The sequence below is a fragment of the Impatiens glandulifera genome, chromosome 4 (genome assembly GCF_907164915.1).
Source record: "Impatiens glandulifera chromosome 4, dImpGla2.1, whole genome shotgun sequence".
NCBI lineage: Eukaryota > Viridiplantae > Streptophyta > Magnoliopsida > Ericales > Balsaminaceae > Impatiens > Impatiens glandulifera.
In genome coordinates, this window is record NC_061865.1 from 53,722,051 (window position 1) to 53,794,139 (window position 72,089).

General features: G+C 31.6%; 4 protein-coding genes and 2 pseudogenes across 4 annotated transcripts; 3 read left to right on the forward strand and 3 right to left on the reverse strand.

The window, feature by feature from the left end:
* The first annotated feature begins 10,466 nt into the window (after positions 1 to 10,466).
* Positions 10,467 to 11,470, forward strand: LOC124935384 (NAD(P)H dehydrogenase (quinone) FQR1-like). The gene is made up of 4 exons (XM_047475821.1): positions 10,467 to 10,489; positions 10,887 to 10,977; positions 11,021 to 11,250; positions 11,335 to 11,470. The coding sequence occupies exons 1-4, from the start codon at positions 10,467 to 10,469 to the stop codon at positions 11,468 to 11,470; spliced, it is 480 nt and encodes a 159-aa protein (XP_047331777.1).
* Positions 11,471 to 19,847: 8,377 nt separating this feature from the next.
* LOC124936170 lies at positions 19,848 to 23,619 on the forward strand (annotated as a pseudogene).
* A 926-nt stretch (positions 23,620 to 24,545) lies between these two features.
* On the forward strand, positions 24,546 to 25,776 carry LOC124935385. The gene is made up of 2 exons (XM_047475822.1): positions 24,546 to 24,549; positions 25,382 to 25,776. The coding sequence occupies exons 1-2, from the start codon at positions 24,546 to 24,548 to the stop codon at positions 25,774 to 25,776; spliced, it is 399 nt and encodes a 132-aa protein (XP_047331778.1).
* A 1,154-nt stretch (positions 25,777 to 26,930) lies between these two features.
* Positions 26,931 to 29,653, reverse strand: LOC124934303 (pre-mRNA-splicing factor 38-like). Its single transcript, XM_047474814.1, is given in 6 exon segments — positions 26,931 to 27,523; positions 27,936 to 28,008; positions 28,101 to 28,222; positions 28,854 to 28,944; positions 29,034 to 29,155; positions 29,326 to 29,653. Coding segments are annotated over 6 exon segments (1,134 nt in total). The 5' UTR covers positions 29,616 to 29,653; the 3' UTR covers positions 26,931 to 27,087.
* Positions 29,654 to 43,129: 13,476 nt separating this feature from the next.
* Positions 43,130 to 51,068, reverse strand: LOC124935386 (phospholipase D zeta 1-like). The gene is made up of 20 exons (XM_047475823.1): positions 50,895 to 51,068; positions 50,698 to 50,799; positions 50,512 to 50,630; positions 50,306 to 50,444; positions 50,081 to 50,239; positions 49,231 to 49,404; positions 48,575 to 48,817; positions 48,362 to 48,478; positions 47,945 to 48,084; positions 47,688 to 47,837; positions 46,785 to 46,941; positions 46,211 to 46,702; positions 45,912 to 46,022; positions 45,606 to 45,752; positions 44,929 to 45,126; positions 44,712 to 44,813; positions 44,266 to 44,397; positions 44,081 to 44,146; positions 43,834 to 43,895; positions 43,130 to 43,650 (listed from the first exon to the last, which is right to left on the reverse strand). Exons 1-20 carry the CDS (start codon positions 51,066 to 51,068, stop codon positions 43,395 to 43,397), a joined length of 3,240 nt encoding a protein of 1,079 aa, XP_047331779.1. The 3' UTR covers positions 43,130 to 43,394.
* Positions 51,069 to 57,890: 6,822 nt separating this feature from the next.
* On the reverse strand, positions 57,891 to 58,890 carry LOC124935387 (annotated as a pseudogene).
* Between the last annotated feature and the right edge of the window lie 13,199 nt (positions 58,891 to 72,089).

Consider the following 72,089-nt stretch of genomic DNA (forward strand, 5'->3'; position numbering starts at 1 on the left):
ATTATTTATGACTTTTCAAATAACATATGTAGAGAACCTAGCTTGTTAGTATCAATCTGAGGAGAATTTGAGCAAAAGTTTCATTCTAACCATTAAGCATGCCATTGTCATTGAAGTTAAAGGCTCCAAAGAGAACCAAACCGATGTGAATAATTACTTGATCGACCATTTTGAAGAAGATTAGTAAAAAAAGTATTCAACAACAAGATCCTTTCTAGTTAGATTGTTAACACCGCGATCCTCACTATTGTAGCCGAGATGAACAAAGTTGGACCATTTACTAGTTTCCTTGTTTTTCAATTTTGTCTTTTGGGGAGCTTATTTAGAGTAACGGTTCTAAGGTTGCATATAAACAATAAGCATAGGCTGTCTCACCCTATTGTCGGCTTGCTTATTTATATTGTTTGATCATTTCATTTTGAAATATTTGATTGTAACTTGTAATAACTTGTTTTTAATATTCGAAAACTCCACAATTTCAACATATTTCTGTCATTTTCTTCTTTTATTTTGTATTCTTATTTTTCTAATGTATTTATTTTATTGATACAAATTTAACCATTCAAATATAAATAAATTTTAAGATTTAATATCATAAAATTTTAGAATTTTTAAATAATAAGAGTTTATCTAGTGTAATCTTTAAATGGTAAGATTAAAAGAGTTTAAACATAAATTTAATTAACGATGTTGAGATTCAATCTTATATGTAAATCTTTAATAAAAATTTCCAATAATCAGTTTAATGAAGTAAATTACTATGGAATACACAAACACAAACAAGTGATATGACATACTTTGTAGCAGGATGGTCGAACTGGGCACGCAATTCGTTGACACTGACTTTCAGTTTTGCAAGGTATCACTTCATAATCACTATCATCCACCGAGTTAGTAGACGAGTCATTTGAAGTTGTCTCCATAAAAAGCAGATCCTTATGTGATAATCTTGTTCCTTTTACTGGTTCTAAATTCTTTGATATCGAAACAGATTGACTTAAAGTAATAGAAAAAAAGATTGCTAAAAAAGCTATACTCAAAATGAGCTTTCTCATTGTTGTCTAATCTTGTCCTCAATTGGAATTTGGTGAAAAATAAGGAGGACCATGGTTGTATTTATAGTGTTAAATTACATACTTTATTTTTTTTTTAATTTCATATTTACTAATTAAGTAATACCTTTGAAACTATACCATTTATAAATAATTGATATATTGAAAAGGTAAATAAATTTTGATTCAATAAATTATCTTTTCTTTGTTCCTTTTTGACTACTTTTGACTTATAAGCATCTTTAAAAAATATGATTATGTATAAAAAAAAATATATGATGGAAGTAAAAAAAAATATTTATTTTTTATTACTTCTTTTTTTATACAAAATTCAAACATAATCATACTTTTTTTATTTTGATAGTTTTCAAAATTAATTGTGATCAAATATAACTTTTAAAAAGGATAAATTATAAAAAGTAAATTAAACACCTAAAATGAGTTATACAAAATAAGAAAATAATTATATTCCAAAAACACATCAATTGTAAGGATAAATCAAATGTTATTTTTTAAGAACAGTCAATTATAATTAATCTTTTCTTTAGGAAGAATTAATTTCATTAACTCAATAATAAAAGCAAAGATTGATGTAGTCAATAAAAATGGTATTATAAAGATTGATGATGTAGTCAATAAAAATGATATTATAGACATTTATTTTTTATCCTACTAAGATTAAGATTTGCATATTAGAATTTGAAGAAAAAAAAAAACTTTATTTTCCATGTCATAGAGAATATAGGTTTTTGTTTTGAGAGGAGAAATCCAAATTTTTACAAATATGTGAATTTGAGGTTCAAGAAGAAAAACTCATTTATAAACGCATTATGTTATGTTGAAGTAATGATATGGTTGTGCTAGATTTTAACAAAGATTTGAAAAAATAAATATTAAATAGGTTAGTTGCATATTATTTTGAATTATTTGTGAAGAAAGAAATTCTAACTCAGCACAAATAAATGAAATTAGATATCAAATAAAAAAAATAAACACATGCAAAAGCAAAATTTCATTAAATTTCAAATAAGATAACTAGTATGCTTAATTCATACAATCTACTTTGTTAGCTCAAATAATAAATACTTAATTGTTCAGAACTTTGGTTTAAGAGTTGACCTGATCTCAAAATTTAGAATGATTAATTAAAAATATATAAAATTAAAAATAATATATATAAATCTTAAACTTGAAATCTATTATTATATGTAGAGAACTCTAACTAACTTACTTATAATTAATATTTTATAATCAACCAAATGATTTTATAAATATACAACAATTTACCTCCCACAATTTTTTAATTTTTTTTCTTGTAAGGCTTATTTTGTTCATAATGTTAGAGAATGTTTTTTTTATGTGAATGATGGTATTGAAAATATATTATGTTGGTAGTCAAAATAACTTATTTGAGATTTAGAGAGAGTATGGTTTGTGACTTTATTTAAGTTTGTGTATATTAAATTCAAGAAAGAATATTTGAAAGTAAGAATGATTAAGTACTTAGACTACAATATTTTTTTTATACTTTATGTAAGGTAAGTTGAGTAACTTATTTGAATTTTATAGTTATATCACTTATATATTTATGCATAAAATTATAAAATTGTTAGAAACTCAATATGATGTCTATATAATATAGATAACTTATGTAACTCTAAACATAACATTTCAATACAACTCCTTCAATATTCTGAAATGGTATCAGAGCTAAAGTTTTTTTTTTAAGTTACAAAATCTAGTCTTCCGTTACCTCCATCATTGATTACTTTAGTTATTGATGAAAGACTCTAATAATGCTCTATTAATTATTATTATATTTTAATAATATTTTTTTCTTTTCAAATAATTATGTTGACGCTCTTATTTTCTTCCGGAATCATATTCTCTGAGTTTTGATTTTAGTTGTTGTTTCAGTCAATCATTTTATGCCCATGAGATTCGACATCTTCGCTGGTTTTATTTTATGCAACACACAGACATCCCCGTCATTGGATGGATTAATGTCGAGACTCACGAGTAACTTCGAAGTTCATTTAATTGTTGTTTCAGCCAAGCATTTTAAACCCATGAGATTCGACCTCTTCGTTGGTTTTATTTTATGCAACACACGAACATTCCCGTCATTTGATGGATTTCGAGACTCGCGAGTAACTTTGGAGTTCATTTAGTTGTTACTTTAGCCTATCATTTTATGCCCATAGAATTTGACATCTTCGCTGATTTATCAGTCAACACATTGACATCCTGTAACTAGATGGAGCTCGCGAGTTGTTTGAAGAATACATCATCAATATTTCAAACATTTCGATCGTCTTCAACCTCAAACTGTTCAAGTGTTTTTCATCTTGAGTTTGAGAAGGGATGTTAGATATATAAGATAATATATATGTAAGATATTATTACAATATTATAAATTGTGATAATATCATTATTATATTAAAATAATATATCTGTAAGATATTATCACAATAATATATATTGTGATAATATCTATATTATCTTATATTATTATATTAATTTTTTATAAGCTCAATGTAATATCTATAATAGACATAACTTATGTAACTCTAAACATAATATTCTAATACAAAAATAAAGTGTTTTTTACATACAAAAATCAATGTTCCAATCCCATGGTTAAGTAATTAATAATCCCAATAAAAAATAAAGAAAAATTGGACGGTGTATTTATCCCATCTCATTATTTGTTCTTGTGTTGCATGTTTTTCATGTTGATTGATGATAAGATCTTTGTACATCATTAAATAATAACATATTTCAAATTGGAGGTCCATAAAATATTGTCTCCAATCGGGACAAAAGAGACATTGCCTATGTTTTTGTTCACTAGTGGTTAGAGATATGCTGATTATATCTCTCTAAATGATATTTGTTGGTGTTGGAATTTATATTATTTAGAATGAGTTTAATTTTATAATTTATTTTAATTTTATAATTTAATGGCATGAACCTAGTTTTAAAAAATGAAAAGAAAAACTTCTTAGTTATATCTACTCTTGAAAAGAAAAAAATATTAGACACTAAGGTGTGGAGCAAGATCGAAAAGAATGTTAATGCCTCTTCTAGAAGCATCCTATAAGGATATACATTTTATATGTTATTTTTAATTTGTTACAAGTACCATACAAATTATAAGTTAATATATTTATTATAATTTTATATTTGACTAAGATATAGAAAAGTTGTATAGAAACAAAGTACACATGTTTTTTCACTTTAAAATGATAACATTAACAATAATGCATAAACTTATTTAATTTTTATCGAAATAAATAACTAATAATTTTAAATACAAGTCAAATTATAAGTCAAATCAATACACAAATTGAAATTGAATTAATCGACTAATCTATATATATCTAATAACGCTTAATTTAAAATGTTTGAGGTGTATCACATGCTCTCTTCATAATAATTAACAAATAAGGTAATTTCTCTTTTCTAATAATTATTTATCTTAATTATTTTCTCTCTCCAAATAATTATATATATATATATATATAAATTTCTTTTTTAATATATATATTTCTCTCCCTTAATTTAATTATTAAGTATTTTTTACTCTTTCTTATCATATAAATATTTATATTTTTTTTGCATTAATAATATAAAATATTTTTTATTAATAATTTTATATTAAAATATATAATATTACATAACATATTTATTTTTATATTTAATAATAACAAAAATATATATATATATATATATATAATGTTTAAATCAACATGCACACCATTAATCCACGTCATTAATATATAATCCACATCATCAAATATTTTCTCTCTCCTCTCTCATCTCTCCTCTCTCCTCTCTCCTCTCTCCTCTCTCCTCTCTTTATTTCATAATTTCTCTTTCCTAATAATTATTTATCTTAATTATTTTCTCTTTCCTAATATATATAAGTTTCTTTTTTAATATATATATATATATATTTCTCTACCTTAATTTAATTATTATGTATTTTTTACTCTCTCTTACCATATAAATATTTATATTTTTTTCACACTAATAATATAAAATATTTTTTTTATCAATGTTATATTAAAATATATGATATTACATAACAAATATTTTTTTATATTTAATAATAACGAAATATATATATATATATATATATATATATATATATATATATAATAATGTTTAAAGTCAACAAGCACCACCTTAATTCATATATAATTCATATCATTAAATATTTTCTCTCTCCTCTCTCTTCTTCTTTATTTCTTAATTAAATTTTGTTTTTCCCATTATTATATATATTATATATAATATATATTTCATTATCATATATTATCTAAAACATTACTATATAATATTAATTCAAGATATAAAAAAAAAAAAATTGGTTATAAATGAATCTAACTTCATAATTTTTATATTTATTTTATTTATATATAATATAAACAATTTTTTTTTTTATAAATGCACCTACCTTCATAATTTTATATTTATTAGTTACCTTATATATATATATATTATATATTATTTTTAATCATTAATTTTATATAAATACATTTTATCTTTTATCATACATTTTTCACTCATCATATATATATAATATTTTTTTATGAGTATAAATAATTTTTATGTTAATATAAAAATTAATTAATTGATAATAAATATTAAATACAAAATATATATGCATACACAAAATAATAAAATTATTTCAACAATCATAAGTGGTCTAGAGATTTAAGTGTTCACATTTCATGCGGAAGACCACGAGCATTTAAATGTCTGAGTTCACGAGATGGAGGTTGGGTGGCTCGGTGGTTTGTCGAGTATGATATCAGAATTAGTGGTTGGTATGACGAGTATTTGAATTTGTGAGGTCAAGAAATGGAGGTCGCTTGTGGTGGGTGGTTAGTGGAGTGTGAGGTCAGAATTAGTGGTTGGTATGACGAGCATTTGAATTTGTGAGGTCAAGAAATGGAGGTCGTGTGGTGGGTGGTTAGTCGAGTGTGAGGTCAGAATTAGTGGTTGGTTTGGCAACATTTAAAAGTGTGAGGTCACGAGATGGAGGTCGGGTGGTTAGTGGTTTTTTTGAGTGTGAGGTTGGAATTAATGGTTGGTTTGAAGAGAATTTGAAAGTGTGAGGTCACGAGATAGAGGTCGGGTGGTGGGTGGTTAGTGGAGTGTGAGGTCAGAATTAGTGGTTGGTATGACGAGCATTTGAATTTGTGAGGTCAAGAAATGGAGGTCGTTGTGGTGGTGGTTAGTCGAGTGTGAGGTCAGAATTAGTGGTTGGTTTGGCAAACATTTAAAAGTGTGAGGTCACGAGATGAAGTCGGGTGGTTAGTGGTTTTTTCGAGTGTGAGGTTGGAATTAATGGTTGGTTTGAAGAGAATTTGAAAGTGTGAGGTCACGAGATAGAGGTCGGGGTGGTGGGTGGTTTTGTCGAGTGTGATGTCAGAATTAAAGGTTGGGTTGACGAGCATTTTGAAAATGTGAGGTCACGAGATGAAGGTCGGGTGGTGGATGGTTTGTCGAGAAGTTGTAATTACTGGTTGGTTTGGCGAGCATTTGAAAGTGTGAGATCACGAGATGGAGGTCAGGTGGTGGTTAACTAATTCTTAATAAATATTTAATACAAAATATATATGTATACACAAAATAATAAAATTATTTCAACAATCATAAGTAATCTAGCGGTTTAAATATTCACATTTTCATTGGAAGACCAGGTTTCGAATCCCAAACCATGCAAATTTATATTTTCAACGATGTATTCTTGACTGGTTTTGTCGAGCGTGAGGTCAGAATTAGTGGTTGGTTTGACGAGCATTTGAAAGTGTGAGGTCACAAGATGAAGGTCAGATGGTGGGTGGTTTGTCGAGTGTGAGTTTGGAATTAATGGTGGTTTGAAGAGCATTTGAAAGTATGAGGGTCACGAGATGGAAGTCGGGTGGTGGGTGGTTTGTCGAGTGTGGCGTCGGAATTAGTGGTTGGTTTGACGAGCATTTGAAAGTTGAGGTCACGAGATGGGGTCGGGTGGTGGGTGGTTTGTCAAGTGTGAGGTTGGAATTAGTGGTTGTGTGGTGAGCATTTGAATGGTGTGAGGGTCACGAGATGGATGACGGGTGGTGGGTAGTTTTTCGAGTGTGAGGTTTTGAATTAATGGTTGGTTTGAACGTAGCATTTGAAAATGTGAGGTCACAAGTATGAATGTCGGATGGTGGTTAATGGTTGGTTTGACGTTGGATTAAGAGGTTTGTGATCAATTTGGGATTGATTGTTGATTTGTTGAAGTGAGAGTAAAACAGGGGCTGACTAAGATTGGTGAGTGGTTTGTTGAGGTATAGAGGCATATGAAAAAGTGTGAGTCACAAGATTAAGTTCAGTGGGTGGTTTGCCAAGGGGATAGAGAAGATATAAAAAGTGTGAGTCCACAAGATGAGGTCAATGGAGGGTTAGTGGTTGAGTTGACGAGCATTTAAAAGTGTGAGGTCACGAGATGAAGGTCGTTGTGGTGGGTGGTTTGTCGAGTGTGAGGCTTGAAATTAATGGTTGGTTTTGACGATCATTTTAAAAGTGTGAGGTCACGAGATGATATGTTGGATAGGGTTGGTTTGATGTTGGATAAGAAGTATGTGATTAATTGGGGAATTGGTTGTTGATTTGTTAAAGTGGAAGTAAAAAAGGTTGAATAAGATGGTGAGGTGGTTTGTCGAGGGATGGAGTCATATGAAAAAGTGTGAGTCACAAGATGAAGGTCAATTGGATGGTTAGTGGTTTGAGTTTGACAATATATAAGAGGTGTGTCATCAATTGAGGTCGACTAAGATTGGTGGGTGATTTGCCGAAGGGATAAAAATTGCATATAAAAAAATATGAGTCACAAATGAGGGTCAATTGAGCGGTTAAGTGAGTGCCAAAGGATAAAATATAAGTTAATATTAAGTTTAAAATGAACTTAATTTTATCTAAAATATTTATAATAAATAATATTTTATATATATTTTCATCCGTGCAAATGCACGGGATTCATGCTAGTCCTCTTTAATAACTCATAATGATAGGGATTTACAAGATAAAAAAAAAAAAAAAAAAAAAAAAAGTAACAAATCAACATGTACCAACCAAGATAACCTTTGTTTCATTCACACTTTCTAGAATTCAACCAATATCATGTAAGTATATCTTCACGAACATGAATAAAACTATTTATCGTTCTCTTAAACTCAGTTCTGCATAAGCAAACTTCTCCAACGCAATAAACTTGCTCATTCGAAAAACAATATGTTTTCCTATAGTTAGCACATTCAGTTTCTGCACGGCATGAGACGACCGGAGTCACTCTTGGTCTTGAGGCCATGACACCAGCATTCAAGGATAATAAGCCTAAACAATAAAATCGACATAATGTTAGTGACTTTCGAGTTTGATGTCTAAAAAAAGATAGAAAATGAAATACCGATGAGCATGACTAAGAGAGTCATCTTTAGAGTTGTATTTCCATTGTTTCTCTTATTAATAGTATGATTGTTTATGATGTATAATGCATCTCTATCTCTAGTCAATATATATAATGGATGGTTAGAGGATAAGATTTTATATGAATGAAAATTAAAATCAAATATACAAATAAAAATAATATATGTGGTTTATAGATATTAATGAATATAATTAAGGTATTAATTTATCTTAGATAAATATTGATTGAAATTTGAATATTTATCTATTATATTTACAAATCTAAATAAATGTATAACTTTTCCAGATTTTTTAAGGTAACGAAAGGTTATATCCCCTCTTCTAGCCTAGTGGCAACAAGAGGTGGATATCCCCCAGGCCTCATGAGGTCCTGGGTTCGAGCCCGTCAGGCGGCAAGTTCTGCGCCTGGTTAATTGGTTAAGTATGTTTGCGGGCTATGTACTTAACCCGCGGGGATTAGTCGCACTCCATAGGAGTAGCGGAAACCAGCGTTCTCAAAAAAAAAAAAAAAAAAAAAAAAAAGGTTACATAAAAAAAAGTACACAAAATATTACAGAAATCTGAAAAGTATAAAAAGAATATTTTTTATAGTATATTTTTTAATCTTATCTTAAATTAAAAAGATAAGAGAGTAAATGCTTAGTTAAATTCATGAATTGCTTAAATTTAATATTATAATTAATTTTGTATACATAATTAAATTCATGGGATTGCTTCTTCATTTTCTTGAAATAAAAGAACCAATTGGTTAATCCATATTTTTTTTTTTATAGAAAGCAAAAAATGTATTAAACTTTTTTTAAAACATGATTGATTTTAATTTTTAATAAAATGATTTTTTTTTAACAATAAGTTCAATATCATTCAATTTATATATGTCTTATATTGATTTATTTGTACTTTTTTTTCAAACAAATTTATAATTTAAAAAAAAAAAAACAGTCCAACGAATTGTCAAAACTAACTTTCTTCAGTTTGTGATAGATTCATCCATCGTTCATATAAGTGGTTGAGGTGCAATTATCTAGATGGGCCTCTTTCCAAAAATAATTTTACAATTCTTTTTAGCATCTTTTATAAATATTTAAAAAAAAAAATTAATAAATATAATTAAAGGGTTTACTAATGTTAACTATAAGTACTAATGATGTTTTCAGGAATTAAAATTAATGATTAGGATAAAATCTGGTTAAAAAAATGTAAACTCGAGTTTATTTTAAATCTAAGGTTTAATTTAAAAAATATTAATTATATATTATTATTAGTTATATATAATTAATTATTTCATACCTAATTAATTTTTAAAATTTATATAGTTAAATATAAAATTAATAAAAATATAATAATAAGGTAAACAACACAAAAATTGTATTTATAAAATTAATTATATTAATTAATTTATTCAAATAAATAATATTTTTTAATTTATAAATATAAATTTATTTATTTTTACTGTAAAAGAGTTTATTTAAGAGTTGTTTAATTTTTTTAACGTAATATTTTAATAATTAACTAATAAATTAAATTATATTTTTGTCTATTTTTAAAAATTAGATAAATAATATTAGATAATTAAATTATATTTTGTCTATTTTTAAAATTAGATAAATAAATAATTATATTTAAAAAATGTAAATTAAGATGGTAGGTGACAATTTTTTTTAGAAACCACAAATAATAAATAAATAATAGTTTTAAAATCCGTAAATAAAAAAAAAAAAAACTAACCCTGAATGAAATTATAGTCCTATATAGAGTAATTTTGACAAATAAAAAATAATGATAAAAGAAAGTAAGTATTTATGCACCACAAAATACAGCCTTATCTATTATTAATTTATTATTATATAAAGAAGCTTAGTACGGCTGTAAATTTAGAGTCCCTCCTTCTTCTTCAACTTGTAGAGAGAGAGAGAGAAAACTAGAGAGAGATTATTTACAGTTCATCCCATGGCTACCAAAGTCTACATCGTGTAAGCCTTCTTCTTCTTCTTTCTATATTTCAAGGTCACGTTTGTTTTCGCTCATTCATTCTTTTTGTTCATAGATCTGCCATCTTCTAATATCTTCATTTTTTAATTTGTTATTGATGAATAAATACTAATATTATATATATTTAATGGAAAAACTATAGTTACAAGTGCAGAGATTATGTCCCTTTAATCTTTTGTTTATTTTAAGGATTCATAGTTGGAGTGTATTTGAAAAGAATAAAAGGTGGACTTAAAAAATAAGGAGAAATTTAGAATAAAAATGTAAGTGTGAATATATTGAGGAGAATCTAGTTAATTAAGCCAAATGTACTAATTTAAAACCTCTTTATTTTTCAATTGTTTTTGTTATGTTGATGAAATAAAATATTGGGCACAGGTATTATTCAACATATGGACATGTAGCTAGACTTGCCGAAGAAATAAAGAGGGGAGCCGATAGTGTCGAAGGAATCGAAGCGGACATTATGGCAAGTCCCCGAGACTATGCCTGCCGAGGTTTTGGCTCAATAGGTGCACCCCCGAAGAAACAACAATGTTCCCATTATCAAACCTGATCAATTAGCCGACGCTGATGCCTTTATTTTCGGCTTTCCAACAAGATTTGGGATGATGCCTGCCCAATTTAGAACTTTTATCGACTTAACCGGCGCCGCTTTGGGGAGCTCAGGAGCTTGCTGGAAAAGCCCGCCGGTTTCTTTTTTAGCACGGGTTCTCAAGGAGGTGGTCAAGAGTCGAACAGCGTAGGATATTATTTTCACTATAATTCAATTATTTTAAGCAAAAGATAGTGGAATATAATTTTTTTTATGGTTATGCTATTGTAGGTTAACCGCAATTACTTTTGTGGCTCATCATGGGATGATATTTGTACCAATTGGGAAACCATTGTCGGTAAAACAACCTCCTCCGGATGTGGTTAAGAGGCGGGAGCCCTTACGGTGCTGGGACTATATCGGGTGATGGATCGAGGCAGCCTTCCGAATACGAATTGAAGGGTAGCTTTCTACCAGGGACAATACATTTCCGACATTACTAAGAAGCTTAAGAAGGGAGGAATGGATGGATCTTAGCTCGAGTAATTTCATATTTCTTTGTGTTTCGATCAAAATTTAAATTATTGTTTGTCTAAGATCTTGCGTGACCCAATCTCTTGTACGAATTATTTTTTTGCGATGAAATGTCAATCTGATATCCCGTGTTAGCAAGTTTTTGTTTCACTTGAAGTACCCAAGTTGTCGAAGTTTATATTTTGGTGTTCGAAATATCTAAATAACGCAATTTTAAACAAAGTTTTTTTTTATTAAAAACTCGTATTGTTTTGAAATAATCTTAGGCAAACAAAAACAAGGCTTTACGTAACATATTTGTACCAAAAAAAATGTTTTAGCTAGATTTTATAAATATTAATGTTTTTAATATATATCAAGAAATAATACATTAATAATTAATATAAATCTAGGCCAACATTCAAATAAAATAAAATAAATGTTATTAATGAGATCAAATTCTTTTATAAAAATGTTTTTAATCAATTTGGATGTGGTTGAATTTCACTTGGGCCTTATTGGGATTTACATGTTATTTGAATATTCTTTGGTTTTCAAATAATCTTGTTTGTATAAAATTATAAAAATGTAAGTTATTTAAAATAGTATAAATATGTGTTTAGCGATTGAACAAGAATTTAGTTTGTTTAATGAATTTTATACTTAAATGATCTTTTATCAAATAAAAAAATATGTTCTAAATATAAGAAAAGAAAATTAGAGTATATTTTATTTTAGTTTGTGGTAAAAAACTAGTATTATTCTAAAAGTATAACTTTCACTTTAATTTAATACGTTTTGAGTAATAATCAAATTCGTGAACTTAATTTATTTTTAAAAAATCACTCTTATCATTTAAAATACTTAGTGAGTTCAAAATAATAATTATAGATGTTTAATAAAGTTAATGTAATATTCGATAAGGTTGAATATGAGATTCAAATTTAGTCTAAAAGAGTACTTAAGCAAATAATACAACCGAAACTTGGCTAAGGAGGTATGCTTGAGTTAAAATAATTGAACATGTCGATATTTGTTTGAAAACCATGTTATTAAAATCCAAGTAATTAGTTTATAAATAATTCTTTTCTTTGTAACACAACGATCTCATGTAATAAATGTTCCAAATCTCCCAAAATCTGAAATAGAAGAAAGACCAAACTTAATTGACATTAATATTCTTGTTTGAACAACTTTGATGAATATGGAGATTAAACTTCAAGAAAATTAGGTAGAGTTTGACAAGGATGTGTTGTGTTGTTTCTTGTTTTTAGCCATGTCTTGTTCATTTGTTATGTCATTTTTTAGACACTTTATCATTAAATTACACAAAATTAACCCATTTATTTCTTTTTATAATAGCTTTTTTGTTATTTTAATTTCTATTTTTATTTGTATATTAGTATAATTTTATTGTCATTGCTATCCAAATTAATGTGTTTTATTGAGAATAGAAATCCTAGGTTGAGGCTACCTAAGCTGAATTATTTTTTGTATTAATTGAACCCTACAATATTTTATATCTCTAAATTTATTTTGTAAAGAATTTTGAAACTAAAATTGCTTAAGGTATTCAATCTTGAGGCACGTTCTTTTAAGTCAAAACTTTTTTTTTTATTTGAGATATTAATTTTTAATTAAAATTAATATTTTATTAAAAAATAAATATAATTATTTATTCATTAATTATAAGTTGTTAAAAAATATGACAATAATGCTTGAAAAGTTATCTTTGAAAGTTTGTTTTTTCTCATTTTAAAAGTATCTCACAATCAAAGGAGAGGAAAATTTGTTGAGCATTTGTTGTTGGTATATATACTTTATAACAAATAATGTGAAATAGTGATTATTCAAAAGTTATTTTACAATTTTTCTCATTAATAATTATCTCTTCTCTCTATTAATAATTTCTTCTTATTATTAATTAATATATATATATATATATTTACTAATTAATTATATATATATATATATATATATACATTTTTGTAAAGTAGAATAAATAAAATATATAAATATACATGTTTTAAAATATATTATATTTATTTAGAGTAATAAAAAGAATATAAATAAATGAAATAAAATATTTTTGAAATATTTTGTTGATTATGTTTTAAAAAAGAAGATAAAAAAAAAAGAAGAGATGATTTAATTTATTTAAATTCCAATGCTTCTTGTAATAATTAGGCACAAGACAATTTTAAAGTATATACACTAACATTATATATATTGAAATTACTTAAAAATAAATTAAAATTGTTATATTTTATAATATCAACTAAAATAAGAATGAATAACTTTGATATTTGAATTATTACATATTCTAAATTTATTTTTTATAATTTTCCCTATCATTAGTAAAAAATAATTAACTTTGTGGGCCTCATATAATATTTTGTTTCATGCAGCCCTATATATAGAATAAGCTCAACCTAAATACCTAATCAATTTCTTTTCAGTTTTCTAAAAAAATCTCTATAAAAGGATCAAGTTAATATTTTTACCCTTTTATTTTTTTATTATAAGTTTTGAAGAAGATTGATTAGCTTTTCGACGGATTTTACCGACTTTTCAGAACGAACGATTATGATCATTGATCATTGAAAGTTTAACAATTTCTCTATAACCAAATAATTCACTAAAAACAATTAGGATGATAACTAAAATATATAATATGTTTATCAGTCGCATCAATCCAAACTTCCCAACAACTAGCCAATTACCCAAAGACTCGAACACCACTCAATGAATCCGAGTAATACTTTACAAAAGATTTCAAACAATAACCAATTTGACCCTTTATATCATTTAAGTTAATATTATATTTTGTTCACCTAATTATACTGTTTAATTAGATCGAATTTATTATCTCAAATTTTATAATTCGAATAAATGTTTTTAAATTTTGGTAGGCGTTTTCTATTTTACAATTGTTAATTGTCTTTACGATGCTTTATCAAGACACTATAAATGTTTACGATGTTAATAATGTATTCATACATTATTGAGTTAAATGCACTTCAATAAAAAAAACATGTACTGAATGATAATTTTTCGATCTTATTAACATTTAAAAATTCTATATTGTTGTTTTATATTTTTTATATTTTTCTTTTTGTAATTTTATGTTGTTACTTACCGAGTCATGACAATCATAAATTTCAATGATGTTCAAATATATGATAATTTTTTTTTCATAGTTAGTTTATTCTATTTATTCTATTGCAAAATATTTATTATATATATAATATTAAAATTATTTAGTACAATTTCAAAATTCAAATTTTTATATATATATATAGGAATATATAGATAGAGAGAGAATGAGAGGAACCACGGCCAATCAACCGGCTCTCCGCAAATCAGCTTTCCAAAATGGTTAGTGGACCCCACAAATACATATGGGTCCTCTCCTCACATGGCCACGTCATACTACAAATATCTTTTCTAGGATTATTTGAATTTAATCTCATAATAATAATAAACTCTTATTTAATTATTTATTTTATCATTTTAGATTAAAGAGTACATAAATATTTTTTCTACAATTTAATATTTTATAATAATTTATGTTTCAATTATAGGAATATTTATAACATTATATTATAAATATTATTATAATATTATTTAAAATCTTAAATATTATGATAATAATATTATTATTCTATAAATATATATGTCTATTATATAATTTAATGTCTAAGATTACATCAGTATTATATACTATTATAGTTACATTGAAAATTAATGATATAATTTTTTTTTAATAAAATCTCAATTTTAGTGAAGAATTTATTAAATATTTCTCATTTTATAAAATCTTAGATCATTCCAAAACCTTAGTTATGATATATAGATGGACAAATTTGGACAAATGTGGAACAATTTAGGGGTTTACGTGAGTTTAAATTTATCTTAAAATTTTGTAATTATGTAATTTTATTTATTTATGATAACTCTCTACTTTCTTAAATTTTTTTTTCAATTAGTCTAACTTTGCTAGTATAATTCTTAAAAAAAAAAAAAAAAAACTCACTTTGTTTCATCAATTATTTGCATGTTATATCATAATGATTAATTTATGCATTTATGTAAGGCCACCTCGAAAAGAAATGTCTTTCATTAATTCAATTAAAAAGTTAATTATCGAAAATTAAATTATAAATAATGTCAAACTAAATAAAATATATAAGTGTTAAATAATATGACATATTTGTAATAATTAAAATTATAATGAAAGAGATCGAACAATCTTGTAATTTTTGTAATGGTGGACTCCAAAAATCTGTAACGATGAATGATGAAGTAGATCAAATCGAACAAACCAATCAAATAGTATCAGAAAAATATTTACTAAATATTCTGAGCGGCAGTGAAAATTGTCATTGACCGAATGTTGGTAAGTAACGTCAGAAAATTTATGTTAAGAGACAACTAATCATCTGCATATAGTGGTAAAAAAAAGTGAGAAACCATCAAAATAATTGGAGAATAAATGTAAGAGGGCAACCAATTTAAGATTCGTTTCACTAACTTATATTGGAAAATAAAAAAAAACAATATCAAATTTGGGTAACTTCATCTGCTTTACTATTAAGAATAGGACAACACGAACTCGAAGAAATGATCACAAGACTATCGAAGGGTATGAGAACAGGAAACGACCCATCAACTACTGATAATTTTATTCAGATTATAAAAAATTCGAGACGAAATTTTCGATCCGACTAAAAAGATGCCGAATCGACCAAAACATACACTAACTCACAATGTGAGTGATGAAAAATTAAAACGAGACATATCCAATGCTAAAACAGTTATCAGAAGGGCGAAGAAGAAGATGAAAAACTTTTTAATTTCTTGAAGAGTTTTAGTTTTTTATTATATAAAAACCTTAAATATTTTTTATAAGGCTACTTCATATAGTCACCATAAAGTATTCCCAAATTTTAAACTGCAACTCTAGTCCTTAAGTTGTTAATTAGGAAAAGTTTTGAGAGGAGTGAAAATGCATTTATTCTTGGCCCTTCGATGACTTTTTTTAGTAGTATCGGAGGGTGTCTTTTTTTTCACCACTCATATGAGTAGTTTTTATATTTTGTTTCGATGCAATATTTTATTTAGCAGGAATTAAATTTTTTATCCCGAATTTTTATGATCCCATTAATTATCCAAATCTTCGATAGATCATTTGCTGCCTTATATACTTCGATTGTGTTGGTGATGTTTTTTTTCAAGTTCGTGTCCGTCCCCGTTTTAGTAGTAGTAAAGGAGATGGAGTTATCATATCTGAAATGTTTGTTCATTTTTCTAAATACAGAGTCACCGAATAAGATCTTTTAGTCAGAGGCCCTTTTACAAGTATTTTTCCCATTATAACGAGTTCTCACTTTTTTTTGACTATATATGTAGATGGTCAATTATCTTTCGACACGATTTGATTGGTTTGTTTGGATTACTCTACTTCATTACTCATCGTTATGGATCTTTGGGTCGCTCTCAAGAAATTACAAGATTGTTCAATCTGTTCAGCGTTATAATTTTAATTATTGCAAAATATATATGTTATATAACACAAAGATTTGATTTAGTTGACATTATTTTTCAATTTAATTTTTCGATATGTAACACCTTGTTTGAATTATAGAAAATTAATTTCTTTTTAAAAAACAATTATATTCGTAAAGTTATAACTAGATAACTAAAGTTAATTAAACTAGTTATTATTTTTAAATTTTAACATTAAATTATATTTATATTATTTAATTTTCTTTTATTGCATAGGTCAATTGATTTCTAACTGTGTATCATTTTTTTATTTGGTTAGGCCCGCATAGATAGTGGAATATAACCGATCATATTGTGAAAGATATGAGTTTAAGTAGAAAAACAATAGTGAAAATAATTATTGATAATAATATATATAAGTGTATAATTTTGTAATTGATTTTTTTTTATTAAAAATGTGTATAAGAAATTTGTTTATTGAAGTTTTCTTTTCCTGTATAATGATTATGAACTTGTATGGAAGGTCATTGAGTTTTTATTTTTATTTTTTATATTCTCTTTTTCTATGGTTTAGGTGACCCATTTTCATTAGAATTTTATGTTCACATTTTTTATATTATTGAAGCGTATTTATGACAAGGGAATGGATGTTTGAGAAGGGAAGAGATCACTCATCCTCTATTTCCTATTTCTCTCCGGGGCAGATTCAGGATTTGAAATCTACTCGGACTAATTTTTTAATTAAAAAAATCTATCTGGGTTAATTTATAATAATATCAAATAAACAAAACAAAATAACCAAGTTTGTTGTTCACCAATACCTTCTAGTTAGCGACGGGAAATAACTAATAACGACGGTAATTTACCGTCGTTATTGATAAAATACATACATGCTGTTTAAGCTACCCGGACTGTCTACAGCCCGGGCCGGCTTGTACTTGGCTCCGCCCCGATTCTCTTCTCATGAGCAGGGGTAAACAGTTAATTTAAAAAAAAAAAATTGACTGTTTTACTCCCTCAGTGAGAGATGAGCAGAGAATGATTGTGTAGACGACGATCTTTTCTCGTTTGATTGAAGGTGTGGTTTTACTTGTTTGAGTTTATATTGAGCTTGTGTTTTTTCTTTTTAATGTTATTGCCTTTGTTTTACCAATAATGACATGTAATGTTAAATTGATAGTTCTCAGTCTTTTTCGTTGATTAGTTTGTTTTTGTAATGATAGTTTTTTTTTTTTTCCCAACTCTTTTAATTGTTGTAGATTAATGAGAAAATGTCATTTTATAATGAATCGTTATTATAATCACATTTTTTTTGATAATTCAATTCATAACAATCTTGGTATTTTTATTTAAGATATTTGTCACTTGACCAATCTTCACGAGTTTAGAAAATAAACTAGCTTACTTAAATTTAATACATTTTAAATAATCATCTATTAAATATCTAATTAAATAACTTTTATATATATGCTTAAGACTTAATTTGAATTTATAGATTCATTTTCTTATTTAGATTATACTTAAAACAAATTATAATTATATTTGTAAAAAGAAAGGATATAATCTTATTAACATAATTTTCACATTAATCTAAAAGTAACTATATACCAAATAAAATAAAATCACACAATAAATCTTGATAATAACTTTGATACCAAATCAATCAAAATTCATACTATAATCTAGATTATAATCAAGATAACAATTATAACACTTACCGTGTTCATATCTAAATGCCCCTGAGAGGCAGTGTTTTCTATGGTTTACTGGTAGTTCACACGTAAATGATATTTGGATTCCTGTCTTGATTCTCCCACAATCTTATTGTGGATTCTGCCTATGAACACTGTTATACAAATTAAATATATAACATCATTAATATATTTATTTATTATTTTTTAATAATATAAATTTTCAATATATTATAATATATAATATTAAAACCCATTTATATAATTTATTTATATATATATATTTTTTTTTTAGAGAACATTACTCGACAGGGAATTCCTGAAACCAACATCAGTGGAGATGATAGTAAAAAATTCCGAATTAGAATAGCTGCCCATTCACATATCTCTAAATTGGACTAAGACGAGAATTGTGTTCCCACCCTAATCTCAACCCGACTCTCACTTCTATCCCAAACACAAACACAAATAGAATAACCCAACATCGCTAAATATGATACATAATTAATTTTAATTATCACAAAGAAGAAAAATCTTTCAATTTTATTTACAACTATATTAAAAAAAATGGGTATTAATGTATGATATATAATTAAAGTTTTCAATTCTCATTAAAATACACTTTTTAAAATTATTATTATTTATTGTTTCCCAAATGTCCTTATCAAATGTTTTGTCCAATCTCTCTTTTCTTTTTTCCTGCCCGCGTTGTTTCACAAATCTCTCTCTCTCTCTAAATCTCTCTCCATTCCTCAGCAGAGCAGTAGCAGCAGCAATCTGATCGAGTTCATTAACCCTGGTGTGCCAGAAGAAGATATGCTCTATGGTCAACTCGATCCATTAATGCACTTCATATCTTCACTGTAGGTCTACTTTTTCTCATTTATTTAACACCACTACTTATATGTTATATATAGTATTTGATTATGTTTCTTCAACATATATATGCAAATTGATGTTCATCTGGTAATGACACACACATATACTATCTCTTTTATCCATCCGATTGATTTCAGTTGACTCAAATTTGACTCTGATTTGAGATTTCATATCAAATAGGTGAATCGGTGATGGAATTATGTTACTTTTTGCTACCGGGAAAAAATAAATTAGGTTTTTCAGATGAAGACATCAAGGATTTCGTGTCATAAAGTAGTGTAGTATAATGAGCCAGACTGTAAATTACGAAAATGAAGCAGAAACTACCTCTTGTTCCTCTTGGTACTCTGATTGGTCGTGAACTTAGGAATGAGAAGGTTGAGAAACCCACAATTAAGTATGGACAGGCTGCTCTTGCGAAGAAAGGAGAGGATTATTTCTTGATTAAACTTGATTGCCCGATGATTCCTGACAATTCATCGACTTCGTTTTCAGTATTTGGGTACTTTATCTACTATTTACTTACATGTTGAGCTTTAGACATTAAGCAGATTCTTAAAAGTTGATGTATTTTCTGGATTAACAAGATTTTAGATGGTCACAACGGTATATCTGCTGCCATATATACAAAGGAAAACCTTTTGAACAATGTCCATTAGCGCGATTCCTGCAAGGGATTGATAGAGACGAGTGGCTTCAAGTCCTTCCTCGGGCACTTGTTGCTGGTTTTGTAAGACGGATATTGAGTTCAGGAGAAGGCATGTATTTGTAGTTTTTCTTTGTTTCTTCTCCAAGGTTTTATCTTACTTGTTCATCTCTTATGATTGGATGGGGATAACAGGGGAGACATCTGGTATTACGGTGACATTTGTTGTTATAGATGGGTGGACTGTGACGGTGTGCCTCTGTAGGGGATTCTCGATGCATATTGGACACACAGGGCGGTGTAGTTTCTTTATTGACTGTTGATCTAGACTAGAAGAGAATGGTAGAAGAAGAGGAACGGGTCACTGCAAGTGGAGGTGAAGTTGGAAGACTCAATGTTTTTGGAGGCAGTGAGGTGAATAATAGCTACTATTTGTTTCTGTTTTCTGCTAAAGATTTACGATTGTTTCACTTGCTTGATTAACATTCGTGCTAACTTCTACATTGACGATACTTGTTTGCTTCTTCTAGGTTGGCCCGCTCCGATGTTGGCCTGGAGATTGTGCCTTTCTAGGTCTATTGGTGACACAGATTGTCGGAGAATTTATTGTGCCAATACCTCATGTTAAGCAAGTGAAGGTGTGAATTTTTTTTGCCTCACACTGACTCCATTTGGAACAATTACATTTTCTTTGTTTGCTGAATCTATGATAAATTTAATTTACAAGCGTTTCGTATGTGAGACGTATCCAGATTACAGAAATAGTACGATAAGTGTTTCAATTGAGGTCATTGTGAAAGGTTTCATGACTCTTATGCACCCGTTCCACATTCTTACGGTATCTTCATAATTATTCAGTTGCCAAGCTCTGGCGGAGACTAATCATTGCATCTGATGGTGTTGGGATGCGTTAACATCTGACATGGCAGCCCAGTCCTGTAGAGGATTGCCTGCTGATCTTGCAGCAAAGCTGGTGGTCAAGGTGATGTTCTAATTCTAAGAGCTTGTTTGATGTTATTTCCAAATAACCCATTATCCAATCTACTCATGAATGATTCAATCATCAACAAAATATTGATATACCCCTATATTTAATAATGTATATATATTTTATTTATACCCTAATATTTTTTTACTCAAATAACCCCAAATAACCCACTTGTTCGTAACCTGTTCGTAACCTACAGGTTACGTCAAACGGGGTTATTTTAAAACTAAAATTTCAAAAAAGGAAGATATTTAAATCCTCAAAAACACTTTGCAGAACTATCTCTAAACAATTGATTCAGTTTGATTCCTCAACTCAATTAGTTCTTTACCTGTAAAGTGTCCTGAACCCATAATTCAAAATTACGTTGCTACCATCTGCTTATTCAGATAAACCTAGGCATAAGAAATAAGAATATTATTTTTCACTTTATAACTCCCTTTATTTGATTTTTAAATATATTACCCATCATCATCATCATCAGGAGGCATTAAGGTCTAAGGGGCTGAAGGATGACACAACCTGTCTTGTCGTTGACAATTATCCGTTTTGATCATCCTGTCTTGCCTGCAAACACCAAGAAGAAACAAATCTGCTCACTTCTTTAGCCTTTGGGAAAGAAATCACAACTCTGCAAACAAGGGAACAACAAGCTTTCTTCTTTTGGTGCTGTGGAAGAGTTATTTGAGGAGGGTTCAGCAATGCTCGACGAAAGGTATCTCTCTAGATGCTTTACTTTTGATTGAAAGGTCAATAAATTTTCCCTAGACATCAATATATGATATATGCATTTTCAGAGCTATGTATGATACAAATATTAGGAGATGATTATGTTAGTAAATAATTATGCCTTAGCCAGATAATTATGTTGCAGAATACTAATTATATTAGGATTAGGAGATTAGATAGGATTTGAGTTTTTGGGATAGTCAGGAACTCCTCTTCTTGAGGATTGCATCTTTCTTTAGTTTTTTCTTGTAAACGTGAGACTTCCATTAAAACTATTAGCAAACGCTAAGCTGTAGATATAATACACAAAGTGAAGCACAGTTTAAAAGTTAAGCATCCAAAAGCAAATCAAAAGGACTGTGAGAAGAAAAGGAAAGAATTAAAGACAATGAGTCTTTTTTACAAGTGTTAATTTTTGTCGCTATTACAGTCACAATATTATCATTTTTTTAAAACTGTTTAAGTGCAAACTGACTTTGATTGCAGTCGTCATGAAAAGTGTGTAAACATGTGTGAAAATGCCAAATAGTTGTTTTTTTTGTCATTTTTTCAATTTTTAAATACCAAATAGGATCTAAAAAGACACCATCACTTGCTCCTGAAATCAGAATCTCCAGCCTAACTACTCGCATCAAAGATCCAAAAAGAGGCCAAACTCGCTCTCACTTATATTCAAAGATGTCTACGAAATGGATAAAGTCTTCCTACGATTGTCAATGTTGGCCGACTATATCATAAAGTCTACTGCATCCTCCTTTAGTTAAAGATGCAATTTCATTAAAACTAGGTTTTTGAACCGGGAAGGTCCAATCCCCAAAAGGAAACCCTAGTACAAAAGGAAGAAGAACAACAAACATTAGCAAAATATATGGGATAACCTGGTTTAAGGAAATAAACGGCATAAAGTACTAGCTCGCTCCTTTTACCAAATACGATGGAACTCCTATGAGCCTCCCTGTTAAAGATAGTTGTTCCTCTCTCGAGTCAATCAGTCCCATTTGGAAACACTTTTCAGAGCAAGATATGAGTTTGGACGGGATATAAATAGATGTCTAACTAAGTTATGTTTCAAAACATTATCTTATCAAGTATTTCATGAAAGTGTTTGTCTGGGACTGAGTTTGGACAAAGAAGTGTTTCCAAGAAAGTTTTCTCGTCCAACCCAGCACCTGCTCCAAATAATTGTAGCGTACATCCTAGATATCTAGGGTTTGTGGAAGAAATGTAGATGAGACTAAGTGTGGCCTAAGCTTAAAATAGAAAAACCAAATTCAATAACTATTTCTGTATTTCATTTGTTTAAAGTGGTTGGGTATGGGAAATTGCAGGTTAGGAGTAAAAGAAGTGATCCCAAGGACTCAGATTCAGGGCTAGTGAGATGTGCGGTTTGTCAGGTGGATCATCATGAACCTCCAACTGATGGTTTAACCAACTTTGAAATTCGGACGCAGTTTTGTTACCCACTTGGGATGGCAGCGTTCCCTTTTTCTGCACAAATTGTAGAAAGAAGAAAGATGCAATGGAAGGAAAGAGACTTCCCACATTGACTAGTGCATAAGCTATTGCTGCTGGTAAAAGTAAAAAATACTAACATATTAATTTCTTCTTCTTCTTCTTCTAACCTTTTTTATGGTTTGTTGTGAGAAAGGTTGTTGTAATTGATGTACGATAATAGCCGCGTGTCATCATCATCCATCGTCATGTATCGAGAGACTAATAGATTACAGTGTTTTTGCAGAATTCTAGTAAAAACAAAATATTGTGTGGGTTTCTTCTTGTTTGTTCTGTTTTCTATCAGCAAGTCTTTATAGCCAAAAGGAAAGGATAAAGACAGTTTGATGACTGACTGACTGTGTTGTCTGTCTGAATAGTAATAGTAGTATTAGTATGATTGCTGAAATGTTGAATTATTTTTATTTGTCACAATATATAATAGTGTTATTTCTTCTTATATCTGAATTGGGTGTTTTCTTTAGTGTATATATTCTACTTTATTAGTCAAATTGGTGCTGATTATGCTTCCCCATTGTTGTTGGACTATAGGGTATTAGATGTTTTCTAATCTCAATATGCAAAATGTTATTAGAGAATCTGATTCTAGTATGGCAATTATATTGTGTTCCCATATGATGTTTGCAATTGTCATTGGAACATATGTACTTTGTTTGGATACTAGGTCAATTTCTGGCCATAGGTTAACCCTTGTTGTTGCTAGACTTGCTAACGAGGTGTATATATTGTTTTCTTGTGAACCCGGTTTATCTAGGGTATTTAGTACGATTACCTTCAAATCAGCGTTCTTTGTGAGAATTGAACTAAGACTTTCACTTTTATCCTAATAATTTAGATTAGAAAGGATCAATAAATTTATTTGAAAATGTCTTTCTTAGAGTTTTAGTTGTAATTTAGATGTCTCAACTCTAATGTGGCCAAGATTAGAGCAATGAGACAATGTCTTTTTTGATTAGTCATAATTTCTGTGGCCAAGGCCTAGAGCAACGAGACAATGTCATTTTCGATTAGTCATAATTTCACCAAGACTAGAGCAATGGGTAATCAATTCAATGGGACAATGTCAATTTCGATTAGACGAAAAAAATGTACTCTCTCCATCTTTGATGCACTAAAAGGGAGTTATACAATTCATTAAACATATTTTCCTTATAGCAAAAACATTGTGGAAATTTTATTTCCCTCTTTTTTTATACTAGAAAGATTTTTCAGTAATGACATTAACCTTCTTATAAGTTATTGGAGACTGCTGTTCTGTTCTAAATTTGAATTGATATCATACATTATCAAAAGTTAATTAAAAAGAAATCTATAATTTATTAAAATTAAAAATATGATTTTATTTATTAAAATTAAAAATATGATTTTATTTAGGAGGTGAATTGACTATTTCTTTACAGTTGCAAGCTACAGTCAAAAGAACATTTTTTTTTATCATGGTTAATTTGCCTTTTTCTTTGCATTTTACCCTATTTTTCTGTAATATTAGTTAACTAACCATTTCACTTCCTTCCAGTCAAAAGATAAAAGATTTAAATTTATTTAGAGATAAAAAAGGGATAAACAAGACTCAATTTTTACTAATTTATCCCCTTAAATTAATCACCACCACTAATCCAACTCTCTCAATTAAAGAAACATACAAAGACTCAATCATCATCAAAATTTGATTAATGGGCAACCAAAGAAGATGATAATGAAGCTATCAAATTCCTTTCAAAAAATACCCAATTCAGAAGAAGTCATTCTGTGATCAAACACAAGGAAGAACATAATGATCATGATCATGATCATAAAGAGAGACAAAGAAGAAGAAGAAGAAAGCTTGGTCATTTTTTTTAAAGAATAAATTAGGATCAAAGATATACACAGCATTTAGTAAGATCAATAATGGTAATAGAGAAAAACCCTCATCAAATAAGAACAATGATATTGTTGAGGGAAGACAGAGGAAGTCTGTGGGTGAAATATTGTTTACCGGAGCAAGAACTGGCGGCGCCGGCGAAGTGAAGAAGATCAATCGGAGCCGGAGTTTGAAGAAAGGGGTGGTGGTGGTTGTGAAGAATAAGAAGGTTAGAGAAATAGTAATGGAGAGAAAACAGAGTTTGAGGAGGAATAATGGTGTTCATCATCATCATCATCATGTGGAAGAAGAAGATGATGGTGAACTATGCAAGAAGAGAATTCTAATGGGGTTTAGATGTAAACCAATTAACTCTTCTGGTGCTCCACTTTATGATCAAAATGGAGTTATTTCACTTGATTAATTGTTGTTGTTGTTATTCTTTCTTCATCTTTCACTTTCCTTATTTCATCTAATCTAATTCTAAGTAGACAATTTTAGATTAGATCTTGGGTGTTCTGTTAGTGCCACATATATAAATATAAAGATCTTGATATATTCTTAATAAAATGTTACAAGAGTTCAATTATAATATATGTTTTGATATCCCATAGTTTAACCGATAAAAAAATGTTTTTAAAATAGTCAAAATCGTGAGTTTGATTCTCACTTATAACACCTTAAATTGAATATCACGAGTTTGATCTACTTAAAACACCTTAAATAGAAGATCACGGGTTTGATTCTCACTTAGAACAACTTAAATTGAATATCACGGGTTTCATCCACTTAAAACACCTTCAATTGAAGATCACATGTTTGAATTCTCACTTAAAACACCTTAAATTGAATATCACGAGTTTAATCCATTTAAAACACCTTAAATTGAAGATCACGAGTTTGATTCTCACTTAAAACACTTTAAATTGAATATCACGGATTTGATTTACTTAGAACACCTTAATTAAATATAACGAGCTTGATTCCCACTTAGAACACCTTAAATTGAAGATCACGAGTTTGATTCTCACTTAAAACACCTTAAATTGAATATCACGGATTTGATTTACTTAGAACACCTTAATTAAATATCACGAGCTTGATTCTCACTTAGAACACCTTAAATTGAATATCACGGACTTGATTCTCTTAAAACACATTAAATTGAAAATCACAAATTTGTTTCTCACTTAAAATATCTTAAATTGAAGATCACGGGTTTGATTCCAGTAAATAAATTATTTGATTCCAGTAAATAAATTAGTCAAACGACACTCAAATAAGAATTGAGTCCTATGTGAATTATTTTTACAACTTTATAACTTTATAATTTTAAGAAACCATATCTATACCTTTCTGTCAATCAAAATTGATTTTTTTATGGACATTTGATATCATTCAGATGAAAGGAAATATTGCAAAATCTGTTTAATTCAACTTATTCAAAAAAACTTTTTCTTTCAAACTACTTGTATATAATGTTATTCAGGAAATAATCTTAGAACATTCAGGAAATAATCTTAGAAGTGTTAAAAGTATAGGAGTAATAGATGGTTGTTAATCAAGACACTGAGCAACTACTAAAAGATATAAAGCAATCTCAAAGTAGTAAGGATGATTTATATTGTGAAATTGCATCTTCCCATTTCATTACAAGTTTCAAACTAACCCTCCTTCACTATAAGAAAAAAGAGTTCACTCAATTCTATAATTGCAGAAAAACCAACAACATTTACTACTTCAATGGTTTCATGCCGAGACTAGCTCGAAGCTTGTTCATTTCCGCAATTTCAGGATCAGGATGATCCGTCCCATCATCCTTCAGAACCTTCTTCTCCTTCTTCTTCTTTGTCTTCGGTTCTTCCTCCCCACCGCGTCTCCTAGGGCTAACACTGGTTCGGGCATGTCTTTTCCGATCACGACTCCGACTCCTTGATGGACTCCTTCTCCTCCCGCGCCTCTCCCGCTCTCTCCCTTCTCTCTCTACTACTTCCCCCCTTTCACGGTCATATTCCTGATCCCTCGCCCTGTGGTGATCCCTGTCCCTATCCCTATCTCTCTCCCGGTTCCTGTCTCTGCCTCGATCCCTATCGTAATCCCTGTCCCTCTCGTAGTCCCGAACTCTGCCTCGATCCCTATCGTAATCCCTGTCCCTCTCGTAGTCACGATCCCTGTCAACAATGATGAAGCACAAAATGTAACATTCTCATTTGAATAAATGGAGAAACAAGATAATTGTATGGTGAAAATGGAAGTTATCTCAAAGCAAAAAAAACATGTTTGAATTGTGTGATTCATCATACTTCTCACTGTACACTGTCAGTACAGAGAACCTGGCAGGATCAACAGATTTTGTATTGGAAGCTTGTTGGCGGCCATTGATACCTTATAACACCAGATCAATGCCGTTCTAATGAAGAAAATGAAGACATATATGTGTGTGTGTGCAAGTGTGTGATTTGAAACTCTAAGCTTCCGTTAATAACAGGAAAAATATGGGGATTATTCAATAAGGGATTTAGAAAAATGACCATTTAAGACTCTTAAAATTAAACATGAATACACTACCATTTGAAATATTACCTGTGCCTGTGACTGTCTCGTTTTCTATCCCTCTCTCTTTCCTTGTAGGACTTCTCCCATGATGGTAATCCCTCTATTGAAGTTAAGAAAATAAAAACATAAGTTCAGTCAAGTCATAAAGATTAAAGCAATAGAACAAAATGGGAGGAATAATAAAGAAAGAACCTTTTCATAAGTCCCAGCATCCAATTCAGCAGCTTCCTCCTCTCTTCTCTTCTTCCTCTTCAAAATCATCTTCGAGAGCACTTTTCCTTGGTTCAAGTGAACCAATGGTTTCAAGTGTCCATCTAAAAGCATGCAAAAGTATCAAAGAATAAGAAAGCATACTCCATGATACATGTAGACAATAACAAATGGAAATTATTCTATTAGGCTATGTTTGGAGAAATCATCGATTTGTCTGATTTTCTTCTATTTTTCGTACTTTCTTTTCTCTTTTAACTGTCTAGAAGAATCTAACCGCATATAAAACATTTCAGCTAATTAACAAATAGTTAAAAGAATGACATTGGCTTGAATCGTGCAGGAGTATACTAGAATTGAAATTCAGAGGTTACACATTTTAATTCCATGAGAATTCTAATTCTAATTTCAATTCCTCTTTTTAAGTCATTAAACAAACAATATAATTAGAATTGGACTCCCAATTCTAATTTCAATTCATCTTTAATCAAACTTAGCTCTAGAGAACTCAATATCTTAGTAAAAAAAAGATTATTGGTATAAGGACAAGCTAATGAGTTCAAGTCTAAAACAGGTTCAAGCATAATGGTATCGAAAACTCTACTAACTGACGAGATTTTGCATTTGCAGTAATTAGTTGCTCAGTCATTTCATAACAATGGAAAAACCATTGGTAAACAATATATTATCGACAAAAACTAGAACCCAAGGACTATAATTGAGCAAAACAACTACCTTTTCTTTATGCGTGGCAAAGCAATATCGCATGAATAGTCTTTCGTCAAAAGCTCATCGATGACTTCATCAACATGTGTCAAACTGTATTCTATATGCATAGAACAAGATCATAAGATCACACAAGATTAGCATTAAACTAGGATTGAATCAGTTTGGATATTCCTAAGCAAAACTTACTTCCTTCAGGTAACTTTTGTCTCAATTTCCTGTAATCATTGTATAATGGTTCCAAGTAACGGTAGACATCCACATCTGTCCCTGTAAGACGCAAATAAAATGCTCCAAGCACTCTTACATACCTGAAATCATAACATAAATTCATCAGACACTGAGAAAGTACGAGGTTAGATTCAAATAGCTATCCAAGAACAAGCAAATAAAAGATAGAATGTATTCAGACTACAGTTTAAACATCATTAGGTCACGATCCAGATTCAAAGTTTAAATAATGCAACAATAGAATACTAACTTGTAGTCTTCGTTCTTGATAAATTCAACGACAATATCTTTCTCAGGTTGAATCTGGAGCATCTTCATGACGAGACACATGAATGGAGTGGGTTTTCGATTACCACCAAATGTGCCGCCGAGGTGGTCGAGTTCCATTGCTTTGTCAACTAGGGTTTCGGCCGTGAGTCCAAAACATTGCTCTTTCCAATAAGTGTTTTGGTAGATCTTTGACCTCAAGATCTTCTCCACCAGGTTCTGTGGATTCGTGCCATGAATGTTCTTCGCTAGTGGGTCTGTGCGATTCGCCATCCCTGAAAAGGGGGGAAAAGGATGAGACGAGTGCCGATTTGTAGAGAGAGTGAAATGAGGTGCTTAAATTAAAGGTGGGAATTTTGTAACGCAAAATTAGGTCACAACCCTTGTCCCCTTCTCTTTTTCTCCAAGAAGAAGAATAATATATGAAAACCTTTTTATTTTTATTTATTTTTTATAATAATATATATTTTTTATAATAAATAAAACCGTAACTCCATCCTCGACTCCATCCCTTTCACCCTACATCGACAGCCGACTACCCTTACCCTAGCTTTGACTCCCCTCCTCTTCATCTCACGATTCGTCCTAAGCTGACTCAACTTCATTCGCCGGTCATCTATTCTAATTGTACTCGGTAAGTTACCTATTTTTCCTTAAGTATGTTATTGAGAAATCGAGTTTTGTCTTGACCAAATTCAGTTTCATCAACATCTATTTCAACTTTATTCTCGGTTCTTCTCCGGTTTTAAATTTACTGTATGTTTAAATTAATACATTTGAATTTTATAATTTTTTAATAGATTATGTAAGTATAGAAGATAAGAAGATAAGACATAAAATCAAATGTTTGAGTTTTACTTTATAGTTGTAGTGTTAGACTAATGATGTCCTACATATAGTGCAATAAGTAGAGAACCTCTTCAAACTATAGAAGAATATAAAATGTCTCAAAATTTTGAAGAGGATTTTGAATTTATTGTCAAAGAAAGGGTTGTAGTTGAGACTATAGAGAAATATTTTGTTGCTGAATAAGTTCGTGTAGAGAATATTATTGTAGGGAAATTCCCTCATGATCAATCAAAGAATTGAGAAATTTAACAACAAGCAACCATAAAGAGAATACAACAACATAAGATTTGATATAGAATTTCGACCCAAAAATTGGTCTACGTCTCCCTCGAGCTCTGTTAGGAACTTGATTCTACTATCACAATCAAAAGTTTCAATTACACCCTTGTTCCTTTATATATCACTCCCACTTCTATCATCTTTACGCTTGTATGAATTACTTTTATATATATATATATATATATATATATATATATATATATATATATATATATATATATATATATATATATATATATATATAAACAACTTGTCCTAACTAACTTATAAACTTAAGGCTTTGACACTTCATTTATATTGGGCTTGACCCATCAACTCAATATCAACAATCTCCACATTGGGTTGACGAGTCGTTCTCTTGTTCTAGTGAAATCAAATATTTTCATCACTTCATTGCTCGAAGTCTTCATTGTATTACGTGTCTTGAACTCTAAAAAAATCCAAACAATGTCTAAATTTACTTAGAGGTAGTATCTTGGTTCCAACATCAGCCATGTTGTTTTTATTACAACCTTGCTCATTGAAACCACTCCTTGTGTTATCTTCTCTCGAATGAAATTGTGCTTGATATCCATGTGTTTTTTTTTTCTATCATGGAACATGGGATTTTGCACAGCTGTGGTGCACTTACTGATACAATTACCATTCACCAAAAAATAGAAAACGAAGTTTATTTCCTTGAGTTTTTATCTCCCGCATAGTCTGAGTCCACATAACCAATTACACTAATCTCTGCACCACTTCTTTTCTTGTAACATATCCCCACATTAGTAGTTGAGGCTATATATCTCAGTAACCACTTCATTGCGAGTCAATGTTCACGGTTTGGACTCTCCATAAACCTGCTCAAGACACCAATTCCATGTGCCAAGTCTACCTGATATAGACCATTAAATACATCACAGTGCACTCGAATACAGAACCTTGTCCATGTAAGTCTGATTTGACCTGGTATTTTTTCAAGTTCACAGACGACATCAGATACTGATTCGTGATCGACAACTTTGTTGGCTTGGATCCTCGAATCTCGAACTTGTCAATCACTTTCTCGAGATAGCCCTATTGGCTGAGAGTCATTACATCATTCTTCCTGTCTCTACTAATCCTTATTCAAAAAATCTTAACAACTTTGTCTAAGTCCTTCATATCGAACTCGGAACTTAGAATAGTCTTCAACTTCTTCACACTCGAAACTTCTTTGTTTATTAGTAACATATCATTTACATATAACAAAAAATAATCAGTTTCAAGTGTACTATTCCCTCTGAAATATAAACAAGTATCATAATTGCTCCTCATAAAGCCTTTTTGAGTAATAAACACATCAAACCGTAGGTACCACTGCCTTGGTGATTGTTTGAGTCCATACAACGACTTCCTAAGCAAACACACCATGTTTTTCTCTTGCTGAACTTTGAACCCTTTTGGTTGCTCCATGAAGATGATTTCCTCTAAATTTCCATGATGAAACAAAGTTTTAACATTGATCTGTTTTATCTCAAGATAGAATTGAGTTACCAACGAGAGTATGATCCGAATGGTTTTGTACTTGACAATTGGTGAGAAGATCTAATTATAGTCCACTCCTTCTTTTTGAGAAAACTCATTAACAACTAATCTTCTTTGTATTTGACCATTCCTGAATCGAAATACCTTCCTTAATCTTATATATCCATTTGCACTTGATCACAGATTGTTTGACAGGCCTCAGAACAATCTCCAAAGTTGAATTCTTTTAAAGAGAATTCATTTCTTCCTTCATACCTACCATCCACTTGGATCTATCACTAGAACTCAAAGTCTCTTTGAAATCTTTTGGCTCAGTTTTGTCTAACTCAACTGTTGTCTCTTCAAGCATTATAGGCAAACCACTTATGTTTGACCCAGCAATGGAAGGTTATGAGCGTGCATCTGTGGCCAGAGTTAGTGTCGAAATCCATCCAAGTAGCTCTCTTCCAATCAAGCTTGAACTTAAAGATAGACTGGGAAATTTATTTGACATTGGAGTACAATACGAATGGAAACCAAATCGATGTATATGGTGTAGCACTTTCACACACGCTACGAATAAATGTCCAGTCAATAATAATCTAAAATCGAAGGCCAATAACAACACTCAAGTAAGCGATATCAATGACTCTAACCAGGCTCAGGCTGAGAGAAATGTGAACAGGTCTGAACTTAACAGCAATGAACGCACTAAGGATGATAAGATGGGCAAACAAAAGCAAGAACAGATAAGGGTAAGGAAGAAGATATGAAAAAGAATGAAGTGGGTAAGGGTACAAGCTGGCCCTACTAACGTTGATCATATTGGTCATGTTCAGGGCACCGGTCCTAGGGATTCTGTTTTCTCAAGAATAGGTCCTATTCAAAATGTCAGTCCTGGTCAGGGTATCGGTCCTGATAAAGCTGGACATAGACACACCGGTCCTAGAGCTTCTCATAAAGCTACTGTTCCTAGCCATATTGACCATATTAAGACTGGTCTTGGACTTGTTGATCATGAAACTACTCAAGCTACCGGACTTGCTACTACAGGTCCTGATGAAAAGTGTGCAACCATTGCTGATCCCGGCTATATTGGTCCTAATACTGGCACAAGTCCTATTATTGTGGATGATACTATTGTTGGTCCTAACTCCACCGATCCCAATACTGATCAAAGAACTGGTCTTGAAGTAACTACATATCCTAGTTCCAAAGTTTCTGAAATTCAAAGATCTATGGGACGGGGAATACTTGGCCCATATGAAACAAGCAAAATTGGATCTGAAGGCACTCCAATAGGTCGTGAGTCTACTCTTCACAATTCTAGGAATGCAAGCAGGAACCTAAAAAACAATGTCATCAAAATTCGAAATGACCTGACCCTTGGGCTCAGAACCACCTTTCGAGATGATGAACAGGAGAATCTTGGAATAAGTAATAAAGAAGCTCTTGAAAATGGACTGGGAAATCTTGAGTTTTGTGAAATCAAAAGATCAAGTGCAGAAGAAGACAATTTGGTCTTGAATAAGGCAGTGAACCTTAATTCTGAAGTAGGGCGAATAAAAATCGATAACAAACATGAATCTAGTAGTGAAGAGGTTCAAAGTCAGAAAAAATCTACTAAAGCAGAACAAGATGAAAATCGAAGACAAAGCAGAAAGATCCTGGATCCAGAAGCTACTAAATCTATCACGGGAGAAGATGAGATCTACATGAGGCAACCCTCACTCAATGGCAATAGTATTCCATGTAATCAAACTGTAGCCATTGAGGATAGTGAGGCAAGTGATGCTTATGATTTCTCTGATGAAGAGGTCCAGGACAGTCTGGAAAGTCAGGAACCCAACACTTATATTCATTCATGAATATAGTGACATGGAACATAAGGGGACTCAATGACCCTCTAAAATGTAAAGAAATTAGGAGGATCATTGAGAATCAGAAGATCACTATTATGGGTATTCTTGAGACAAAAGTCAAAAGTCGGAACGTTGAGAAGGTTAGCAAACTGTGTATTGATAGTAGCTGGGAAATCATTCATAACTCAAATGACAAAACGGGCAGAATCTGAGTTATTTGGGATAACAAAGTTGTTGAGGTGATGACTCTTTTTTCGAATGATCAAGCAATCCTGGTGGAGGTCAAAGACAGAATCACAAGAATCGTGTTTAATCTTGCTATTATCTATGGTAGCAACTCAAGCACGGAAAGAAGACTCCTCTGGAATTGTCTTAGAAACTGAATCGGTATTGATAAATCTTGGGCTGTCCTCGGTGATTACAACGTAACTAGAAACGAATCTGATCGTAGCCCAGAATCTGAAATTACTCGGGATATGATTGAATTTAATGACTGCATCAGAGATATGGGTTGTATCGAGCCTACCAATTCTGGGAACTTCTTCACTTGGTCTTCTACGAGAGGGAATGAACAAATTAGAAAAAGTAGAATTGACAGATGTCTGGTAAATGAGAACTGGATTAACCAATTTCCGAGAAGTCAACTTCATGTTTTGAATCCGGGTATATCTGATCACTGCCCGATTAAATTGTTCTGGGAAAAGGAAGAAAGGTTCAAAAGGCCCTTTAAATTTTTCAATTTTTGGATGGATAACGATAAATTCAAGGGTATCCTCGAAAGTGTATGGTCAACAGATGTCAGAGGTTCCAACATGTACAGGGTTTCTGAGAAGCTTAAGCTCCTAAAGAATCATCTCCAAAGCTTTGACAAGAAGAAGTTCAGCAATATCTCCAATAGAGTTCTGGCTGTTAGAGAAGAACTGAAAGAGGTTCAGAAAAAGTTATTAAGGGATGCTAGTGATGAACAACTCAATGAAACAGAAAGATATGCGCTTGAAAACTTCAGGAAGCTGAGTCTGCTTGAAGAGAATTTTGTTAGACAGAAATCAAGACAGAGCTGGCTTTCGTTGGGTGACAAAAACACAGCTTTCTTCTACAGAAAATGCAAGGCTAGAAACATGAGAAACAATGTGTACAGGCTGAAGAATGATGATGGTGAATATGTTCAGGGTCAAAAGGGTGTCCAAGATCTGGCTATTGATTTCTATAAGCAGCTTATGGGTACAAGAAAGCAGCATCAAAGTCACCTGAATACCTTGTATCAAATTATTGATAGGAAAATCTCTGCAGAAGATAGTCGCGAGTTGATAAGGGTGGTCACGAAGGTTGAGGTTAAAGAAGCTCTGTTTAGTATTGATGGGAATAAAAGTCCGGGTCCTGATGGGTTTAATGCACAATTCTTCAAAGATAATTGGTCGGTTGTGGGTAAAGATGTTACTGATGGGGTTCTGGAGTTTTTCAAAAACAGGAAGATGTTAAAGCAATGGAATACAGCGGTCCTAACCTTGATCCCCAAAACTGCGGTACCTGAGAAAGTACAAAATTTCAGACCAATTTCCTGCTGCAATGTGATTTATAAAATAATTTCCAAAATCATTTCTAAACGTTTTAAAAATGTTATAGGAAAAATAATAAATCTTAATCAATCTGCATGCATCCCCGATAGGACAATCTCTCATAATATTCTTCTCATGCAGAGCCTATTAAAAGGCTACGGGAAAAAGAAAATATCCCCGAGAGTGGCTTTCAAAATAGATATCAAGAAAGCTTTTGACTCTGTTAGATGGGAAGCCATTCGAGACTTTCTGGTTGTTTCTGCTTTTCCTATGATTTTTATCGATTGGATTATGCAATGCGTTTCATCATCCTGCTTTGTTGTTAGCGTCAATGGAGTCCATAGAGGCTATTTCAAAGGTGAAAACGGGGTAAGGCAAGGGGACCCCCTCTCTTCTTACCTTTTCGTAGCTATCATGGCGATCTTTGAGAGCATCTTTGCGATGTTCCGAAAGAATCGTCCATACATCTTTCACCCATTCTGTGAGGTAGAGGAGGTAACACATTTATGCTTTGCTGACGATTTGTTCATTCTAGCGCACGCAGACGTTGATTCCATTAAAACTATTAGGGCTGCACTAACGTTCTTTTCTGAGGTAACATGTTTAACTATTAATGAAAGCAAAAGTGTGGCATTTTATGGAGGCGTGAAGGACGAAACAAAACTGGACATCTTCAACATCATGGGCATCAAGGAAGGCAGATTTCCCATAAGGTACTTAGGAATTCCGTTAACTGCAAAACATATCGAGATCTCACACTGCAAGCCGCTGATTGAAAAGGTAAAAAACACGATATCTGGCTGGGCAGCGAAAAAACTTTCTTATGCAGGGAGGATCGAACTTATCAAAACCGTGGTTATGGGCATAGTTGGCTATTGGGCGCAGCAAATGGTCATTCCGAAGAAGGTAATGAAGGAACTCGACACACTAATGAGAAACTTTATCTGGGGAAATAGTGGAAGAGGAGGAAAGAAAGTCAAATGGACCGCTCTCTGCAAACCGAAGGACGAGGGAGGCATCGACTTAAAGAACTGTATCGAGTGGAACAAGGCTCTAACCTTCAAGCATCTGTGGGCTTTGGAGCGCAATCAGGAGTCACTATGGATCAAATGGGTGCATACGAGATTTATGAAACACGAAACCAGCATCTGGACCTGCAAAATTCACGAAGGTATGAGCTGGTCTCTAAAAAAGATTCTTAAACTAAGAAGCGATATTGCAGATCTTTATGACATCCGACTAGGGGACGGGAAAGACACTCTATTCTGGCACGACCCTTGGTTTGAAAACCAGCCCATCATCGACAAGGAGCAGTTTCAAAATACTCGTATCAGAAGGGACTGCGCAAAAGCGAAAATCAGAGACATCAAATACGGGAATTGGAACTTGCTCTTGAGAAGAATTCCAGAAGGAAAGAGGATACTTGATCATATAAGTAACATACAACTACACGACAGACCGGATATTCATAAATGGAAAACTGAGGACAATGGGAAGCTGGTATTGAAGAAAATATGGGAGGTAATCCGGGAAAAAGCGCAGAAAGTAGAATGGGCTCCTCTTGTATGGTCAACGAAGATTATCCCTCGACACCAGTTCATCCTATGGCTCGCCTTCTGGGAAAGACTCAACACACGTGATCGTATCAGTAAGTATATGAGCATCCCGGACGCGAGTTGTCTTCTATGCATAGGAAATGAAGAAACCATAGATCACCTATTCGGGAGCTGTTGTATTGCTTCAGAGCTTTGGGACATATTCAATAAAAGCCTGGAGCTGATCAGTTTCCCGAGCGAATGAAATGAAATCAAAGAAGCGGCACTACTCAAAGCCAAGGGAAATAGATTTGCAACAAGCGTGTTCAAGTGCGGCTTTGGAGCAGTGGTGTATAACATTTGGCAAGAACGGAATGCAAGGGTATATGACAGAACCCGCAGGAGCATTGACGAGTTATGGAAAGATATTGTATCGGATTGCAGCGCCCTCGCGGGAACGTGGAGAGGAATTCCAAGCACGGAGCAGAACTGGAATATCTGCAGGAACTGGAATTTACCGTTTTTTAAACTCACTAGAATTAAAAGCATTGTAAACAGATAATTCATTTACGTTTTTAGCTTTTATTCAGAATGTTACGACTTCAAAATCATTCTAGGCCTGTCTAGAATGATCTCTTAAACTCGTGGTTTTTTTTCCCGTTTTTGGGAATTTTTAATGAAATGACGCTAAGTTGTTTTCCCAAAAAAAAAAAAACTCAACTGTTGTCATGAATGTATATGTCAACATATCGATATAAGCTGAGAACCCATACCTCTGGGTGGGATTTGGTTGCCTAATTTCTCTTGTGAGTTGATAACTAACTTCCAATTAATATCAACTTCCTCGTCTTGTGCCACAACATGTTCAACATCTGTACCGGTAAACCAATGACTCTACCTGACCATGATCCCATGTATTACTATCCATTTGACCACATCAATGAAATTGAATCTACATTTGTCCCCTGCTCGTTTATACCTGAGTCACCATGATTAGTTCTAGATTGATTTTGAGAGACACACAAACTCTTCTTCACTAAATACTACGTCTCTACTGATTATGGTTTTAAAATCACCAGACTGTCTCAACCACAACTATAACCTTTCACTCCTTGATACCCAATGAACACACAATTCACACTTCTTAGCTCTAACTTGCATTCTTTTTGATAAGTAAAGGCTGTGCATCCAAATGGTCTAAGATGAGACATATCCGGAGGCTTACCAGTCCACATTTCTTCAGGAGTTTTGAACTCAATTTTTGTCGATGTACATTGATTCACCAAATATGCTACTCTCATTACAGCTTCACCCTAGAAGGACTTGGACAAACCTGCCCCGAAAAGCATGCACCGAGACTTATCCATCAAAATTCAATTAATGCGCTCATCAACTCCATTTTGCTGGGGTGTTATTCGAAGTTCTATGTCTCTAAACCCTTAGCTCACGATAATGACTTTAGAACACTTCATTACAAAACTCTAACCCATTATTTGTTCTCAGGGTCTTTACTTTCTATCATACTTTGAACTTCTCAAATACATCACTTTTGTGTTTCAAAAAATAAACTCATACTTTATGAGGATATCATCTACAATTGACAAGAAGTACAAGTTACATCAATGCGTAAATGTTTTCTCAAGACCCCATAGGTTTGAATGGACATACTCCAACACTCCATTGGACCTGTGAACCCCGATCTTAAATTTTTTTCCAATTATGTTTGCATAACACGGAATGCTTGCAAAAGTTTAGACCTTTGACTCTATCTGAGCCTAATATCTTCTTATCATTGAGAATTCGTAGACCCTTTTCACTGATGTGGCCGAGCCTCTAATGTCACATCGTGGCCTTCTTGTCTTAATCTGAAACTACTAGTGTAGATTGTCTCGACACGGTTTCACCAATCAGCTAATACAACCTCATTGTTCTAACCTTTTTTCCTTCATGATTTTTATTTTTCCAGACACTATCTAATTTGTGTATCCCAAGTCATCAGAACCCCAAGAGATGAGGTTTCATTACAACTGAGGCACATACCTGACTTGTTTTAGGACCTCACAATACAATCGAACATTTTTATCCGGACATCTCCAATTCCTTCTACTTTACATGCATTGCTATTTCCCATTAGTACCTTGCAATTACTCATATTCTGAAAATTAGAATTCCAATCTTTTCTGTACATCATGTGGAAAGTACAACCAGAATTAAGAACCTATTCCCTCCTAGCATCTTTTATTGAAGCCATTATGACCTCTCCACTATCATAGCCATCACCATAATTCACATATTCTTTAGTCTCCACTTGCTTCTTCTTGTTATCTCTTAGCCAAATGTAGTCGTGGTTTCGAAAATGACCAACCTTACCGCAATGATAACACTTTCATGTTTCTTTGGATTCCAATTGTGATGTTTTGCTTTTATTTTCTTTCGAGTTATTATTGGTGCGAGGTTGCCCTTTGTAGAAAATTTCCCCTTTGATTATGTAATTATCGTCATTCGAGCTCACTTTCTTGTTTGTCCTAAATTCTAACTCTCTCGACTTCAATGCTGAAATCACATCTTCAAAAGTGATACTTGTTCGTCCATACTTGATCACATTACAAACTTTCTTGTAAGATTCAGGAAGAGAGTTAAGGATGATTATTGCCTGGTTTTCATTGCTCATTGCTTCGTTCTCGCCTGAAATTTCCAACTCGATAATGAGTTTTAAGAACTCATCAAGATTTTGAGTAAGAATCTTTCTTAGCATCATCTTGTAACTGAACAACCTCTCCTTCAAGTAAATCTTGTTGATTAGAGACTTGGATTGGAATAACTCGTCTAAGTGTCTCCACATTGATGCCAGAGTCTTCTCATTATCTATCAACCAGATCACATAATCTGAGAGATGAAAAATGATTGTGCCAATCGATGTCTTTGTCATCTCGCTCTTTTGATCTTTACTAATCTTCGGTGGCCACGAGACTGGTTCTTCTTGGATTCATAGAAGATGATGTTGTGCCAAGAGAACACTGATTTTTCACTGCTAGATGCGAAAATCTCCATTGCCATCAAACTTGTTAATGTCAGTCTTCATGCTTGAGATTGGCTGCAAATAGAATTCCCATGGTGCAAAATCTTTATTGATCTCTTTCTTGTATATTGTTGAACCTTGTCAACTTTGTCTCTACCTGCGTCTGAGCCGTACTCTTCCTTCCCCGTATCACTAGCCAGCATTCAATACCTTTCTAAGATTCCTCAAGATTGATCTTAATCTTGCCCAAACCAAGCTCTGATACCACTGTAGGGAAATTCTCTCTCGATCAATCAAAGAACTGAGAAATCTAACAACAAGTAATCATAAAAAAATACAACAACACAAGATTTGATATCGGAGATCAACCCAAAAATTGGTCTGCGTCTCCCTCAAGCTCTATTAGGAACTCGATTTCACTATTACAATTAAATGTTTCAATTACACTCTTGTTCTTTTTATATATCACTTTCACTTTTATCATCTTTACGCTTGCAACTTGACCTAACTAACTTAAAAACTTAAGACTTTGACAATTCATTTAAATTGGGCCTAACTCATCAACTCAATATCAACAATTACATTGTTGAAGAAGGGGTGTGAATAAAAATCAACATAGTATTGATGAAGATGTTGTAACTGAAGAGATTCGTGTAGAGGAACATTTTGTTGCTGAAAAATAGGATGTTGATTAGAATCAACATAATAATATTGACGAAGATGTTGGATATGAAAAAATAGAGTTTTGTATAGATGAACATTTTGTTGCTGAAAAGAAGGTGTTGATGAGAATCAATATAATAATATTAATTAAGAGGTTGGATTTGAAAAAATAAGATTCATGAAGATGATGAAGAAAAATAAAAATGATAATGAAACGACTAAAGCTGATGAGTTGTCCGAATATATTGATAAGAGTGATGCGATAATTATATATGGGATGATGATGACTATAAAGGTTTTGATGACGATGTGATATCTAATCAAATAAATCGACGACCTAATGTGAGTATATAATACAATGCAACATTAGTTAATGGTTTTGAAAAATTTATGATTGTGATGTATTTTGAAAATAAAATGCCATTAAAGTAACTATGTTTGCGATTGTCACGTTAGTCTACAATGGTTGAAACAAAACTCTAATCGAATGATGGTCAAGTGTGCGACTGATTGTTGTTTATGACATTTTTTTGCCAGTAAAGAAAAAACACTTATAAGTTGGATTGTGAAAAAAACAAATCGACAATTAGAGTATTGTGTCAACCATTGTAGACTAACGCGACAATCACAAGTATTATCTACAATCGAATGAGGGTCAAGTGTTTTTATTGGCAAAAAAATGTCACAAACAACCAACCATTAATCACATATTTGACCTCATTCGATTAGAGTATTGTTTTAACATTGTAGACTAATGCGACAATCACAAGCATTGCATGTAATTACAACTTTAAGGAATTTTTTACTTTCAAAATACATCTTAACCATAAATCTTCCGGAAGAACCATTAACAGACGATGCAATTTACAATATACTCACACACTAGGTCGTCAATTTGTTTGATTAAATATCACATTGTCATCAAAACCTTCAAAGTCAATATCATCATCATCCCATATTAATTATCCTGATAACTGACAACTCATCATCTTTAATCGTTTCACTGTCATTTCCATTTTTTCACCATTTTTACGAACCTTATCTTTATCAGATCAACTTCTTCATCAATATTATAATATTGATTTTCATGACACTCTTTTCTTCAGCACATAATGTTCTCTATACAAAATTTTTTCAAATCCAACATTTTCAAAAATATTATTATGTTGATTTTCATTAACACCCTTTTCTTCAACACCATAAGGTTCTCTATACAAATCTTTTCAGTTACAACATATTCATTAATAATATGTTTGATTTTTAATTTTTTATCAAACACCCTTTCTTCAAGAACATCTACAGGAATTTCTTCATAAGCGAAATGTTTCTCTATAGTCTCAACTACAGCCCTTTCTTCAACATTGGGTTCAAAATCTTGAGACATTCTATTTTCTTATACTGTTTCAGCTTTAAAGTCTCTTGTTCATCTTCAAAATCAGTTGATTCTTCACCACCATTTGTAAGATAGTGAACTTATAAGGGTATTGGGTATTGGGTTAAAACATACCTAACTTAGTTTTAAACTATATAAAGGAAATAATTGCTCACTTGCTCTATTTAGATATCTGTATTAATACCTGTTATTCTTTCTTACCCATTTATCTAGATATAATACTATATGTTACTATCAGTTTTACTTTTTTGAAAATATTGCATTTTTATTGCATTAAATTTAGGACAAAAACTCACTTAATCTAACACTACGAATATCAAACAACAAAAACAATAATCAGGAAACAAAACTCAAAATACTTTTTTCAATGTCATACTTATATATACTTAACCTAATCGATTAAAAAAATCATAAAATTCAATTGTAGGAATCTAAACATACCGTAAATTTGAAATTGTAAGAGAATCGAAGTAGAAGGCTGAAATAGATATTTATGAAATCGAAACTGATCAACAAGGAAACAAATCCCGATCTCTCAGTAAAATACTCAAGGAAAAATAGGTAATTTTAGTTTTATAATTAGGATATATTTTTTAAATAAAAAGTTATTAAAGTTGCCATTACAGATTATGTTTGTGATTGTCACGTTAGTGGTTGAAACAATACTTTTATGACATTTTTTTTTTGCCAATAAAGACAATTTATAAATTAGATCGTGAAAATTATTAAGACAATTACATCCCGATATGTTGTCTAACGCAAAAATATGCCCTGCATTCCTAATGAACTTGCAAATTATGTCTTGCCACCACAACTTTAATATTCAGTTTCATCCATCACAGTTTTAATGAACTTGCAAAACAAAACACTGTAAGAAATTTTATTTTCCACTATCATTTTCTTTTATGTTTCAGCACTGAAAAAACTTCTTTATAATGACATTATATTTCCATAAGTAATTGAAAGTTAATTTATCAAAGAAAAAATAAATAAATATTTCTCATTTAGTATATAGAAAGTAACATTACCTCACATTTAAACTAATCAAATAATAATTTTAATAAAAGCAATAGAAAACTCAATGTACAATAGTTCAATTGAAAATAATTTTATTAAACATTGGACAAATCAAAACCAGGAGTATTAAATCTAGAAGCCATGAATCAATATTTATTGACAACATATATTGTCTCTTATTTCTAAAAAAAATAATAATAATAAGATATACAAATCTGGGCCAGCAGCATGTTCAATTTACACAAATTATATTCATATTTCACAACCAACTGCTGCTGCTCCTCCTCTAGATGAATCAAATTATCTAAAATAAATTCCTAAAATCTAAAGCATTCCGACCATTTGGTCATGACCTGAAATGTACATGTTAATAACATACTTTCTTTTTAAATCAATGATACACTTGTGGGGATACATAGAACTCGCTCTCAACGAAAACCGGTTTTAAATTTTCTTCTTTCATGAATTCAAGAGGAAACAGAACCAGAAATCCTTTCACATCCTTCAACTTCTCAATTGGATCCATCATAATCGACTTCTCTTTTCCTTCCTCAAATATTTCTAGTTTCTCGGGCGCCACTCCTAGATCAATTGTCGTGTGTCCTACTTTCTCTTTCGCATGGTTCATGCTTTGTCTAAATGCGTGTCTGTGGTTTATATAGTGTTAGATTGAACCAACAACGAGATTTAACAAATAAAATCACCAGGCGTGGATTAAAAAAGAATCACATTTGGAAACTGAATTTAGTTGACGGTTACTGATATGGTAACACAAGTGTTTTTCTAAATAGGGCCATTGTATGTATAAAGTGGTTACAGTAGTCACTTACCTTGATTGAATTGTGTCATTTGGTACACACCCGAAAACATCTTGGTAAATCATGGTATTAATCTGCTGACAAAAAAAGATTACTTTTAGATTGACAAAAGTACCAATCTTTTTCTTAAATAAGGTAAATTTTGCAATAGAACAAGAACTCAACCATAAAACCAGATCAATATACTTCTATTTATGCAGTTTACCATTATGACAAGAAAAATAACATAGAGTTCATGGATGGGAAAGAATTACATTACCTTTGCGGTTTCCAACCACAATTCTTTGTATGTGGAATCAGCTATGGGATCTCTGATTTGATCAACCTTAAGATTAACATTAAATGAAGGAAAATGATATCAAACAATGAGTATTATGTTGCCTCTTCTAAGACGGGAGAAAAATTCTTATTTTTTCGCCTTAAACAAGAAGAATGCTTTCTGACCTGTTGTCGTTGAAGACCAAGGTGTTCTGCCCAGAGAGTGACCCGAAGGCTGTGAGCAAATTTTCCAGCCTTCCATGGCTTCCCATTCATTGATGATTCCACAAACTCTTTATCTTCAACCACTATTCCAATCTGAGATTGCGTTTAAGAGTTGTAAGTAGGATCTTGAAATAAGGTATACAGAGAAACTTCATAAAGCAAAGGACATTGATCTACAATGCCCCTATCTTAAAATGCATAGGTTAATACATCTTTCCTTCAGCTCAGGTTAATTAATGAATATTGATTCTCCCAATCTCAAAAAGTTAATGAATATTGACTACTGATAGTTAGACATTTATCGTATGATTAAGATTATGAAAATGATACCAAGAAAAAGATGGTGTCACATTCTGAAAAATTAGTGTATTTTGTCCACCAAGCTATAAAAAGAAATCATCAAGTACCTCTGAATCTCTTGATCCAAGCAAACTCCTGTCATTTATATTCGATGAACCAATAAATGCTACACGGTCATCAATAATCATCACTTTGCTGTGAACATATACCTGCATGAAGAAATATTTAGATCTGCATATAGAAAATTAGGCTAGTAGAATTTGATGTAGTATGCCTTTGATAAAAAAGAGGATAAAACGAGTCAACATGGCTAGAAATTACTACCTGGCTAGTGACAACAGGACCACTTGGAGAGAGTCTACCATAAGTCCTAAGACCATAGAAAGAAATGTAATTGTTTGTCTCCAAACCTAACAGTGCATTAAGTTTCTGTAGTATTGAGTTTTTTCCTCTGCAAATAGTTCGATATTGCCAATGCATAATAGCTCTCACAGTTGCAGCACCGCCATCATCCAGACCTCCCTGTCAATTCACATATGAATATAAATAGAGATATTTTGGAGATAAAGAAGATAATGTTGGACTGCTAGCTACTGGGAATAACTGTATTTATTTTGTTATCAACTTTTTTCCACGTTGATAATGATCTGAAAAATCTACGTTTATTATGTTTATGAAAAATCACAATCATCTAAAGAAAATAATCTAATGATGATCCAAAAAGATAACTGAATCATGAAAACCTTTATAGCAAATGAAGCAAAAAATTACAATAATTTGGATCATGATCTAAAAATAAAATATGGATACCAAATGAAGCAACAAAAAATACTATAATCCCGACCAAGATAAAAAAAATAACAAACGAAAAAGAAAAAGAAATTCAATTTTAACTCCAATGGGATCGTGATTATAATTTATGGTAAAGATTGTGAAAAAAATACAAGTTTCAAAATAGGCTCATTATGGTCACACTTCCTTGGACAAAGCTAAATTATTACCTGGAAGCCAGGAAGAAGTGGCATAACAATAATGACCCTGAAGCATGTCTGCTCTCTTTGAGCTCGCAAAATACGATTGTACAAGGCATCAAGAACACGATTCTGTATGGTGTCATCTCCCGCTATTCCAGAAATGAAAAATTGGTTCTGCAGCAAAGAAGTTGTTTTTACTACTACAGAATTAACTTTTGGGCTCAAATGAAAATAGATGTATATCTATGACTCCAAATCAAAGCTGTCTGCAGATTTATTCAGATGTAAGTTCAGAAAAAGAACTATAGGTTAGTCTCTTGTATATTTATGTACCTCAATGTAGATGCAATGCTGTGCTTGCTCAATAAGGGAACAATACGCCCTATGAATGCTATCTTCAGTTTGGCTGCTTCCAGCCGACCACTGGCTGACACTTCTGATGACCTGTACAGCATAAAAGACAATGTGAATACAAGAAAAAGAATCAAAAGTGGAATATCATGCATAAAATAAAAGATTTTTAGGTATATCATAGTGCATGACAAATCATTATCCTCTCATGTTTATCATATGTGACACAATTTTCATAGATCAAACATTTTTATAAGCTATTCCATAAGAAGATTAGCAACCTGACAACGGCAGGGGCAACGAGGACCAACTTGCGAAATTTCACTATGGGAAAAGTCTTGATAGTCACTCTCCTGTTTTTCCCACCAGTCATAGGAATCTTGCTGCGTCATGTCATCAGTACTCGTATCATCCTCCACATCCATGAAATTAAGTTCATCCACAGAATTGATTATTTTCTTATCTGGATAAGAAGGGTCAACTTCATTGTTTGGTTGATAAGAGTCTTGACTTTCGTCGATAATGTCATTTAACTTATTATTAGTATTGATTTGATCAAGCCCATCAACTTCCATCGGCAGAAGGAGTGGAAGGTCTTCCAATGGCGATTGCGATGAAAATGAGTCTTGTCTGGCGAAGAAGTTCTCCTGCACAGTGTCTGCAGTTGGAATTTCAATATTTCTCTGCATGCTATTTCCCAGGTAATGCGGGAGCACCATGTGGTGTTGGGGAATTAACAGTGGGATTGCTTCTTCTTTAGGAGCTTTGTTTCTCTGGAGAATTGTGCAAAGGAAATATAATTAGATTCACCAGTAATGATGTTCTAAAGAGACTAGAAGCAAACCTATATCAAACCTTAGCATGGTTCCAACGTTGAACAAAATGTCTTGCAACATCCCGACAGGGTGGTCCTGAGATAGCACAATGGACATCATGCCAAGGCATTCGAGGATATTGTTCACGCTCCAGTTCATCTTTCATGGTATCTTCCCATGAATTTGGTTCAGATTCTCTATCCATTCCAGAGTACAACAAGAAAATATAGCAAATAAGTACATAGAAACTTTAAGTAGCAATAATTTGAGGAACTATTTCATTTTATCCCAAAGAGTGAAAACTCACATAAGGCTTTTGATAGACAAACATCAACAATATGAATTTCTTTCAAAGATGATGATTCACAGTAAAAAAATATTGGGTTTAGAAGATTTTATTTATTTTTGTTAAATGTTAAAGTTTGTATTAAATAGAGTTATTGGGAAGACGAGTTCTAATTATACAAATATTTATATCAGGTGTTCAACATTTGACTTTAACTATGTTCAGGCAAATTGAATTGGTGGAAAATTCTACTGGTTATTCATAAAAGTTTTAAATTGATCATGTTTTAGTATACCATTTTCTTCATGTTTATCATGATGGGGAGCAATTTTCTAAAAAATAATTTGCTTCACGGTGTCAAAATCAATCTAATCATGATCCAAAGAAAAAAACTCAATATCAAATGAAAGTTACATTATATAATTTGGATAATTATTTAAAAGATTAGAATTAATTTATATACCAAAATTAAGCAACAAAAATTACATTATAATTTGAATCATAATCCAGAAAATAATCTGAATCTTGATTGAGAAAGAATTTTATGTCAAACAAAAAAAAATCAGATTCAATTCTACCTTTTGGTGATTTTTACCTAAAATTGTGGTTGTGACAAAGATTGAGTTGTATCCATGGCACAGAGAAAACATGATTTACCTTGGATTATAATAATCCTTTCCAGGCCACAAGGAAGATGGGGAATCACCAACATTGTGTTCAATTGTGTCAAAGCGGCCAAAGCACAGATCCAAACCTCCAATGAAACAAATCCGATAGTCAACTATGACAAGTTTCTCATGGTGTGACCTGCATGATTAGAAACAGCATCCTGTTATATTTTACAGTGAAAGGGTCTCTAGCATGAATTTCAAATTTGATGATATTGTTATATAACTCTGTGAATTGCCATTTACCACAAGTAAATACCCGCAGGGCGGCGGTGAGGGTAGCGTAAAACTTTCACATTCTCATGAATATTAAGCAATCGTTTCATACTGTACGAACTATTAATTTTCAGTGCAATAGACACCTCCTTGTACATAAGAATATAAATCTGCAAAAGAATTACCTTAAGGTTAGTGCATGGACATGGAGCTATGACTAGATTATTAATATTGTTCTACCGCCACAATTTTCGATCAAATTCATGCTACACTTTTGAAAACAGCATAAAATTGCTGACAAAAATTAGCCTATTTAGATACATGTTGAATCAATTGCTACTGGATGTTAACATATATCAACTATTTAGTTCTGTAACTGAAAACAAATACAAAACAAGGATTAATCAAGAAGAAAATGTACAGAATACTGGAGAATTGATTACAAACCTGGATTCCTTGCTTGGCTTTAGCTTCAAGTAAAACATCAAGCCTAGAGGAACCATGAATGAGGTAAGGTCGTCTAAGATACAACTCGGGGCAAAGCCACCATCCAGTTATGAAAATCTAAAATAAAATAGAATAATTCAGATATTTTAGTTTTGGGACACCAACATCAACAATATTGAATCTGAGCTCTTCAAATGTAAGAGATTAATTAACCTCCGATTTTGCATTCTCTATAGCACAAGCAATTGCTTCAAAGGCAGCTTGTCCATCAACAAACCACTGAGCTTGACTAGCATCTTCGATCAAGCCTCTCGGAGGAGCAAAAGAACCGAAGCGATGGGGATGAGACCAGCCCTCAAGTGGTTTCATAGAAACATCATTAATTGCCAAAACCCAATCCTCCACTTTAGCACGACTAGTGGTTCTTAAATTTATGCTCCCATTTCCACATAACACCTACACTTCAGGCTAGTCATATTTATTTGATTGTTTTTCCAGCAACAAGAATGGGAAGCAAAAACTCTCAGTAATTTCAGAAACTAAATGGATTTTGTTTGCTCATTTCCTCTTGTAACTCAATTAAAAGAAGCATCAGTCTACATTAAGATAGCATACACAACCAGGAATAACACCATGAGCTCGAAATCTCGAGGCGTGAAATTATTTGAAAAAAAAAAGTTCATCCAGCTTTGAGAAGGAGACTATTCTCTTAAGTAACTTTATGATAGCTTTTAGTGTAGACAATATAAACCACGACTCACTGCTGTAGTTATTACCTCCTTCAATGTGAGACTTTTAAAAAATGATTATAATGAAGCATTATCAGTCTTTCATGTTTAGAACAAAGTGAAATGATAAAAGCAAATGACCTGAAATGCATAATACAGGGGATTGCGCTCCTTGATCTTCTCTGCTAAGGGTACAAGTGCCTCTTCATCTTTACTTGTAGCTGAAGGAACATCAAAGATAATAATGTCTAAGAGGTTCGCATCAAATGGATCGTCCAATAAGGCAAGAAAACCAGGTTTAAGTACAGCCCAGACCTAGAAGAAAACATAGAGTAGCAATAAAAAATGATTTGTTGGAAAAAGATAAACTGAAATTCAAAGCCATGTTTAGTAATACAAAATATGGATGAATGTAGGAAAAAATATTTACACATTTGCTGGCTCATGGGAATTTTCAAGTATTTTTCCCACAGCTGATGTGAACAACTTATGCCAGATTTTATTTTTATTTTTTCTTAAAGCTCTATTGTAACTTCGTGGCAACAAAATTAGCTACTATTTGTATTTGGGTATATGTGTTTGATTGAGTTTGCATCTCTCTATAAAAGTGACAATAAAGGAAGAAGGAACACTGAATCTCATCATGTCAAAATCACGAGGATTCAAGGAAGATGTTAATAACTATGCACCACTAGATAAAATAAATGATGGTCATTCAATTTTCAAATGTAAGAGATTAGAAACATATGTTAAGAGGCAAGCAACATGGAACCAAACAAAAAAAACAAGTTCATATGAGGATTGTGCTTAGTTCTTGAACCTATTTGGAATCAACAATTGGACTTACAATTTCTACTGTAATTGCATTTGAATGTTCTCAAATCAGGCAATAACTATTGAAACCGCAAACACAATCAAGTTCAAAGAAGTTTCGAAAAGACCCTAAAACTTACAACTAGACTAAATGCTGAAACCTAAATTAATCCATTACCTTTTGCCAGTTGTTGAAACAGTTGAGCCAAGGACACACCAAACAACCATCATCTTTAGGAATCTTTGGAAGATGATTAACCATCAAATATCCTTCTTTCAACTTTGCACCAAATTCTTGCGCAAATGAAAATTTAGACACCTCAAGAAAGCTGCACACCTGAAAGTTGAAATTTGCTAAGAACATAAAAAGGATAGCCGGATTCATTAATCGAATGTAGCATACCTCTCGAGAATTGACGATATTTATGTTTCCCAAGAAATGATTTAGGTACCCTTGCATAGCAACTTTAGCATTTTCTGAAACATCTTGCGCTCCCAGAGCTGGACGGATGATTTGTAAAGCAGCCTTGGACGGTACATATCTACAAAAAAAGAAACAATGTAAATGCAACCTATAACCATGACCACTTATCATAAATTAGTAATCACCTGTTCTTAGAAATCTCTTCTGGATGTATAGGAATAGCTCCATCATCAGGTTCATCATTATCATGTACAACAGTTGTTTGATGATCTCCTATTCCTATGTTATGCAGCCACTCTTTAACCTTTCAATCAGGACAAAATCCATAAGTATTGTAATTTACTGATTCTAGATTAGTATTAGAACCTAACCTGCTCTTGTTTCTCATGCAACTCCTCGATTATAGCACGTTTCCTTAACGCAATATGTAAATATATAACTTGTGAAGCTTTCTTCACTAGAATCCATTTAAACTGTTTGAGAAACAATTAATTAACACAATTTATCTACAATTAACGATGCATCCGTGTTTATGTGTGTTTGAAATTTAAGAGAGTTTTGAGCATGCCTGTTTGTATTGAAGCTGAATGATGTAAGTCAACTGAACCGGAGTAAAAAAATCACCGGCGTCTGGTCTTGAAACAGAAACAATCGTTGCCTCCGGCAATTCCTGGAAAATAGCCGGCGGTAATGTCTCCGGCCTGATTGGAACGTAGTTGCAGAGGAGTTTCTCCGATGACATTGTAATCTTCTGATTTCACCGGTGAAAAACAGTTTTCACAAGTCCTCTTCCAGATTTGATAGAGTTTTAGAGAGAGAAAGCTCTGGTTTTAGACAGAGAGAGTGGAAGGGACGTCACTGGTTCAATCATGGATGCATACAGTTTCCATGGTTGAATCTGATTGATCATATTTATTTAATAAAATTTGAATAATCAAACGGCATCTAAAGAGCTAAGTTAGAATATTCAGACTTATGTGCTTTTAAATATGAGAATATGCTTGATCAAATGAATTGACACCAAATCATTGAGATGATACAAGAAATTATAACAAAACAACAAAATTAATATTTTTTTAAATAATTTGTAAATTTTTTACTTTATTTTGATAAACAACAAAATGTTTTTATTTTGTATAAAAAATTAGGCGGACAATTGAGATTTTAGATATTTTCTTTTAAACTACGGAATTTTAAAGATTCAGTAGTAAAAATCATTGATTACGTAAAATTTTGTAGTTAAATTAGTGACATAAAATTTTATTTATTTATAAGTTTCACGAGGTAGATAATAAGTTAACGATGTTTGAAATCGTTTAGACAAAAACATTGTTTTTATAAATTTAATAATAAGGAGTCCCAAATTATGATCCAAAATTTTAATTCACCACGATAAGAAGTCTCAGTTTAAAATTTAACAACAAAAGAAAAATTATATACCAAAGAAGTTACATTTTTCAAATAAATTCAAAAAAATTATTATATATACATATATATTTTATTTTATTTTAATTTTAAGAAACTTCGTTACCCACAATTAGGGATGATAATAAAAGAACGGGGAATGCATTTATAATCTCCGCCTCGTTTTACTTCGAGAATTTAGTTTTACTACCAACCCTGCCTCGTTTGATTTTGAAAAATCTCCACGGGGCAATGTTTATATTATATTTTCTAATTTTTTTTATATATAATAAAATTATATATACAAATTTTTTTAATATAATATATTAAAATATATTGAAATTTTATATTATTATAAAAAAATAAATTTAAAACTCTTATAAAATATAATAAATAAATATATTATTGATTTTATATATTTAATTGTGTTTATAGTGTTTGGGGGTGAGATCATGACGAGAATACAAATAACACTTTTGCCAGATATCCGGTAAACTATAGGTCAAACCAGAGAAAAATCACCTCAAACAGGACATTTCGGTTTGGTTACTACAGGACAGATTCAAATTGTCATCCTTACCCACAATAGTAGTCACATACCTATTTTAAAATAATAATAAAATTATTAATTTTATTTTGAGTAATTACAATTTTAAAGTCTCTTTTTAAAATTTATAAATACAAATTGTATCGTCTTAATATTTGTTTTTTTGTACACTTTTTATTTGGTATACTTGTTTAAAGGTTGAAGTGATTAAGAATACACAACCTAACATATTAATTATTATTTTTAGTTAATATCATTTTTAAAATAGTGTCGTTATCACCACCGAGGAATCTGAAGAATAATTTTGGCATAATATATTTTATACCTAGTGCTTGCAAAAATGGAAGGAAATGAGTACAATAATAAGAATTATTTATTTATTTGTTTTTGTGCTGAATAATATTATTATATTTGAGTTGGATAAAAATTATTTGTATTTGTATGAATTTAAAGAATAAAAAGAATTTGAAAATTGAAAATCAATTCAACATTAATTTATCTGTTTGAATATTATTTTAAAATAGTGTCCTTGTTAGTAACAAGGAATCAGGAATAATTTTGGCATAATAAATTGGATGTCAAGTGTTACAAATGGAAAAACATGAGTATAATAATAATTATTATAATTGATAATATATATATATATATATTGCCTAAATAATTATTTGTGTATGAATTCAAATAATATAAAGAAGTTGAAAAATGAACATTAAATCTAAGCAGGATATTTATGTTTCTCTCCAATCTTTTATTAATGAATAATAATATATATGGTTGAATTATTCTATTTATAACTAAACTAATTTTAAATATAGAGAACCAATAAAAATAAGAATAAGAATGAAATTAAAAATAATATTCAAGTGTCTATTTTCACTTCATTCACATTTCCCAAATTTATTGATAAATAATTAGTTTACTTCTTTTTATTTTATTAAAGAATAATAGAGACTTAAAACATGTTACATAAGAAGTCAATTAAGATAATTACAAATAAACAATAATAATGAACACATAAAACTAGGGTGAGCAAACGGGTAAACCCAACCCATAATTCAACTCATATTATTTACTAATATGGGTTGGGTATGAGTTGAGTTGAGTATGGGTTGGGTAACCCAAATTATTTTATTTTTATTTTTTCATTTAACATGTATTTGATTAATTTAACATATTTTTATTCGTTTAACACGTTTTCTACATTTTTCACGTTTTTGACACATTTTGAAATGTTTAACACGTTTTTCACGTTTTTCACACGTTTAATACGTTTTCACACGTTTAATACGTTTTTCACACGTTTAACACGTTTTTGGCACGTTCAACACATTTTGACACGTTGAACACGTTTTCATGTTTTTGGCATGTTTAACACGTTTTTAACACGTTTAACACATTTTTCACGATTATGACACATTTAACACATTTTGACACGTTTTTCACGTTTTCGGGCACGTTTTGACACGTTTAACTTGTTTTTCATATTTTTGACACGTTGAATACATTTTCACATTTTTTCACGTTTTTGGCACGTTTAACACGTTTAAACACGTTTCACACATTTTCTACATTTTTGACATGTTTAACACGTTTTTGACACGTTTTTCACGTTTAATACATTTTCACACGTTTTTGACATGTTTTTCACATTTTCGACACATTTAATACGTTTTTCACACGTTTAACACGTTTTGACACGTTTAACATGTTTTTGGCACGTTTAACACATTTTGACATGCTGGACATTGTTTTCATGTTTTGACATGTTTAACACGTTTTTGACACGTTTGACATGTTTTTCACGATTATGACACATTTTCACGTTTTTGGCACGTTTTTACATGTTTAACATGTTTTTCATATTTTTGACACGTTGAACATGTTTTCACATATTTGTCACGTTTTTGGCACGTTTAATACGTTTTGACACGTTTGACACATTTTCCACATTTTTGACATGTTTTGACACGTTTAACATGTTTTTGACACGTTTTTCACGTTTTCGACACATTTAATACGATTTTCACACGTTTAATACGTTTTGACACGTTTTCGACACGTTTAACACATTTTGACATGTTTAACATGTTTTTGGCACGTTTAACATATTTTGACACATTGAACACTGTTTTCATGTTTTGACATGTTTAACACGTTTAACACGTTTTTGACACGTTTGACACGTTTTCACGACTACGACACATTTAACACATTTTGACACATTTTTCACGTTTGTGGCACGTTTGAGCACATTTAACATGTTTTTCATATTTTGACACGTTGAACACGTTTTCACATGTTTTTTTTACGTTTTTGGCACATTTAACACGTTTTGACACGTTTTCCACGTTTTTTTGCACATTTTGACATGTTTAACACGTTTTTGACACGTTTAACATGTTTCTCATATTTTAACATGTTTAATACATTTTTCACACATTTGACGTGCCAAAACGTGAAAAACGTGTTAAATGTACCAAAAACGTGTTAAAACTTATCAAAATGTGTTAACGTGCAAAAAACATATTAAACATGTAAAAAATATTTTAAACGTGTTAAAATATCAAAAACGTGTTAAACGTGCCAAAACCGTGAAAACGTGCCAAAATGTGAAAAACGTGTTAAACATACCAAAACTTGTTAAATGAACTAAAAATGTGTTAAATGAGCAAAAACCTGTTAAACGTGTTAAACATGTCAAAAACGTGTTAAACGTGCCAAAAATGTGAAATATCTGTCAAATATGTCAAAAACGTGTTAAACATGCCAAAAATGTGGAAAAACATGTTAACCGTATGAAAAACGTGTTAAACGTGTTAAACATATCAAAAATGTATTAAAATGTCAAAAATGTGTTAAACGTGCCAAAAACGTGAAAACCGTGTTAAACTTATCAACAACATATTATATATATTAAAAATATGTTAAACGTGCCAAAAACGTAAAAAAATGTGTTAAACTTGTCAAAAACGCGATAAACGTATTAAACATGTCAAAAACGTGTTAAACGTGACAAAAATGTGAAAAACGTGTTATTAGTGTGAAAACGTGTTAAACATGTCAAAAACGTGAAAAACGCGTTATTAGTGTGAAAACGTGTTAAACATGTCAAAAATGTGTTAAACGTGCAAAAAAAACGTGAAAACGTGTTAAACGTGTGAAAAACGTGTTATAAGTGTAAAAACGTGTTAAAAATATTAAAAACGCATTAAACATATGAAAAACGTGTTAAACATGTCAAAAACGTGTTCAACTTTAAGTTGGAAGATGATTAGTTTATATTTGATTAATAATAGAGAAATAAATTAAATTTATATAATTTAGGTAACCCTAATCCAACCCAAATTAAACCCAACTCATATTCAACCCAACCCATATTCAATCCAACCCAAATTAATATTTTGGGTTTGGGTTTGGATTGAGTTTGGGTAAACCCAAATTATGCTCACCCCTAAATTTACTATTCAATTTTAAAATATCAATTTTATTTCATAATAGATCATTATGTAGTCAATTTTTATGTAAATTGTTAAAAAATATTAAAACAACACTATTTTTATAATAAATATAATTTTTTTTTGATAAGTTGAATTAATTTATTAAAATGAATGTATAAAATAAGGAAACAATTAATGGGAGAACAGGGAATGCCATTTCTTATATATCAATATCAATTCATCGTTGTAATATATGTTTGTTTCCAATCACATACTTTAAGAAAACAAATGATCATGATTTAAATTAAATGTAAGTTTTAAAATAAATCAAGCTTTTATTGGACAATGTCTTTTATTATATATGATCCAATCAATTGCGGACCCTGATTATTGGGGGAAATTTGACGAAATAACTTTTTTTTTGGAAAATAGTTTAGTGTCATTTCATTAAAAAAACCCAAAAGAGGGAAAAAATACAAAAGTTTAAGATCATGATCATTTGTATGTAGATTTCTAGATTTGACAATGTGGCAACGAATTAAGTATGTAGCCCGCAAACACACTTAACCAGGCGCAGAACCGACGGGCTCGAACCTAGGACCTTAGGGTTAATATCCACCTCTTGTTGCCGCTAAGCTAGAAGAGGGGATAAAAATGTGGCAACGAATTAAATAAGTAGCACACAAACACACTTAACCATTTAACCAGACGCAGAACTTGCGACGGGCTCGAACCTAAGACCTTATGATTAATATCCACCTCTTGTTGCCGCTAGGCTAGAAGAGGGGATAAAATGTGGCAACGGATTAAGTATGTAGCCCGCAAACACACTTAACCATTTAATAGCCTTACTACCAAAAATAACATAGGTAGGATAATTTTTGCAAATGTAACATTTTGCCATGGGTAAAAGACTTTTTTACCCTTAAATAAAAAATTGAGTTATTTCCTAATTCTTTTCTTTCCCTCTCCTTGTTTCAGTTTCTCCCCGACCCTTTGGTATTCTCTTTCTCTCATTTCAGTTTCTCCCCCGACCCTTTGGTATTCTCTTTCTCTCATTTCAGTTTCTCTCCCCGATGATCCAAGCAAAGCAACGAAACGAAGGAAGCCGATCGATCAACTCCCGAGGCAATGCATGAACGCCTTCATCATTTCAGGTGAGTTATGCCCATTTTTCCGTCGTTTTCCTTGTATTCATGCTGAAAAGGAAGAATGGTTTAGGGTTTTAGCATTTTGTTTAGGGTTTTAGGGGTGGCTTCGACAGATGTATATTCGCCTGCGACATATGCATTATTCGCCTGCGATAGATGCATATTCGCCTGCGACAGATGCATATTCGCCTGTGACAGATGCATATTCGTCTGTGACGCTTGCGATATGTATCTCTCAATCTCCCTTTTATGTTTTGCTTACTGGTCTATTTATGTGTTATTTTGATGTCTTTAATCCATGAATGAGCATCACTTCACTAGCCTGTACGTTTGAATGCTTTTGGGGCACACAAAATGGGCGTTGAGGATGGAGGGAGCCCGAATAAAATGGGTAATAATAACAATGGGTGGGGGATGTGAATGCACAAAGGGATGATTAGAGAGAACCTTCAGAGGATTTTCTAAACGACGAAGAGACTGATAATGGGCAAAATGATTGGCGTGATGAAGGGGTGAATTTAATTTAAATGCTAAGTAAAAGAGGAACAATTCTAAATTTGAATCCAAAGAATGAGATTTTGATTGATTGATATGTTTGTGAATTAGAAGAGTTTTATTTTTTCATCACTGAGTGGTGGTGTTTGTTGTTGCAGTTTTTTTTGTCATAACCATTTCTATTGAAATCAAATTACTAGAAATGATGTTCAATTGTTGATATATGTGTTGGGGAGTGTTATTTGAAAACAATCAATTGGAGCTGGGTACTAAGATTTAATCATTCTTATCATTATTTAAATTATCACCATGTATCATTTATTGTAAGACACTTAATTTGAATGTTCTAAACAATTGTAAAAATGTTTTTATTTTGTAAATCATTTTCAATATTAAATACAAGTTTAACATAAATAATCACATTTTTAGAAGAAGAAAAACACTAGATCAAACAAGTGGAGGCATAAACTCAATTCTAAGTGATTAAATTTCTAGAAAAAAAACTGAACCACTCTTGTAAGTCAAAAAAGTCAGGCAGGAAAATCTTTTTTTCGACGTTTCTTCGCTTTCTCAGTAATGACCTTTAGTTCAATGTTAGTGGCTGCTGCCAAAGAATTAATGTCGAGGTCTACTTCTTCAACTGTCACAAGGAAGCTAGGGTTATTCTGAGCTCCTATATTCAGAACTTTGCTGAGATCTTTAGACAATTTGGTTAAATCAATCCCAATATTCCATTTTTCTTCAATAGTGAATTTCCTAAAATGATGTTCATGTTAGTTATAAGTGAAAGGTAATGATAGTCAATAGAGCATTGAGTAGTAGCCATGGAAAACAAACCTGCATTTTTGAACCAAATTTTTGAGAGTTCTTCCAAATGATTATCCACATCATAAAGCTGAACAATATTTATTTATCAATCTCGTTAATATGTTATACACTGACTGCATTTTAATTTGTGAGATCTGCTAATAAACCTCGTTTCTTAAATCCTTTGCTATTCTTCCATTAACAGCATCCTCAGCAAGTGTCATTTTTATCTGAGATTCTGATTCCTCCTTTTCTCGTCTTTTCTCCTATTAAAAAAGCACTTGATAGTTGATAATGTAATAGAATCGCAAACCAAAAATAAATAAGTAAATGAAATGAGATTGTAAGTTACTACTACATCTTCCATAACTTTTGGAAAAAATAGTTGCCACTTTTCTTCGAATTTTTCTAACAAAGTCTTCGCCATCAAATGAACATCGCTCTTTTCATCGTTATACTGCATTGCATTGTCGAACACTAGCCTCGTATCAGTAAAAATGTCACGAACATTCTTATAACTAGTTTCATCATTGGCCTCCATTTGATTCTTTATAGTACTGAAGTTCATAGGTCTGTCAATAAACTATACACACTTTCTAACATTATAATCAATAGAAATGTAAACCAGAAAAGAAAAAAGTACCTTACCTCATAGTAGTTATCCAACCCAAGACCTTCAACATCAACATGCTGCATAAAGGGCCATGCCCACTTGTGCTGAGTTATTTGATAAGTAAATCACAATGTCAGAAAGCAAACTAACGTTGTTTGTACAAACGACCAAATAACCAAAGGGTCGCAGACGGAAAATGCATTTGTCGCAGGCGAATAATGCATCTGTCGCAGGCAAATATGCATATTCACCTACGACAAATGCATAATAAACCCTAAATCATTCAGCCACCCCTAAAACCCTAAACCAAACGCTAAAACCCTAAATCGTTCTTCCTTTTCAGCATGCATGCAAGGAAAACGACGGAAAAAGGCATAACTCACCTGAGATGACGAAGGCGTTCCGGCGTTGCCTCGGGGAGTTGATCGATCGACTTCCTTCGTTTCGTTGCTTCGCTTGGATCGTCGAGGGGATAAACTGAAATGAGAGAAAGGGAATACCAATGGGTCGGCGGAGAAATTGAAATGAGAAGAGTTGGGAGAGAAAAGAAACGAGAAATAACCCTATTTTTTATTTGAGGGGTAAAATGGTCTTTTACCCATGGCAAAAAGGTTACATTTGCAAAAATTATCTTACCTATGTTATTTTTGGTAATAAAGCTATTATGAAGGTTAGTTCGTTAAATTCCTGATTATTGAGCTGTCTTAGACATTAAATTTCTTTTTATCTAATTTAATAAATATTCATATAGATAAGTTGGTTTCACTTAATAAATATAAATAACTTTTTTTTACTTGTAAATGATTAAATTCTTTTAGATAATGAGTTTAAAAAAGGCTGTTTTTTTTTGGCATAATGGGTTGGCTGTTGAGTATTATGTTTACTAATTATTATTTTTTGGATGGTTGTCCCTAGGGGGACTTAACCTGGGCTAGCCCTAGATATCCAATATAACAATAACATCAATTTAATATTTCTAAAATTTGCAATTAAATGAATCTTAAACACAACCTTATAATCCATGTATTTTCTTAAAAATGAATCTTTAATCATATTTTTATAAGAAAAATAATAATATATCTCGTCCAAAATAAATCTATTGTTTCATTGTGGCATAATATACTCCATGCCTTCACATAAGATACTATAACCTAAAAAGAAACATAATATTTCAAAATTGATTACTCAGTGTAAAAAAGCTTTTTAACATATAATTAACAAGAAAAAATGATAGGATAATTTATAATTAACAAAAAGAAATAAAAATCAAAAAATCCAAGAACAATAACGATAATAAAAAAGTGTTTATATATGAGACATTCAGGTGCAACCCTAACTCAAAAGTTTTAACTTGATAAATGTATACTAGAACTATTGTTCAAAATCAAGATTTTACATGGATCAAGAACTTGCTGTATCTGTCTGTCTCTGGGTTCAACAAAACAATTTTCATCTAACTATAATTCAATAAAAAAAAATATCTAACTTAACTTAACTTAGGCTTGGTAGAAAATGGGCACAGCATTTGGAATTTGAGCCAAGGTGTTAGAGTAGGAATACATTATAAAATTCCATCCATTGCATCCATGGTTATTGCTTATAAGAGTCGCCGTCTTTTGTTTTTTCACTTTGTGGTCGGCGGCATCATCACTCACCAGATTGTAAGAGTAAACCTTTTTGTTTTCCATTACAATAACCAACGTCTTTCCATTCATTACTGTAAAACCGACAACATCAACATGCTCTAGTAGTATTCCAATATCCGAGAGTGTCTTCCTCAAAATCTGAACCCACTCATGTTGTTTCTCACCTTTTTTATTCCATACCCATATTGTGAATTGGCCTTTACAAAACTTAACAAGACACATCATCGTCGTCGTCTGGCACTTGTCCCATGGAAATATTTTCATTCGACAAGTACTGTGGTTTCGCCCTTTATTTGCATTCCTCGGTAATCTCAAATATTGTGTTTTTTCCTCTTCTACATTGTAACACCATATATAGGGGAAATAATATTCACTCTTATGCGTGAAACAACAACGATAAAAGTGCGACAAAAAACAAATACAATTATCGAAGAACACGTGATTTTCCACGAATAAATTTCTTCCTCCAATATCAATACCTCGTTGACTCTTCCCTCTCCACTTCTTTTCTTCAAAGGAGTATACCATTAACTTATATATTGCATTCCAACCATAATTATCTATCATAATAATCATAAGAAAAGGATCGCCGTTATTATTATGATTGAAGACAACTTTCAAACTGTTATCTCTTTCTCCTCTTGACAAACCAGAAGGTGCAGATACTTCAACCTTCATTCCAGTGGCCGGGTTAATGACCACAAAAGGTTCGACATGATTGGGTCTCCTTTGGGAAGTTCTACAAAAAAGAAGACCGCCGCTCGATACAAGTAGTCGAACATCTCTCAAAAACTCCATAGATTGTGGTTGAATAACCGAGCTTAATTCTTGGTCTGTAAGAGACAAAAGATTTATTCTGTTCTCGTCGGGAATGTGGGGGAAAGTGCAGTACAGTGTTTGCTTGAATAAAAAATTCACTATCGTCCTTAAGTATCATGTTTTGTACTTGTCGTTTACAAAATGATACGTCTTTCATAAAATTCAAGCATTGTTGGGAAGTTATTGCCAACTTGAATATAGATTTTGCAGTCAACCATGTAAAAATCTCCCATGCCAACATGTAGAAAGTTGTTTCATTTAAACTAGTCATAACTTCTTGATCTATAAATGAGAAAAAAAATACAAATAAAATTAGAACATTGAATAAAATTAGAATACAAATACCCAAGGCTGTGTTACTGATAAAATCAATGAAATTAAAGGAGGTATGCAGGGATTGGTTTCTGATCCTCGGGTTAGCAAGGACATAATTCTGGAATTAGGCTATAATGATGTGCTAAAAGAGGATTTTCCAGTTCGTGTTTCTAGCTAGCATTGATGGGAAGGAGGGTTCTTCAGGATTTGGTGGTGTTGTTTCTGATATGCTGAAAACAAGGGATTGCTTAGATCTGTTTAGCTTGAAGGATTTAGGATACATAGATGTTGATCAAGAAGGTACTAGGCTGGATTTTGTAACAGTAACTGATGGTACTGACTCTGATGATGATGTGTTTGCAGTATGCTGCTAATGTTTCTAAAATTATTGCTGGAAGCAACAACTCTGCATATGGAACTACAGATTTAAGCTCTGCAAAGATGCAACCTGTTGTGTAGGCTTCAACTGAGAAACAATTTGTGCAAACTGCTGTTACTAAAGATACATACAGGTGGGGGACTAGTTTCTAGCAATTCTGAGGGCAATCCTCCCAACGTACCGGGAACAATAGCTGAGCATGATTTTAATGGATACCCAAATAATTCAGTTACCATAATTGCTACAGAAGTAAAAGGGAAAGACAATCACATTCATGGAAAAGATTCAACTGCTACCGGAAATAATTCCCAAGGACAGTCAAGTGATGTTGAGAATGATACTGGAAGAAAGAAGTGTGCAAATAAAGATGCAAAGGTTCTTGGTGATGGGAAATTTAAGCAAGATTCAATTGAAGGACATGCTTCTGATACTGTTGCGGTTAATAATGTAGAGAGGGGTCAATTACTGAAAATAAACTGCAGGATCTTGCTGCATGACATCTTCGGAATGTACATAAATTAACAAATGGGCATAATTCAATTACTACAGTTGTTGCTAGAGTAAAAAGGAAAAACAGTTTCATTGATGCTAAAGGTTTTGCTGCTACTGGAAATAATATGCAAGGACAGTCAAGTGATACTGAGAATGAAAGAAAATGGTACAGGGGAAAAACTGAGATTGCCAATCTTACGGGAATGAGAAATCAGATTAAAAAAATGTTGTTCCAGATTTAAAGATAAGAGTTAGTAATGAGCAAGAAAAGAAATAGTCAACTCAAGATACAATTTAATGTCTATTATCTTCAAGATTGGAATTTGCTCAAGAAAGAAGAGTATGATGAAATGGTCAGCTGGTCTGTTAAGACAAGAAGGAAATGGGAAAATGTGCAAGGATAAGGGTCTATCCTGCCTTTCCTGTCAGCTTTCTTGGTTTGGGAGATTTCTACAATGGCAAAAGGGGTGCCTTAGAAACTCTTTAACTGAGATACATGGAAGACATTGTGTATTCTTGCACCAGCTCCTAGCTCCAGTTTGTAAGCCACATTACTGACCCTTTCCAGCACTTTGAATGGTCCAAAAAAATTTGGAGACAGCTTGTGAAAGCATTTTCGGACAGATAACTGTCTGTATGGCTGCAGTTTTAAAAATGACAAATGTTCCCTGTGTTTTTGGGAGATTTTTTTAAAAAATCAATAAAAATGGATTCCCAATATCGATTTGTGATTGTTAATGACTGTAATCTGCATTTATATGCCATATTGTCTGACTTAATCTTTTGACATGTCTTGTAGGTTCGAACAAACTCCTGCACATCCTTAGTCATTCATGACCAAAAGTATACTAGCTGCAATTTCTTTTGTTTGACCAGTGAACCTGAATGCCCCCTTCTGCACCACAATGTATTGTAGTTATCAATGTGGTCCTTAGTTTAGCGTTTCGTCCAACTAATAATTTCCCTCTTCTTTTCAACGTGTCATCGATATAAGTGAAATTTGGGTGAGAGTTAGGTTCTAAACTTATTTCTTGAACAAGCCTGACTAGATTTAGATTTGTTACATAAGTTTCTTGTATTTATTTTTGCACAGTTGTATGGTATACCGAAATTTCTGCGCATTGAACCCTATTATTTCTCTTGGAAAACGAATCTTCCACCAAGTTCTCTTTCCCTTTTTATACTGTACTGTAAAATCATAACCTACCAATTTGTAAAGCCATTTTTTTTGTGCAGAAGTCTGCACTCTTTGTTTTAGCAGGTGCTTAAGAACTTTATGATATGTTTTTATCACAAATGGTTTATATCTGAGGTAGGTTCTCCACTTTTGTACAGCAAACGTCAAGGACATCAAATCATTTTCATAAGTTGATGATGGAAGTTTCTCAGATTCAATAGCTTTGCTGATAAATGTTATTGGGCGACCTTCCTGCATCAATATCGCACCAATGCCTGCTCCGCTTGCGTGCGTATCTACAACAAATGGAATCTGAAATTTGGGCAGCGCTAGAATAGGAGGAGATTTCATCATCTGCTTCAGCAACTGAAATGCTTCATATGCATCTTTGTTCCAACCAAACTATCCTTTTTTTCAGCAGGGAAGTAAGGGGTCGAGCAATGCAACCGTATTGCTTGATGAATATACGGTAATACCCGGTTAAGCCTAAGAACCCCTTCAGTCGCTTTGCTGATCGTGGAATGGGCCATGCACTCATTGCTTCCAATTTCTCTAAATCTGCAGCTATTCCCCTTTGGTCCAAAATGTGCCCCATGAATGCAATTTGACTACAGTTTTGGCTGTATTTTCCTTTATTTAAAACTAATTGATGTTGTTGTAATGTGAGTAATACTTATTTTAGATGAAATAGGTATTCCTTCCAATTTGGACTGTAAACCAGAATATCATCAAAGAAAACCAGAACAAATTTCCTTAGAAATGACTTTAACACATCATTCATCAAACTTTGGAAGGTGGAGGTGCATTTGTCAAGCCAAATGGCATTACCATGAACTCATACAGGCCCTCGTGAGTTCGGAATGCAGTCTTATGGTAGTCTCCTATGTACATCAGTATTTGGTGAAAACCATATTTCAAATCCAATTTAGAAAAACCTTGGATCCATGCAACTCTTCCATCAGTTTTTCTATCACCTGAATTGGAAATTTGTCTTTAATGGTGGTTGAGTTCAGGTGGATGAGTTCAGCCTCCTATAGTCGATATACATCCTCTAAGATAAGTCTTTTTTTTCTAATCAACACCTCGAGAGTAGCAAATGAACTATGAATCTTTCTAATTATTCCTCTATCTAGTATATCGTTGATTAAGTTCTCAATTTCTAACTTCTGTAGGGCCAGGTAACGATATGGGTGTAAGCACACAGCTTCGATGACTTCTTTTAGTGCGATCTGATGATTGTGCTCTCTTGTTGGTGGTAAGCCTTCTGGTTGCTGGAACAGGGTGCTAAAATCATCAAGCAGCTCCTAGAGATCTTCAGAAACCTCTTCTTAGACCTTTGTGATAAGTGCAAAGAACTGAATTTCATGCTCTTTTTTTTTGCTTGTACCATGGCAATCATGCTTCCCTTACTTAACAATTTCTCTAACTGGTAACCCTATATAAGGTTGATTTGTGTTTGGGGTATTTCTTGAAAGATAATGGTTGTACCCTCCCTTTCAAAAGAAATGTAAGGTTTTCGAAATTACAAGATGAAGTGCCTAAAGTGATTAGTCACTCTATGCCTAACATCATATCATAACCTGTCGTGGTAAGAACTTTCATATTCACTAGGTAATCTTTACATTCTATAGACCATTTCAGGTCTTTGTAAATGCTAGAACAAAATAGGGTTGAACAGTTTGCCACTTTTACCAACAACATTTGGGTTTTCATGGTCTCATGGCCTATATTCCTTAGTATCCTGATGTTAATGAAGTTGTGAGTGTTGTCTGTATCGATAAGGATCACCACCGAAAGACTCCCAATTTTGCCCCGGATCTAGAGAGTTTGGAAATTTTTGGAACTAGTTAAGGCATGCAAGTAAATGACAGGCTCATCCACTGGGTTGAGCTGCAACACTGAAGGATCGTTAACAACCATTTCTTGAACTAATTCCCGGATATCTGGTAAGACTTCTTGGTCATTAGCCGAGATCATGAATAATTTTGTTTTGCACTTGTGATTTGGATCCCATTTCTAGCTACATTTGTAACAAAGGCATTTCCTCATTTTCCTCATCAAATATAGCAGGTTCTAATTGTTTCATAGATCCTTGATTCACACTGGAAAAAGATGCATGAGGATTGCCTGAAAAGGAAGTCCAGTTGGTACTTGACCCGACTGGTTGGAGTAGTAAATGGGCAGTTTTACTATACAATTTCCCTCTGCTCCACAGGGATTTGTATATTGATTCTTGGGCTTTGGCCATCGACATTGCTTAGTTCAAGGCTTCGGGATTTTTAAGTTTGATAGCATCTGCAATCTCCTCGTTCAGACCTTCCAGGTAACATTCTATCACGTACTCCCCGGGAAGGTTAAGAAATTTCTAGGAAATATTTTGTATTGCTGATTATAATACAGAACTGATTCTTCATCTTGTCATGGGTGCATAAGTTGTCTCATGGGGGTGTTAGAGGGACCAAAATGCGCTAAGAGGTCCCTCCTAAACACTTCACACGTCAAGATTTCTCGATAATTGCGTTGTTGCAAGTAGGAACTATACCACATTCTGGCGATGCCCGTAAAGTGGATGGGAGAAATGTCTATCTTGGCTTCATCCTCCGTCTTATCAACCCTAAAAAAATTGTTCTACGGATATGAGTCAGCCCTCTACTTCAGTTCCATCAAATCGAGGGAAATTGACCTTAGTGAGCCAGGTTGGAGGAATATTTCGGATGTTTCTATCAAGTGGAGGATTCTGACGACCATTACCCTCGTACCTCCTATGGCGGTTTTCTTGGCCAAGAATACTAACTTGTTCTTCAGTGGCCATCATACGAGTTTCAATGTCATTGAACCTATGATTCATTATAGTGTTCAAATTGAGAAAGGAGGCAGTTAAGGATTCGAAGGGAATATAGCTCTGACTATTTTCGGGTTTCTACTATGGTAGGATTGTCTGACTCTAATACCAAGATGTTACAGGTTATGGTTTGATAAGTACTAAATAATATGAATTTATGGCAGCAACAAAGTCTTCAAGAAGAAGAAGAGATTTGAAAAAAAAGGAGAAATCTGTCTATTGATTAACAACCAAGAAGAAGGAAAGGTACATAACAATCTTTTTGATTTTCCATATATTGATAAAGAGATTTGGGAATTTTATACCCAAACATTAACTATTACATAACTTTCCCACATATTCACTATTTCCATAACTATCTTCCATAACTACCCACTATACAAACGGTTACTAACTTCCATAATTGTCCATTACCCCACTACACATAACTGCACATACAAGATAATTAAACCTATCATATAATTATACATGTAACATATCCACGCATATAGAAAGTAAGAAACTGGCATTCAACCAACCCTTAAACTAACAAGAATATGTATCGAGGCATTTCATTGAACACATAGAGTGAGAGAAATCTCCAAATAGGTTATACAATGAACAATGTTATTCAATACAAACGACTCAACAACACACATATACAATCCTCTATGAGCCGAGAAACTAGCTCGGAATCTCGATTGGTCACCGCACCAAAATCAGTGAATGTAGGAAGAAGGAGAATAGAGATTGCATAAGAAAGAAGAGAGAAAGAACTTACTTGGAGCGGAGACTTCAGACGTTTGAAGATGAACTTTGAATGTTGAAGGCCGAATTGAGGACTATGAATGAAAACCTAATTTTGAATTTTGAGTTATTGATAGTAGAATGAATTTAGGATTTACAGAGCCTTACACTTTTTACTTTTTAATATTATAAAAATAAAATAAAAAATTCATATTATATGCTCGAGTAGCTTAACGAGTACTCGAGTCAGGTATATAATTACTCTATGACCTTATTTAGATTTTATTTTCTTTATTTTACAACTCTATTTTAATTCTCTTTATTAAAATTTAAATAATATATCCTAATAAAACTTTGTATTTCTTAAAACATATTGAAAATTTAAAATCTCAACTTCTCATTTAATAGAATAATAATAGTAATAGAACAAAAAAGGTCATTGACGCGTCTTTTATTTCAATATTTTCCACAACATATTATCACTAGGATAATTTTTGTGCGATGCACACGGAGGATAAGATTAAAAACAAAATAAATTAAATAAATTATAAAAATATTTATTTAATGTTTAAAATTATTAAAATAAAAATATAGCGCTCTCATTCCATATTTTATTCACTTCGATAAAATAACTTATTTTCTCACATGTTTCATCACATTTTTTTTTTCCGAATGAATCTCTTATCTCGTGACTTTACACTTTCACTTTGTCAATCAAATATCTGATTCATATTTTTTAATAATTAACATTGTGACCTCAAACTTTGGTCAATCGAATATTTGATTCATATTTCTTTAACCATTTTCAAATGATACCGGTCTATTATCCATCGGCAAACCACATCTCAATCACACTTGGTTAAAGGTTGTACTTGTTTTGTTAGGTTTCAAGTTTGAAACATAAAAATAATATTTTTAATTTTATTTTTACCGTTTTAAGTTTATGGGCGGGTCAACCATTTCAAATGATATAGGTATATTATTCATTGACAAACCACATCTCAATCACACTTGGTTAAAGGTTGTACTTGTTTTGTTAGGTTACAAGTTCGAAACATAAAAATAACATTTTTAATTTTATTTTTAACCGTTTTAAGTTTATGGGCAGGTCAACCCACAATCCGACCCAAGTATCAATTTACTCTCACATAAATATCCAAATTAACCACAACTCTCGACCTGGCAATCCAGACACTTTAAAAATTAAGCATCATTATATATATATATTATTTAGTTAAAAATTTGAACTTTTATTGTTAAAATGTCTCGCGTTCATCAAATTTGGTGTTGAATCTTAAATATAAAGTGTTGTTAGCCTAGTTGGTTAAAGGGTTGTATTTGTTTTGTTAGATTACAAGTTCGAAACATACAAATAACATTTTTAATTTTATTTTTAACCGTTTTAAGTTTATGGGCGGGTCAACCCACAATCCGACCCAAGTATCCATTTACTCTTACATAAATATCTAAATTAACCACAACTCTTGACCCGGCAATCCGGGCACTTTAAAAATTAAGCACCATTATATATATATAGATTAGTTAGTTAAAAATTTGAACTTTTATTGTTAAAATGTCTCATGTTCATCAAATTTGGTGTTGAATCTTAAATATAAAGTGTTGTTAGCTTAGTTGGTTAAAGGGTTGTTCTTGTTTTGTTAGTTTGCAAGTTCGAAACATACAAATAGCATTTTTAATTTTATTTTTAACCGTTTTAAGTTTATGTGCGGGTCAACCCACAATATAACCCAAGTATCAATTTACTTTCACATAAATATCCAAAATAAACACAACTCTCGACCCGGTAATACGGACATTTTAAATAATCATAATTATATATATATAGATTAGTTAGTTAAAAATTTGAACTTTTATTGTTAAAATGTCTCGCGTTCATCAAATTTGGTGTTGAATTTAAAATATAAAGTGTTGTTAGCCTACTTGGTTAAAGGGTTGTACTTGTTTTTGTTAGGTTGCAAGTTCAAAACATACAAATAACATTTTTTATTTTATTTTTAACCGTTTTAAGTTTATGGGCGGGTCAACCCACAATTCGACTCAAGTATCCATTTACTCTCACATAAATATCCAGATTAACCACAGCTCTCGACCCGACAATCCGGACACTTTAAAAATTAAGGATCAGTATATATATAGATTAGTTAGTTAAAAATTTGAACTTTTATTGTTAAAATGCCTCGCATTCATCAAATTTAGTGTTGAATCTTAAATATAAAGTGTTGTTAGCTTAGTTGGTTAAAGGGCTATTCTTGTTTTGTTAGTTTGCAAGTTCGAAACATACAAATAGCATTTTTAATTTTATTTTTAACCGTTTCAAGTTTATGGGCGGGTCAACCCACAATCCAACCCAATTATCAATTTACTCTCACATAAATATTCAAATTAAGCACAACTTTCGACCTGGCAATCCGGACATTTTAAAAATTAAACATAATTATATATATATTAGTTAGTTAAAAATTTGAACTTTTATTGTTAAAATGTTTCGCGTTCATCAAATTTGGTGTTGAATCTTAAATATAAAGTGTTATTAGCCTAGTTGGTTAAAAAGTTGTACTTGTTTTGTTAGGTTGCAAGTTCGAAAAATACAAATAGCATTTTTTATTTTATTTTTAACCGTTTTAAGTTTATGGGCAGATCAACTCACAATCCGATAAAACAGAGATAAATAGACTACCAAACAACATTAGCAAAAAAAAAAAAAAAATGCAACTAAACAAAATAAATAAATAATACATTACTATGGTTAATTTGAACTAAGATTAAATTTCATCTTATTTATCTTTATCAAACTAAACTAAGTAATTTAATACAAAATTATTATAAGTTTTTAATTCAAGTTAAAATATACTAATTTTAAAAAAACTTTTCTTTTCTTATTTAGGATACCCCAACCTTCATTACCACAGCTACTGTAATCACAATACAACTAAATAAATTATAAATCTTCTTAAGATATGACTAGACCTAATTATCTGAATTTACATACAAACAAAATGTCAATAAATTATTTTAAAAACACATTTTATTTATTAAGTATACTATCTTAAATATGATATAAATGAGATCACATTTAAGACAAAACTTAATAATTAAAGACATGTTAATGATTTGTTGACACTTTCTAATTTAGATTTGAATTCATATATTTTTATTGCTCAAATTAAGATATAATTAAGAATATTCACTTGTATTTTGCATTTTGTTTTATGTACATAAATTATGTTAACCATCACCTTTTCACTTCTATGAGGTTCCCATTTTGACAAGCTAAAAAACCACTAGTGTATGATTTTTGATTTTGTATTCTAAAAACAGGCTTTACAAGAAGTTATTTGGCGATTCTTCAATACTATTTAGTTAGATCGAATTTTTCGTTCTAAAATTTTATTATCGGAAAAATAATTTTAATTATTTTTTATAAGAATTTTGTTGCTCATACCTGTCAATTATTTTAATGATTATTTTCGATTATGTGTCCCTCCGTTTCTTAGCCGTAAAAGAGATTAAGTTGTGAGATATGGTCCATATGAAGTTGTTTCTCTTTTGTTTATTATTAGAAATTATCTTTAATTTGGAGACTCTCTTATACATCTTCCTTTGATTTGTATGAGTTTATCAGTATTTCGATCATATATAGATGGTCAATTATTATTTGACAGAATATTTTTCGGCGTTATGTATCAACTTATCGATAAAGACAATTCATATCGTTGGTCATAATATTTGGTAGAGATTCTTCCGACACCTCTTACTGAATTTGTTCGGTTTGTTCTACTGCATCACTTATCGTTATGAGACTTAAACGATATCGTATTTAAAGTCACCCTTAAATTTCAAGATGGTTAGACTTTTTTATTGTGATTTTAATTTTTACAAATTTATCATACTATTTAATATTAAGATTCTAATCTATTTTTTTTTTATTTTATAAATGAATTTTGTATATGTAACTCCTTAATTGAATTAATTAGAATTACCGACTTATAAAAAGAAAAAGTTTAAGTTGTCTTAACACACCCTACTAAGAAATACTTGCACCAAACTTATTTGAAAATCGCGCAAAATTCATTCAAAATGATTTTTTTAACACTACTAGATTGTAAAAGTTACATGCATTAAAAGTTAATCTTATAACCAAATTATTTAAAGACAGTGGTGATCATTAAAAAAAGAAATAAAGAAAACGTTTGATCAACTTTTTTTAATGCTCTTATTTGTGATTATCATAAGATTATAATAAATATTAGGAATGTTCCTTTTAGAGCTTCTTTTATAGGATTTTTACCCAAAATCTAATATTTTTATTTCATTTATCTCATCATTTATTCTATACACAAAAATACTTTATTTATTTATGTTTTGTATTATACCTAATACTTTTTATTTATATTTTGTATTATACCTTTAATTTGTATAATATTATCAATGATTAAGGATTGAGAAAATATTAAATGGAATTTTAAGAAAATTTTAGAGGGGACTTTCAACTTATATTCCATGCAATTATTATATTTTATCCTTAAAACTTCTACATCATATGTACTTTGATCTCTAAACTAATAATATTACACTTTGATATCAAACTTGCATCATTTCAATAATAGCAATGAACATTCATTAATTTTATACCCCATTTTAATGAAAACATCTCTTATCACTGATTGAGAATACCTAGCTCTTGTTGCAAAAGAAAAAAAATATTCAATTCTTATATAACAATAGGTTAAATTTCGTAAATTATTTTCTTCGTCGTTTTTTCAGAAATTAGACATTGTTGGTCGAAACTTGTTAAATTTCGTGTTATATATTTTGTCGTTTTTTTTATTAATATTTTTATTGTGCGATTTCTAATCATCAGTATTAGAACAAGATTTGATTAACATAATTTA

Excerpts from the sequence above, each read along its gene's own strand:
- LOC124935384 (XM_047475821.1), top strand. The coding sequence starts at position 10,467 with ATGGCTACCAAAGTCTACATCGT. Across the intron at positions 10,490-10,886 it reads GCTACCAAAGTCTACATCGT|GTATTATTCAACATATGGAC; the intron begins GTAAGCCTTCTT and ends TATTGGGCACAG. Across the intron at positions 11,251-11,334 it reads GTGGTCAAGAGTCGAACAGC|GTTAACCGCAATTACTTTTG; the intron begins GTAGGATATTAT and ends ATGCTATTGTAG.
- LOC124935386 (XM_047475823.1), bottom strand. The coding sequence starts at position 51,068 with ATGTCATCGGAGAAACTCCTCTGCAACTACGTTCCAATCAGGCCGGAG. Across the intron at positions 48,818-49,230 it reads CCCTGTATTATGCATTTCAG|GTGTTATGTGGAAATGGGAG; the intron begins GTCATTTGCTTT and ends CCTGAAGTGTAG. Across the intron at positions 44,814-44,928 it reads GTCCTGTTGTCACTAGCCAG|GTATATGTTCACAGCAAAGT; the intron begins GTAGTAATTTCT and ends TTCTTCATGCAG.